General features: G+C 32.6%; 4 protein-coding genes and 1 pseudogene across 7 annotated transcripts; 3 read left to right on the plus strand and 2 right to left on the minus strand.

Annotated features, from left to right (window-relative positions):
- Positions 1–3,141: 3,141 nt before the first annotated feature.
- LOC102616017 (KRR1 small subunit processome component homolog) lies at positions 3,142–7,728 on the plus strand. Its single transcript, XM_006477988.4, has 12 exons — positions 3,142–3,549; positions 3,664–3,740; positions 4,375–4,485; positions 4,751–4,819; positions 5,514–5,570; positions 5,769–5,807; positions 5,915–6,019; positions 6,181–6,263; positions 6,384–6,465; positions 6,715–6,858; positions 6,984–7,058; positions 7,175–7,728. Exons 1-12 carry the CDS (start codon positions 3,369–3,371, stop codon positions 7,280–7,282), a joined length of 1,131 nt encoding a protein of 376 aa, XP_006478051.2. The 5' UTR covers positions 3,142–3,368; the 3' UTR covers positions 7,283–7,728.
- An 8,164-nt stretch (positions 7,729–15,892) lies between these two features.
- Positions 15,893–18,149, plus strand: LOC127900939 (thiamine thiazole synthase, chloroplastic-like; annotated as a pseudogene).
- A 2,346-nt stretch (positions 18,150–20,495) lies between these two features.
- LOC102616295 (elongation factor 2-like) lies at positions 20,496–24,289 on the plus strand. The gene is made up of 3 exons (XM_006477989.4): positions 20,496–20,661; positions 21,158–21,289; positions 21,676–24,289. Exons 2-3 carry the CDS (start codon positions 21,199–21,201, stop codon positions 24,114–24,116), a joined length of 2,532 nt encoding a protein of 843 aa, XP_006478052.2. The 5' UTR covers positions 20,496–20,661; positions 21,158–21,198; the 3' UTR covers positions 24,117–24,289.
- A 7,823-nt stretch (positions 24,290–32,112) lies between these two features.
- On the minus strand, positions 32,113–42,698 carry LOC102616586 (histone-lysine N-methyltransferase ATX5-like). Its single transcript, XM_052437540.1, has 23 exons — positions 41,044–42,698; positions 40,878–40,933; positions 40,573–40,786; positions 39,835–39,963; positions 39,652–39,720; positions 39,474–39,542; positions 39,283–39,374; positions 38,953–39,045; positions 38,680–38,815; positions 37,579–37,684; positions 37,369–37,468; positions 36,818–36,942; positions 36,271–36,416; positions 35,541–35,645; positions 35,071–35,135; positions 34,761–34,974; positions 34,050–34,136; positions 33,913–33,969; positions 33,735–33,824; positions 33,161–33,247; positions 32,891–32,965; positions 32,714–32,814; positions 32,113–32,622 (listed from the first exon to the last, which is right to left on the minus strand). The coding sequence occupies exons 1-23, from the start codon at positions 41,983–41,985 to the stop codon at positions 32,532–32,534; spliced, it is 3,249 nt and encodes a 1,082-aa protein (XP_052293500.1). The 5' UTR covers positions 41,986–42,698; the 3' UTR covers positions 32,113–32,531.
- An 11,104-nt stretch (positions 42,699–53,802) lies between these two features.
- Positions 53,803–57,258, minus strand: LOC102616889 (zinc finger protein CONSTANS-LIKE 1). Of its 4 annotated transcripts, XM_025099267.2 has the most exons (5): positions 56,950–57,239; positions 56,427–56,496; positions 55,001–55,507; positions 54,400–54,546; positions 53,803–54,222 (listed from the first exon to the last, which is right to left on the minus strand). In XM_025099267.2, the coding sequence occupies exons 2-5, from the start codon at positions 56,427–56,429 to the stop codon at positions 54,130–54,132; spliced, it is 750 nt and encodes a 249-aa protein (XP_024955035.2). In that variant the 5' UTR covers positions 56,430–56,496; positions 56,950–57,239; the 3' UTR covers positions 53,803–54,129. The 4 variants fall into 4 exon arrangements, with proteins under 4 accessions (XP_024955035.2, XP_006478054.2, XP_006478056.2 ...); XM_006477991.4 differs by lacking the exon at positions 56,427–56,496 and having other exon boundaries at positions 56,950–57,240; XM_006477993.4 differs by lacking the exons at positions 56,427–56,496; positions 56,950–57,239 and adding an exon at positions 56,088–56,345.
- Positions 57,259–72,089: the final 14,831 nt, after the last annotated feature.

Below are 72,089 nucleotides of genomic sequence, written 5' to 3' on the forward strand. Positions count from 1 at the left end.
GGGTCGACTGATATATTTTGTCAACTAAGGGTGGACGATTGATACACCCTCAAAGTGTTGTAGTATTTTTGATAACAGAGCAAATATAAGGTATATGAATGATAATTTCCTTAAAACAAATTCTGTAATGAGTGAAGGATAAAAAGCATTTTAATTACTTCGGTTTTTCACCAGGACATAATTGGAGAAACCAAAAAATGGTTTTCTATATTGAAGGCATAGTAGTGTGTGGTAATAATAGAGAAGTCTGAGTCCTGGAAAATAAATGAATTCATGTTTGACATATCTACAGTTATACAATTACTTATATGTTCTCATTGGACACAAGGAGAATTTTCTTTTTAATTTAATATGTTTGATTTTTTTTAGGTTAAAGACTCTAGGTAGTTAATTGGGCATCACGAACTACTGCCTTATTATTTTACAAGGTTTGCTCAAGAAAATGGAACCATTTCGGAAGATATTCTTAGAAGTGCTTTTTTTGCAATTGTGGAAGTTTAATTGGCTATTTTGACTCATGGACAAGCAAATCTTTTTCACAATAAATATAGAAGATATAAAGACATTCTAGAACATAATACATTTGTATTACTTGTTATAGTTGCCCACAAGTTGTATGTATTATCTTTAAATGCATCTGGTTTGTGTTTCATCTTTTCTCTTCATGGCACTCACTTGTTTTCGAAATTTTTTTTTTCAATGTCAAGGAGTTGCCAGCCGACTTCTTAAAACAACTTTAAATACGGTGGCAAAGAAAAGGCAGATGGATTATAACAAGCTTAAGAAGATTGATAAGGGGGATAGGTGGTTTTGTCTTGATGATGTTGCTGTGGTTGTCATCTTCATAGATCATTGAATTGTTGGAGAACAAGATCTTTCTACCAGAGCTATCAGTTCGAGGGTTCATTGATAGCGTATCAATCATAGGTGTTGTAATATATCTTTTAATTATAATGTAAAGACAATGACAAAGTAAAACTTTTTTTTTATTAATGCTAATACTAAATTATTTATGGTATGTTTGTGTATTTATTAGTTAAACAATTATTTTCTAACCATAAGTATGACTTAATATTTAGTAAAAATTATTTTTGAAAATAGTACTACCGAACGCATATTCACTGTTTTTATCATTTTCAATTATGTCTACCGAACGCATATTATTGTTTTCAGTTTTAAAATATAGGATACAAAAAATGATACCAGACGCATATTTTAATTCGAAATTCAACAACTGCAAAACACTATTTTCATTCTTATTTTTGTTTTAAGAAAATACTAACTAAAAAATAATACTGAACAGGCCCTTAGGTATTGTCTCGGGTTGCAGACCGAGCACAAACCTAATGGTATTTTTATCCATCAGTCAACTTATACTGATAAAATTTTAAAATGTTTCAACATGGATAAAGCTTACCCATTGAGTACCCCAATAGTAGTCCAGTCTATTAATTCTAAAAAAGATCCATTCCGTCCTAAAGAAGATGATGAACATATACTTGGTCCCGAAGTACCATATCTAAATATAATTGGTGCTCTGATGTATTTAACACAATATACTAGACCAGACATAGCATTTTCTGTTAATATGTCAGCTCAATTTAGCTCTGAACCAACTAGAAGACATTGGAATGGTGTCAAACACATTTTTGTTATCTTCGACGAACAATTGATTTGAGTTTATTTTATTTTAATGAACTAAAAAAAATCTAGGTATTGTTGGTTATACTAATGCAGGTTATTTATCTTATCCCCATAAAGCTCGTTCACAAATGAGATATGTTTTCACTTTTAATGGTACAACGATTTCTTGGAAGTCTACAAAATAGACTCTCGTTGCAACATCCTGCAAGCATTCTGAAATTCTTGCACTACATGAAACAAATAGAGAATGCATATGGTTGCGATTTGTAATCCATCATATTCAAAATATGTGTAGAATATCTTCAAATTCAGATATCCCAACAATGATGTATAAAGATAATGTTGCATGTATAGCTTAACTCAGAGGAAGATATATTAAAGGGGACATAATAAAACATATTTCACCAAAATTCTTCTACACTCATGAGCTCCAACAGAACAAAAAGATTGATATCAAACAGATATGTTCCATGGATAATTTAGCAAATATATTTACAAAAACTTTACCTACATCTACATTTGAGAAAATTGTATATAGCATCGGCATGCGTTGTTTCAATAAACTATCACATTAATACATCTTACCATCAGGAGGAGTATTCATCAGGAGGAGTACTCATCATAAGGAGTACTCATCATAAGGAGCACTAATGTGGAGGAGCATAATATGAACATATGTGCATTGTACTCTTTTTTCGTTTTGACCAGGTTTTCCCATTGGGTTTTTACTGGCAAAGGTTTTTAACGAGGCAGTATTAAGCATATTTAATTAAATAAATGGTGAATTCAAGGATGAGTGTTGTGGAATACATGTGGATTTCTACCATTTCAAGTGTGTGTATAATAATGATGTCTTCCACTACTTCATGTAATGACAAATGACACATCCCTTATTATATTTACACTATATAAATGAAAGAGATGAAAGTCATGTATGCTTCGACGATTACTCATTCCTTATTATCTTCTCTCTCTCATGTTTTTCTTTGTATTCACATGCTAATTCTGTCAACTTCTCATTTTATCGCATCACTTCTAAACCAACAATCATCTGCCTAAATTCATATTAACGAGGTTCATATTCTATAACAATATTAACGAAGTTCCTAATTTATAACAATAACGAAGTAAACTCTTAATAATTGTGTTTGTTTTTGCCACTAGCTGCAAGCTATAAAAGGAGAGAGTGTTGTGCCATGACATTAATGATAATGTCAATTTCGGTTGCACAGCCGCTGATTCGACGTCCAGTCACTCACTCGTCTTTTAATCTTTTTTATGGTTTTTTTTTAATTTTTTTCACTTACCTAATAAAAATTATTTAGTTACTTAAGTAACATGAAGATATATTAAGCGGCAATTTTGTTAAATTATCAGCGTCTAATATCGAAAAAAGGGTCTTATTAGGGGATTTACGGGGTTGATTCCGGGTCTCGGGTTTTCCGAGGTTGCGATGGATTAAATGAAACCCGGATCCGGGAAGGGTATGGAAATTAAATAACAAAAATTTAAAACCAGTTTGAAAACACTAACGACACCGTTGCAATTTGGGAATTAAAATCTCCGCTGTCACCAGAATGTTTCTCATCACTTGCCCTAATTCATAACTCAAACGGCACCAAAACGGTAGTTGCCGCCACAATCTTTCTTAGTGTTGTAATTGTGGTTTTTTGGATTGGTTCTTCCTCTTCTTTTGTCAAGACGACGCCGTAAAAGGTCTGGTGATGGGAGAGAACATGGAAAAGACGGTGAACAAGAAACACAAAGGAAAGCATGACAAGCCGAAGCCGTGGGATGAGGATCCGAATATCGATCACTGGAAAGTTGAGAAATTTGATCCTTTTTGGAACGAAGGAGGCATGCTCGAAGTCAGCTCCTTCTCTACTCTCTTCCCCCAATACAGAGGTGCAATCCTTGCCTTTATGTCTTGTTTGGTTTGAGATAATTCAAAGTGCTTATGGAGTAAGCACTTACTGGGTGCTTTCGGTTTGTTTGTGTGCAACTGTTTGTTTGTTACAGAGAAATACTTGCAAGAGGCTTGGCCTATGGTGAAAGGTGCTTTGAAAGAATATGGTGTTTCTTGTGAGCTAAATCTGGTAAGTTCATTCATCAAGATTTGATTAGTCGAACATTTGTGGTTGAGTGGTCATATAAATTGATTGCTCATATTGAATGAGGTTGGTTGTGCATGATTTCGGTATTGTGAGCTGATGAGGGCTTGGTTTCGTGATTGCCATATTCAGATAAGAATCTGTAGTTTACTTCTCTGCATTGAATTTATTTAGGGTATGGAAAATAACAGCTATTAAAGAGAAAAATAAAAAGATCTCAAATAAGCCCCTCGTTTTTTCCTTTTCAATTGAAGTCTTCGAAGGATAAAGGTAATTTTTGTTTCTGCTAATCAGTTTTTTTAACATTTTGGAGCTTATAAGAATCTGGGTTTGGCACTCAAGGGCCTAAAGCTACACAATCTATCTTTATTGAGTTATCTACCACTAGACAGAGCTGCTCAATTTAATTTACTAGTTTGTATTTATCTAGTTTAAACTGGTAGCCTTTCTCGAAGTGTAGCTTTTTGATTGCTTGTTCCATTTATTTTTGTATTTAATAGTCTGTATGAAATACCTTTGACGTTGACTGTACTTCCTAAAATATATGTTTGCTTGGTTTCTGAAATCTTTTCTATCTATAACTTGCATTTCCCTTTCTGCCATCTTTTTTGCACATCAGGTTGAGGGTTCCATGACTGTCTCCACAACAAGGAAAACCAGGGATCCTTATATTATTGTCAAAGCTAGGGATCTCATTAGGCTTTTGTCGAGAAGTGTCCCTGCACCTCAGGTATATTTTCTAATTTTGCTGTGCTTTGGTTTTCACTTATTTTGTTTTAAACCTTTTAATAAAATATTTGGGGGAGAGGTTTTTGTGTCAGTAGATTGGGCGTATTAGTTCCATCAATGCTGAATGAATTTAATGCAACTTGCTTTTTTAACTCATTGCTAGGGAAGTTAATGATCCTGGGTTTTTTCATGGGCAGATCTCTCATTTGGGAATTTTTTGTATTGATTATTATAATTCGATGTTTCACACTCTTCTCATATCACAGGCAATCAAAATACTTGATGATGAAATGCAGTGTGACATCATCAAGATTGGCAACTTGGTCCGCAATAAGGTTTGTATCACTTAAAATCATTTGATGCTGTTGGTATAATACGATAATCATACTTGCTGAAAAAGCCGAGAAGATATCGGATGAAGTGGTTTGATTATTTATGTAGCTTTGTACGAAGACCAAGTAAGGAATTTATGGATTGTTAGTTCAATAAACTTGCTATTAAGCCGTTGGTGGGCAAAAGAAGAATCATCGTAATTCCAAGAATTAATGCATCTAGCGATAACATTTCAAACAACTTTTGTGATGGTTATTGAAATAGATCAGAAAGGGGAATGCCGTAGGTAGTTGCAGATGGGAGTTAGGATTCTTAGGTTTGAGAGAATTTTAGATTTATGGGGCAAAATTTGTTTGTAATTGTCAGAAATCCAAAAAAAGAAAGAAAGAGAAAAAGATGCAAGCAAAAAGAGACATCATATTTGTCTAAAACTAGTAGAAATCTAAAACCCATGTAGTCACTCTCCATGTTCTGGAGAACCAAATCAGCTAATAATACCTCATTTTATTTAAAGTAGGCTCTAATTTATCCTATACTTATATATTAGAGTATTAGAAAATTCAAATACTCAGCACCATGGATAATAGCCTGTCATTCTCTTGTTCAATTCTGATTAAAGTCACCAAAAAGAAGTCCTGGGGTAATTCCTACATGCTTTTGTGAAGATTAAATCAGTGTATGTCTACTTGTTTGCAGGAACGTTTTGTTAAACGAAGACAGCATCTTGTGGGCCCAAATTCTTCCACTCTGAAGGTGTGTCCTGTTCCTTAGATTTATCATTTTGTCATTCTATTGAAAAATCTATGCTAATCCCAATTCTGCATTACCAAGAAAAATTAAAAGGCAAAAGTCAAAAACAAAGCTGAAGGGGATGCTTCGGCAGCTTGACCATGATTCCTGTGCATAATTGTCTAATTCTTGTAACTGGCTTTGCTTCCACTTTGGATGCAGGCACTTGAAATACTGACAGGCTGCTATATTTTAGTTCAGGTAATAGTTACTGTTCTTTGAAATCTATGATTAAATTGCTTTGTTTTTTATATTTTGGATTGCAATAAATGAAGTGGAAAGCCAAAGCTGACTTTGTAATTGAATAGGGTAACACAGTTGCTGCTATGGGTTCATTTAAGGGTTTGAAGCAAGTAAGGAGGATAGTGGAAGATTGCATGCAGAATAAAATGCACCCTGTATACCATATCAAGGTCATAGGCTGGTGTTTGAAATTTTTGCCTTCATCATATTGTCCTCTTTTTAAAACCTAACATGTAGTTGTTTCTCTTTTCACTTGGAAGTCTGTTAACATTACCTTTCTGACTCTTGATTTTCTTTCTCTTTCCTGTGGGTTGTTTTCCATTTCATGCAGATTCTAATGGTGAAGAAAGAACTTGAAAAGGATCCAGCTCTTGCAAATGAAAACTGGGATAGGTTTCTCCCTAAATTTAAGAAGTATGATATCTACTGATAATTCGTGCATGTTAAATACAGATATTTTGAACTATTGCAGCATTTTTGCTGTTATACATTTCTTATTTGTTCATATTGTAATTATGTGATGAAATTTTACAGGAAAAATGTTAAACAAAAGAAGGTCAAGAGTAAAGAGAAGAAACCATATACACCCTTCCCTCCTCCTCCACAACCTAGTAAGGTGAGACAATTGCTTTGCCACCTTGTTGCTAATGCATTTCTGTTAGTAAACTCTTCGTTTTCCACTTGTTATACCAAGATTTAAATCAGCGGATGTTCTTTTATATATATGTATATCTATGTATGTATACACACTTTTTGGAACCTGTAGTTGGATCACTGGCTGATTCTTACTTTTGAATTTTTCTTATAGTTGTTCCTGATCAAATTAAATAATCTATATTGGCAATATTTGGGGCTATATTTGCAGATTGACAAACTACTGGAATCTGGGGAATACTTCCTAAGTGAGAGAAAGAAAGAATCAAAAAAGTGGCAAGAGAAGCAGGAGAAGCAGGCAGAAAAAACAGCCGAAAACAAAAGAAAAAGAGACGCTGCATTTATACCTCCTGAGGTTTTATTCTGAGACTCTCCAATTAGCTGTTCTTTATGTTATGTTAGGAACTTGTTTTTGTCTTTTTTCGTCATTATTATTATTTTGGTAATAACCTTCCTTAAATTTTCTTGTGGCTATTGCAGGAACCCTCGAGGCAGAATTCCTGTGAAGCAGAGGATAAGACAAATGATGTGGCAGCCATGGCCAAGTCATTAAAGGTAATTGCAAACGTGAAACGTTGAAGATTTATTTCAATTTTTTTTATTTGCATTTATTTCTTTATTTATATTTTATTTTTCAGTTTATGTATGTTACAAGTTGGTTCGATTTGCAGGAAAAGGCAAAGAAGCTCAGGAAGCAAAAGTTTGCTGAGAATATCAACCCCGAAGAGTATATTGCAGCATCTGGGGAAAAACCATCTAAGAAAAAGAAATCGAAATGATCTTATTCTGATATTGATCTGCTTAAGCTATGTATCGTACCACTGTTCTTTAGATGTGCGGTAACAGTGCACTGTATGATCTTGAAAGATTACTTCACTAATACTTGGGATTATGAGTCCTGAGTTTTGATATTAACAGAATCTATTCTTGACTGAACATTTGCCAGTTGCTGGATTAGAATCAAGAGGAGGAATATTGTGAAAGAGAAGAATTGTTCATTGCGGGGAGAGAATTTGTCACTATCAAACCTTTCAACGCGGTTTTAGTTTGTATAAGTATTTTTTTCTTTTTTTCTTTTTCATTTGAAGCACAATGTGCTTTTATTTAAGAAAATAGGAAAGGAAAATCTGTGATTGTGATCAAATCGTGGGAATGATGAGCTCCACAAAAAAAAAAAAAAAACTTACAGATATTCTGAATATATGTTACGTTTATTTATCAGTAATCGGAATGAGTTGAAATGAGAATGAGCTGGAATGATGAGCTCAAAAAAAAAAAAAGGGGAACTTACATATATTTTGAATACATACTGTGTTTACTTGCTAGAAATTCGAATAGGTTGGAATCAAAATGGGTTAAAATCGAAATAGGCTGGAATGGGAATGAGAAATGAAAATCGAAATAAATTGTTTACTTGAGTAGTAAGAACTGGAGTTGGAATGATTGGAATCCCATTAATATGTTTATTTTATTTTGGAATCGAAATCAGAATAAATTGAATTGTTTCAAATTACTAAAATGTCTTTAGTTAATTATAATAATAACTATTATTATTATTATTAAAATTACTATTAATATCTTAATTAATTATATTCATATGTTTTTAGTATAATAATTAATTACAATTTATCATTAATAATAATAATAAAATTAATAATAAGAATCATAATTGGATTCATCATCATCAACAAAATAATACATTTCCAAAATAATGATAATAATCATCATCAAATTAATCTATTTCCCAAGTAATCACCATCAACAAAAATAATTCATTTCCCAAAAAAAAAAAATAATCAAAATCGAAATTTTCATCGTCATCAACAATAACAACAACAACAATCATCATCGTTAGCAGCAGCAACATCATCATATCAAAACCGTTGCCATCAGAGACGAAATCGAAGACGAAATCGACACGGCCCAACAGAGACGAAACTAGCAACTAGCAGCTGTCCACAGTCGACGGACCACGGTGGCAAAGATGGTGGATGGCCACGGTGATGATGGAAGCAGCTCCAATGGCATTCGATTGGGAGGCACGAGCGAGAAAGTTTAGGTTTTAGGGATTTTTTTTTTATTTTTCGCTTTTAATTTTTTATTTTTATCTAAAGTGAGGGTATTTCTAAAATAATAAAAATGTTAATGCGGGCAGCAAGGGAAATGCTAAAAATGAGAGTCTGATTCCCAAGTCTCCCCTTGGGAATCAAATTCCCAAAGTATTGTGGGGTACACCAAAATGAATCTCATTCCTCCCCTTATTTTATTAAGTAAATGTGGGTTTCATTCTGATTCTAGATTTCCATTCCTAAATCTGGTAAGTAAATGCAGCCTAAAATTGATATAGTCTATAAGACTATAATATACGTTCATAAGCTCCCAAGGGTGTAGTCGGGTTGGTAACGACATGAATCTTATAGCAGCTGACTGGAGGTAAGGAGAAAATAAAAATTATTCGGGTTCGTCCCACCATTAATAATCTATGGGTGATGTGATGTGCATTGATGTGTACGAGGTTAAAACAGAATCACTATCTAATACGAGGTTAGGTGAACGTGGCACAAAGAATAAAAAATGCTTTCCTTCTATTATCAATTGGACAAACTTAATAAATTATTTACCTAATTGATTTCTCTTTATCAAATCTGCTACTCACTCATGTGCCAACATTCTAAAATATGAACTTAGAATATCCAACTCAAAGAAGACCGCCAATGGGCGACAACACATGCACTCAAGTCCCCTCTTAATAAAATCGGATATGGGTATAGTTGTTTCACATAATTTATAGTAAATTAAATATTTTTTTGGTGTTATGTGAGGGTACAAGAAATTCGGGCTGTGCCATAATGAAATTATCAAGGAGAATCTTGATCGATTTTTTATTGTAAGTATAAGTAGAGTTGTAATTATAATATATAAAAAAAATCTTTAAAGAAGACCCACCTAAATGAAATCACTTTTGGTGCATTTACTTCATAAAATGGGAATGTGGTTGAATGAAAATGGACTGGGAATGCGAATGGGCTGAAATGGAAATGAGATTTCAATGTTTACTTGGCAAAACTAAATGGGAATGGGAATGTGCGACAATGCCATTTATGTGTTTATTTGGCAAAATAAATGAGAATGAGAATCAATTTACTAAAATACCCATAGTATTAATAATAAATAAAAATAATTAATTTATCATTATTAACAATATTATCATTATTGTTGTTATTATTACTATTATTATTATTATTATTAATAAAATAATATTAACAATAATTAATAATAACTAAAATAATAAAGTTAATAAAATTTAATAATAATAATGTGTATTATTAATTATTGTTAATATTATTTTTATTAATATTATCATTATTAACATTTATTATTATTATTATTAAATTTTATTAAATTTATTATTTTAGTTATTATTAATTATTTTTATTTTTATTTTTATTAATATTATCATTATTAACATTTAATATTAATAATAATAATAATAATAATATTATTATTATTAAATTTTATTAAATTTATTATTTTAGTTATTATTAATTACTGTTAATATTATTTTTATTAATATTATCATTATTAACATTTATTATTATTATTATTATTATTACTAAATTTTATTAACTTTATTATTTTAGTTACTATTAATTATTGTTATTAATATTATCATTATTAACATTTATTATTATTATTATTTTAATTAATATCATTTTTATAATAATATATCTAGATAATGAAAATTACATTATTATTATTATTAAATTTTATTAACGTTATTATTTTAGTTATTATTAATTATTGTTATTATTATTTTTATTAATAAAAATAATAAAAATTATTAATAATAACTAAAATAATAAAGTTAATAAAATTTATTTATTATTATTAATGACATTTAAAATAATAAAATTAATTGTGATTTGAATGAGAGTAATTTGGGAAATATGAAAAAAATAGGGGGATACAAAAATAAACATATATTTCATTCCCATTTCCTAATTTTCATTTTCAACCCCCCATGGGAATGAGATTCACATTCCTTATTCCCAAATTGTGTGGGACCCACACATTTTATTCTTATTCCCAAATTACATTTTGTCAAGTAAACATGGTTTCATTCCCATTCCTTCATTCACATCCCCCATTCCATGAAGTAAACACATCATTTAAGGAGAGGACGCCCCGCTAATAATAATAAAATGACTTAGGTGCTGTTTGTTTTTTAGTCTGAAGTCTGAAGTCTGAATTTAACTTTTTTTAGACATTTGTTTATTTTAGATTTTTTTTTAACTTATCACTTATTACCAGACAATTTTATCTGAATAGAAAAATAGAAAAAGTCCACTTTTATCTGAAGTCTGAAATCTAAATGGAAAATTTTAATTTCAAATATAAAAAATACCCTTAACAATTCATGTATTTCTAATATTATGTATAAACCTTATATTTTCGTATTATTCTTGAAGTTATTTTTTTAATTGCTTTAAATTTTTATTCACATAATAACATTAACTAAACTGAAATATTGAACAAATCAAATTATGTCAATTATGATGAATCAAAATAAAATAACAGTGTTGACTTTATAATAAAATTTGATGTTATAATTACATCTTTCATTAAAAATTAAATTAAGATCAACAATAATAGTATTTTTTTTAAAGTTACCAAACTAATCGACCTGTTAAAATTATAAATTGTGAAGAACAAATATATGCACCACTTAAAAAGATATTATGTCAAACTATTAGCTTTTAAGTTTTTCTTTTTAGATATTGAAAAAGAAAAAATAAACATGTCATTCAGACCTATTCAAATTTTAGCTAAATTAAGACTTATTCAGATTTCAGATAAAAAAAAACAAACACAACCTTAGTTTCTGCAATTTAGGATCAAGAGGAAGAGAGCATGATAGCAGAAAGTTAAATAAAATTAATTAATGTTACATGAGTATGCCACTGTCAATTGTGACTTGATGCGTAAATTAGCAAGTGTACTAGTCGGCACAAGTAATACAATGAAGAGTAAAGTATCGTCCCACATAGATTGTATATCCTATTAGTTACCGAAATTATTCTAACCCTAATTTATTTGAACAATCAAATAAGCGAATTTAGATTTAAAATTAAAATAAATTAAATTATCTAAAAATTAAATAAAGATGCAGGCAGTAATAGAAATCACCAAGAGATTAAGACACTAGGACATCCGATTTCACCATAACCAATCCAATTTAATCCTCTATCCATGCTATTAAAGTTTATTACCCATGTTGACAGTGAATTTCTCTAATTTATTCAATATCCTCTCTCGAGTAATATAAAAAATATCTCCACATATCAACCCACTATATCTTTATGTGAATTTAAATATGCAAAGATTCATTAAGCTCTATGGAAATTCTTAGAAAAAACTGCACGAATCACGTTGGCACATATCTATCTTTCGTTCAATTCATGGCATCCATTACACAAAGTAAAAATACATAAATCTCCTCTCGGTCTCATTATGTATCCTCAAATCATTCAAACATTGGCCAGATATTTAAAAGCATTAAACACAATAATGAACACTCAACTATGGAATAATAAATTAAAAATAACATAAATTTATGGAATTAAATCTTCATAGTTAGGTTACATCGTAGTCCTAGTAAAATAAATTAGTTCATGGGAATATAAAGAGAATCCATTAATTTGATTGGAAACATTCAAACAAGATAATAGAAAAGAGAGAAAAAAAAACTCAAGAATTAATGCGTCTTTCTCCTGCTCCAAATTATTCCTATTGCTCTCGGTTTTGTTCAAGACTTCCGGTTGCTGCTCTCTATTTTCTTTTTCTCGTGGCTTCAATTCTTCTTGTGCTGCTGACTTCTTTCCTTTCATTCTCCCGCAAGTATAGCATTTATATTAGCTTATATTGTGCGCCCTAAATTCTCACATGGAAAAAAAAAAAAAAAAACAAAAGCTAAGCCGCCACTTTTAAGCCCATGCACGCTCAACTTGTAAAATTTAATGGGCCAATTTGCAAAGCCAAAGCCCATCACGTGCATGCCATATCTTCTTTGTAAATAAATTCTTTAATGCTTCCCCACGTGCATGCATGCTTAATGATTAATTAAAATAAATTCTTTGTAATTTGTTACAATTGATTTTCTTTATTGCTTTCCCTTTTTTATTCCTTCAAGTTGATTTTCTCCTGAATGTTATGATTTTATTCTTCTTTAATCCCATATTGTACCTAAAATAACAAAACATAAAAATTAAGATAAAATTAACATAATAAAATATAATTTAACATAAAATTAAGTTATGGAAGCATTAAAATAATAGATAAATTATGAGCACATCATGACTGACTCGCTCTCTCATCTTAATTTATGAAGGGATGTTGAGACATTAGATGAGCAAGAGGAGGAAAGAAGATGGCCGCAAAAGAAGTAAAGTACAATCAGGAATAGTGCAGTGTTGTAGCTGATGTTAGAGCAACCAATGTTGTAGCAATCTGGGAGCAATGCGGGAGAAAACTTAGGCGCGAGCCAGATGCAGAATCGCGATCTGCATGTTTCCTAATTTAACTCATGCACGCCCACGAACTTTTGTTTACCCTAGTTTGCAATATAAAAAGGAGGCGCGCACCACATAGAGAGGCGGTAAGAGGATTATCAGTAATTCATTGGAGAAAAAAGGAGAAGAAGATTGGAAAAAAAAGGAGACGGCTTCAGCAGAATTGAGGATTCCAACAGAGTTATTTGGATTTGCTTTTCGCTGTTCTCAACTTTTACTTTTCTTCTTTCTTTGATTGTTCTGATGTATCCTGTGAACAATATATTTATGTTTATTTTTCTCATTCCGAATATAAACTAGATTTGCTTGTAGTTGAGTGACGAACAATCCAATGGGTTCTTGACTGTTCTTATGTATTGTTATGTCATTGTTGTAGCACTTTACTCTAGTAGTTATTATTAATATAACTGTTATTTCGGTTGACCACCCATTTAATAGTTCCAATTAAGATAGAGCAGAAAAAGAGCATGTCTTAGCGGATATTATTAGAGTATTACTTGATCTTAAGTTAAGTTTCTTGGATTAAGTTATCTTGAATCTCATAAGGGCAATACTTGAACTTAAGATTTGTGACACACTAGACATAGGTGCTCACCTTGTAGGGTGGAGAGACAAAAAGGGTCATAAAGCCATATCATGAGTAGATTAGCAACTGGTCATTGCTAGTGTATTTAAGGGTATGAGAGTTCCAAAATGCGACAGATGAGGATGCAGATTAATTCTGCCCAGTGCTGCAGCACTTGCCGTAACAACTAGAGTTAACTTGATGAAAAATAGTCAGCCTATAAGGAGAGTTTGATCATTCAACTACCATAATCTCAATTGAGTCTTAGACACATTTAATTTAATTTATTTCATTATGGTATTGTTTTACTTTATTCTCTCACAATCATCAATTACGATAAAACTCAATTTACAATTGTTAACTTCGGCCTTAAGTTGATTTGTACTATTGTGATTGCTATAACATTTCGAGTAACATCAATTCCTGTGGAGACGATCTTGAATATTCATCACTTTATTACTTGTTGTGTATACTTGCACATTGGCATTTGTAGCAATTGATTATAAAATTTATCAACACCAACCCAAGTTTCTCTCTCTAAATACTATGTGATACTTAGGGATGGCAATGAGAGAGTTATAAGTTGGATCTACCCTACTTTAAATCCATATCTGTGAAAATTTGAGATATGTGTCTACACCAAATCAAACATGGATCTATAATTTTTGCTCCATATCTAGATCTAAAAAAAAAAAAAAGATTTAGATCTGCTCCAAAATTCATCATAAATTTATCAATTTTAATTTTTTTTATAAATTATAAGAGAAGAGAATATGAACAAATTTATACTTATTTTACTCTAAGTTTAGGAAGGAAACATGAGGCCAATGATGAAGCGCCACGTGTAGATATTTGAGAAATTAGTTTATCTCAGGTACCTTGGGTACCCCAGGTACCTTAGGTATCCCGGCTACCCTAGGTACTCCGGGGGTACCTCGGATACACTATGTAAGGATATAAAAAGTCTTTGTAAAAATTTGAAGAGATATGTGAGCCCCGAATCTCAAAAAGATCGGTTGAATACGTGTCAAAAAATAAGGAATCGGTAGGAAATCTCGTGCTATAAAAGAGGAGATAGCCGCCTGTCATGCCAGTGAATCTACCAAAAGTTTGATATTATGATAGTTGGGATCACCAGCTTTTCCTGCTATGCCTGTAAAATTACAACAGAATTGCAGAGGTACGCGGGACCACTCCACTACGCCTAGCACGTGAATACGCCATAAACTTGCTCTTCACGTATATTTTTTAAACGCCTAAGCCGCCATACGCATGAAAAATAAGAATATTCCTGATATGACAGCAGGGAACACCACTAAAATAGCGCCAGGTGGCACGGCGACCGAGGTACTCTATATAAATACTCAGGTTTAATTTTTATCAATTAAGTTCACAGATACACCAGAAAAAATCAAGGTTTCTTCAACCTCAAAACCTCCATTACCCAGAGCTTGCAAGCTCTCTAACCTAAGATAACCCAACTCTGACTTGAGCATCGGAGTGTGGTCGCCGGCCACCCCCGGCTCCACCTCTGACCTCTTTTTTGGTTGTTTTGCAGGTTTAAGACGAGTTTCACCAGCCCTCCGCACCTGAAGTTAGACTCCCTCCATATCCACCGCCATCTCAATCCTCCTCCACTCCACAAAAAGCCTAAACAGCCAGCACGAGCCAAACAAGCGAGGCACCCCGCTCCCTGACAAAAGATAAATTTATTGTTCTTAACTTGGTTTTGTGATTTTTTATTCATTAACCCAAAATCAGCCACAAACACTCTAAAACACTAGAAGAAAAATAATAGAGCAACAAATATTTGAGAAAAAAAAATATTGCTATTAACTGAAATGCATAATTCACTCAATTAAAATTATGAAGAAAACTTTGAATTTCATATAAAACTAGTAAATATGATATGTTATAAGTGTGACACTAATTTAATAAGTTATGTATAAATTTAATTTGACTATAAAAATAATAAACAATTGACAGTTAAATACTTTTAAAAATTAAATAAAATTTTATGGATCTAAATTTTAAGTTACATTTATATCTACTCCAAATTTATTCTGAGTTTGCTCATTTAAATCTATATTCACTCCGAATTCATTTTAGACCGAACCAAATTTGATCAACCTAGATTTATATCATGTGGCTCACAGATTAGAAGGTATAACAGAATAAAATTTTGCGTTAGGGTTATTTTGGTAACTTCAAAAATGGATTTTAGGTGCAAAGTAGCAAAGAGCGCCACCTTTCGTAAGTAGTGAAAAAATTTACCTCAGAACTTCCGCCCCAAGGCCCAAGCACAGAGAAATTTTCTGCCACTCTTCTCGAACGGTGAAACCCTTGAAGCAGCAAAAATAATTAAACATGGCAGCCCCGGCTTTGACTTCATCTCTATCTTATTCTTTAGCAACAGCAACAAAGCCCTTTGGAAACAACTCTTGCTTTCATGGCAACGGGATTCCCATTTCATCACCACCTTCTTCACTGCTTCGTCCTTATCAAAAACCCAGCATCAAATATTCGTCATCATCTCGTAAAAACGACATGTCCATTTCTGCGTCTGCTTCTGCTTCATCTCCTCCTTCTGATTTGGACGCTTTCAAGTTCGACGCCATCAAGGAATCCATTGTCTCTCGTGAAACGACACGCAGGTACATGACGGACATGATCACGCATGCAGACACAGACGTGGTGGTGGTGGGTGCTGGCTCTGCTGGCCTCTCTTGTGCTTACGAGATTAGCAAAAACCCTAACGTTCAGGTCGCTATCATCGAGCAATCTGTTAGCCCTGGAGGTGCGTCTGGCTCGGTGGCCAGCTCTTCTCTGCCATGGTAGATAACGCGTTTGCTGTTGGATTAGAAGGGAATTTATTTTATTATTTTTAATAAAATAAGCATGAAATTACTGCATTGAAAATCATTCATTTGTAGTTTATTCTCTCATGTTGGGTCCTCTATGTCTGGCCCCTCAAGAAAATTAACTTTATAATTGTTTATTTCATTTCTCTCTCCAGGGACTTTACTTATTTTATATTTTTGACCTTTTTTTTAATTTTTATTTTTAACTATCTTACAGACCCAAGATAATATATTTCTTCGTTTTGACCTCCTACATATTTCTTCCTGTAAATATTAGGGTTGGAATAGTTTATTCCATCTTTGTTTTTGTCATAAATTACTCAATGGTACTGCTAAAATTTGATCAATATCTTGACTAATAAATATTATGGTTTATGGAGAGCCATGAATGTTATGGACTAATTGGTTAATGAGAAGTCAGAATTTGATTTTACTGCTTTTGTTAAAATTTAGCTTCCTTGACTTCAATTGAATGTGAATGAACTCTGAAGTTGATACTAATAAATGAATTGCTTGTGATTGATTATAAAAGGTAGTGCGCAAGCCAGCCCACCTCTTTCTTGATGAGCTAGGCATTGACTACGATGAGCAAGACAACTATGTTGTCATCAAGCATGCTGCTCTCTTCACTTCCACCATCATGAGCAAGCTCTTGGCCCGCCCAAATGTGAAGCTCTTCAACGCTGTGGCAGCTGAGGATCTGATTGTGAAAGGCAACAGAGTTGGCGGCATAGTGACCAATTGGGCTTTGGTGTCGATGAATCATGACTCTCAGTCTTGCATGGACCCTAATGTGATGGAGGCTAAGGTGGTGGTGAGCTCCTGTGGCCATGATGGGCCATTTGGCGCCACTGGAGTGAGAGGTTGAAGAGCATTGGAATGATTGAGAGCGTGCCAGGAATGAAGGCTCTTGATATGAATACTGCTGAGGATGCTATTGTGAAGCTGACTAGAGAAATTGTTCCCGGGATGATTGTTGCTGGCATGGAAGTTGCTGAGATTGATGGTGCTCCGAGAATGGTATTATGTTTATTTACATCATTTAGTTTGAGAGCCTTTGATTTTCTGTGCTGCTGCTATAATTGACAGTGCTAAAATCGATTCATAGTTTAGAGTCTGTTTGTAACTGTTGTGTTTCTGTTTCGACTTAATTTTTTGAAAATGCAACTCAATTGTTCCTTAAACACATTTCTATAAATTCAATTTAAGACTGCTAAAACTGAGTCATAGTTAAAAGTATGTTCATAACCATTGTGTTTTTGTTTCGACAATAAGTGATGTAATAGTTAATCTAAATGCAGGGACCAACATTTGGAGCAATGATGATATCGGGACAGAAGGCAGCCCACCTGGCATTGAAGTCACTGGGGCAGCCCAATGCAATGGATGGAACATATGTGGGAAGTATTCACCCTGAGCTGGTGTTAGCAGCTAGCAGTCCTGCTGAGATTGCTGATGCTTAATTTGTAGTAACAGCAGCGCAATGCAAAATAAAATGCAAATTAGTGGTTGCTTAGATTAGTTCTGTGGCAGCCATCGGTGGCTGTGGTGGTGGTGGCTGTTTCCCTTCTATCGTCCTTGTCTTCTCATCTTGTTTAAGACTTTGTTGGATGTTTTTGGTCGTGAAATTCGCAGTATCTAGTTCTTGTTATCCTTTTTCTTAGTTAATCTTAGCTAGCTTTTCCTATGCCCTTTTCTTATACTACGCCTATACAGGCTACAGCTATTTAGTGCAACTATAGCTATTTACTGACTTCAAATTTTGTCATAAATTAAACAAGCATTCGTGAAAGGATAGAGAAGGTGACGAAACGAAAACATTGAGAGAAAAAAAAAAAAAAAACAACAACAAAGTTTTTGAGAAGTCTGAATAAAATCTTATTAATGAAAGTATGATATAACAAATCTAAGGTTTGAATTTTTTTTTATATTTATCAAAATAGGTAAATTTGAAATGGTGCTATATAATGAAATTCTCTTAAATGAAATAAGAAAAACAAGTGGGAAATTCGATATCTCGAAAAAAAATCTAAAAATAATAAAAAAAGAAAATATCTTAAACTTGCCCAAAAAAAAAAATCATGGAAGAAAGGGAATATTATATTGGGTATGATTCTTCTCATATGTTTTAAAAGTACACGTGTATTGAACTATAACTTTGAAAATGTACCGTACTCATCATGTGCAATCATCTTATATTAGTCCCCTAACTTGAAAAAGAACTTGCTCTCATGTTATTAGAATATTACAGCTCATCGTCATCCCGATGGTACTCGAACAGATTAGACCCACAGAAAGTGTGTGAGAGATTTCAATTTTCGGGTAAAAACAAAACATCTCATGACATCATACTCAACAACATGAGTTTTTTACAATAATACTCAACAATATATAGTTAAGGATAATGAACCCATAGAGTAAATAAAGAGGAATAATTTTGATTAATTCAAAAGCTTGAGAAAATAATGACAATACCTATCTATTTATGAAAAAGTAAACTTACATCCCCAAATTAACTCAAATAAAGAAACTAAAATCACAGTTATATTGAAAAAAAAGACTTAACACATACCCAATTACACAATAATTAAAATAGAAAAAAACAACAAAGATTAGAATAATAAATGTCTAAAATCTTCTAAAAATGTCATACATTAGAAGGAGAATGAGTTGTTTTAGGTGAAATGATTTTAAATCTATATATATTATTTAAAAAAATCAAAAAGAAAGAAAGAAAATTGAGATAGGTTAACCAAGGGCACTTCCCTCTGAGAATAGTAGTATATGAGACTTTCATTTTGTGGGGCTCAAACAAAGCCACCCCAATATGAAATAAAAAATTAGAAACTTCCTAATTTCTTTTTTATTTAGAGAGGTCTTAATTTTTTAATATTTAGACAATAACAAATGACAAAAAAGTTTTTAAAAAACATTGAGAGAATTATGAATTCTATTGAAATTTCATTACTTGATTGAACAACCCAAAATTAGTATTCTTTAAAAAAAATATTTGGATTAAAAATGCTCAATTATTTTATTTATTCTGTATTGTCATGACACTGACAATGAGATTCACAGAATGTATTATTTCCTTTTAAGCTTACAAGCTTGTAAATGCATTCAAATCTATTAATGATTTCATTTTACCTCAACGAAGCGCGTAGCAAAAGCAGATTGATAAGATAATAAACATTAGTTATCGTTCTAGTATTTTATTAAGCAAACGTGATTAGGTTACGCTCTAATATAGCTAGTATTTATTTATGAAATAACTCAATGAGATTTTAATAACGTTTGAAATTCAATTAGATGATGCTTTAATCTAAACGATTTTATAAACGAGATTTTAATAGATAATTTCAAAGGGAATCATAAGGAGGGGTTTTATTAAACAATTGAATTTATGAAAGTTATGAAAAGGTCTCCCTATTTATAATAGGTAAATTTACTTCCCCAAATTAACTTAAAAGAGATATTAAATCGCAATTATAATGAAAATAAAATATTAAAATACATATCATAATTGACTTAAATTTAAAAATAAAAATATTAAAAAGACCTAAATAATAAAATTTTAAAATCCTAAAATAACATCCTACGGTATAACCATATCACCAATTCAAAACATAGTCTTAACTAATATCATTTTTTTTTACTACGAACCCACCCTTTACACTCAAATTAAACGTATCCCCTAAGTTATGATCTTTTGACTCTTGCTTCAACTGGAAGAGATCAAATCAATTGGATTACTTGTTCAGATACAAACTTTATTAAAAAATTAATGATTATTTATCATCGTAGAGGTTAGTAAAGGGTTAAAAAATTAAATTCATGCTTTACCTAGCACTATCGTAGAGCCCAATTTCCTACTATGAGGGTCTGTTTGGGACCGTTGTGCTGAGGCCAATATTGGGCTTAATAAGAACCAGCCCAGCCCAAAGCAGAAATAAAAACCCTAAAAGAGGAGGAATCATGATTCAATGCATGAGCAAACACGTGGAGGACAAGGGTTTCAAAACGGCATATGCCTCGCAGCCACCATATTCTCGTCTTGTCACACACACGCTATATATACGCAGCTACGTTGTAAAGTTCACTCCTTTCTCTCTATTTTTACGGATTGAGACATTTGCAGTCTCTCTCGCTCGCCGCCTTCGAAAGTTCGTATATTCTATCTCTTTCTTGATCTGTATTTGTCCTCCGTTTACGTTCGCTGTTTCTTCATTTTTCTGTCAGATTCGTTTTTCCTTCACTGCCAAACAAGCCTCCATATTTTGTCATCGTTTTCTTACTGGATAACGAAATGATTTAGCGTTGACCTTTATTTTATTTTTTTCCAATTACTTGTTGTTTGTCAGTGTTTATTTTTAGTAACAGCTTACTTCTAAGTTACTTACGACTGATGCTTTGAGTTGTATCCTGGATCATTATTCTTTTTTTTTTAATTTAATTTTATAGTGAATCCGCTGCTGAATCTTAAAAAAATGTTGTTGTTATTATTATTATTATTTGAAGTTAAAAAATGCATGTATCTGATGTCAAATTGCAGTATAATTTGTTAATATCTCAATCACATGACATTTTATGTTGATGATATTAAATTAATGTCTGATTTATTGCTTCTTTATTTATTTATGTATGCTTTTTTGTGGACAGGAAATACTGTTGTTGTTGGTAATATTTGAGAATCAGTCAAGATGGTGAAGTTCACAGCAGAAGAGCTCCGGCGTATTATGGACTTCAAACATAACATCCGCAATATGTCTGTTATTGCCCATGTTGATCATGGTATTGCTTTTAATTCTTATTGCGCTTCTTGTTTGTTTACCAATTTTGATGTAGAGTGTCCTCCTATATGTTGTTATTCACTCGCTCATGTTAGGTACTTTAGTTAGATGGAGTTGGTTAATAAAATATGTTCCCTTCATGCATTATTATGTCGGGTTTCTTTGCAGTTTGTAAGATTTTGTTTGTAGGGATCACTAAGCGGTTGTATGTTCTTCTGTTCTGAGAGTTTCTGTGTGCCTATATTTTCTTCGAATTAGAATTTATCCTGTGGATGGGAGGAGATTGTGGACACATTGTTCTAGTTTAAATCTGTTTGATTAATGAGTTCTTATTGTTTTACCACTATTAGTGTTTGTCCTGGACCTGATCCCAGTTCAACTTTGCAGGGAAGTCAACCCTTACCGACTCTCTTGTGGCTGCTGCTGGTATTATCGCCCAAGAAGTTGCTGGCGATGTCCGTATGACAGATACTCGTCAGGATGAAGCTGAGCGTGGTATTACAATCAAGTCTACTGGTATATCTCTCTACTACGAGATGACTGATGCGGCTTTGAAGAGCTTCAAGGGAGAGCGTCAAGGGAATGAATACCTCATCAACCTTATTGATTCCCCTGGGCACGTCGATTTCTCATCTGAGGTTACAGCTGCCCTTCGTATCACTGATGGTGCACTTGTGGTCGTAGACTGCATTGAAGGTGTTTGTGTCCAAACAGAAACTGTGCTTAGACAAGCCCTGGGTGAAAGGATTAGGCCAGTCTTGACTGTGAACAAGATGGACAGGTGCTTCCTTGAGCTTCAGGTTGACGGTGAAGAGGCTTACCAGACTTTCCAGAAAGTGATTGAGAATGCTAATGTCATTATGGCTACCTATGAAGATCCACTCCTTGGCGATGTTCAGGTTTACCCTGAAAAGGGAACAGTTGCTTTCTCTGCTGGTTTGCATGGTTGGGCTTTTACCTTGACAAATTTTGCTAAGATGTATGCATCCAAGTTCGGAGTTGATGAGTCAAAGATGATGGAGAGGCTCTGGGGTGAGAACTTCTTTGACCCTGCTACAAGGAAGTGGACCAGCAGGAACACTGGCTCTCCCACTTGCAAGCGTGGTTTTGTCCAGTTCTGCTATGAACCCATCAAGCAGATCATCAACATTTGCATGAATGATGAGAAAGATAAGCTGTGGCCTATGTTACAAAAGCTTGGTGTCACGATGAAGTCGGAAGAAAAGGAGTTGATGGGTAAGGCATTGATGAAGCGTGTGATGCAGACCTGGCTCCCTGCAAGTAGTGCTCTTCTGGAAATGATGATCTTTCACCTTCCCTCTCCTGCCACGGCCCAAAAGTACCGTGTTGAGAACTTGTATGAGGGTCCCCTTGATGATGCTTATGCTAATGCCATCAGGAACTGTGATCCCGAGGGCCCTCTCATGCTCTATGTATCTAAGATGATTCCTGCGTCGGATAAGGGTAGATTCTTTGCTTTTGGTCGTGTGTTCTCTGGCAAGGTTGCAACTGGTTTGAAGGTCAGGATCATGGGTCCTAACTATGTCCCTGGTGAGAAGAAAGACTTGTATGTGAAGAGTGTACAAAGGACTGTTATTTGGATGGGAAAGAAGCAGGAAACTGTAGAGGATGTGCCTTGTGGCAATACGGTCGCCATGGTTGGTTTGGATCAGTATATCACCAAGAATGCTACCTTGACAAACGAGAAGGAAGTTGATGCCCATCCTATCCGTGCTATGAAGTTCTCCGTCTCACCTGTGGTTCGTGTGGCTGTACAGTGCAAAGTTGCATCTGATCTCCCTAAGCTTGTTGAAGGTCTTAAACGGTTGGCCAAGTCAGATCCCATGGTTGTCTGTTCCATGGAGGAATCTGGAGAGCATATCATTGCCGGTGCAGGAGAACTCCATCTTGAGATCTGTTTGAAGGATTTGCAGGATGATTTCATGGGTGGTGCTGAGATTATCAAATCTGATCCTGTTGTGTCCTTCCGTGAGACTGTCCTTGAGAAGTCCTGCCGTACTGTTATGAGCAAGTCTCCAAACAAACACAATCGTCTCTATATGGAAGCCCGGCCATTGGAGGAAGGTCTTGCTGAGGCAATTGATGATGGTCGTATTGGTCCAAGGGATGATCCTAAGGTTCGTTCTAAGATTCTGTCTGAGGAATTTGGTTGGGACAAGGATCTTGCCAAGAAAATCTGGTGTTTTGGTCCTGAGACCATTGGTCCTAACATGGTTGTGGATATGTGCAAGGGAGTTCAGTACTTGAATGAAATTAAGGATTCAGTTGTTGCTGGGTTCCAGTGGGCATCAAAGGAAGGTGCATTGGCTGAAGAAAACATGAGGGGCATTTGCTTTGAAGTTTGTGATGTGGTTCTTCATGCCGATGCTATCCACAGAGGTGGTGGCCAGGTTATTCCAACTGCTAGAAGGGTCATTTATGCATCCCAGCTTACAGCCAAACCAAGGCTTCTTGAGCCTGTCTACTTGGTGGAAATCCAAGCTCCTGAACAGGCACTTGGTGGTATTTACAGTGTTCTTAACCAGAAACGTGGTCACGTTTTTGAGGAGATGCAGAGACCTGGTACCCCACTTTATAACATCAAGGCATACCTCCCGGTCGTTGAGTCTTTTGGATTTTCCAGCACTTTGAGAGCTGCAACCTCTGGACAGGCATTCCCTCAATGTGTGTTTGATCACTGGGACATGATGTCATCTGATCCATTGGAGCCGGGATCCCAGGCTTCACAGCTTGTTTTGGATATTAGGAAGAGGAAGGGTTTGAAGGAACAGATGACCCCCCTCTCTGAATATGAAGACAAGCTGTAAGCGCTTTTGCCATTATCGATTGCTGGCGACTAGATTCATTTTTTGCTGCCTTTGGTTTTGTTCTGTTTTTTTCTTTGAAGGAAACAATGTTGACTTATCTGAGTTTGTTGTTGTAGCCTCTGTTTATTTAAGTTTGGACGTTCAAATTCTGTTATTCCATTCACTTTCTGATCTGATATGACTTGTGATGAATGTTAGTACTGACTATGATTGCTTTTCATGTTATGCGTTCTCGCAATAATGACAAAGGTATATCTAGAAGCCTATTTTTTGCCATTGCAAATAATATTTTTTGTAATGCTGATTCTTTGTAAGGGCCTCAGCTACCATGCAGTGCATAAAATCCCCTGTATTGTGCAAGGACTGTCCTTGAGTCGTTGGATTCAAATTAAAAAAATGAATAAAAGTAATAAAAAAAATAAGGTAATAGGTTGAAATTGTAAAGAGAAAAAAAGTATCTTCTCCCTCCCTCTCTATCTCTTCCTCTGGAACATTGAACAAGAAAACCTTCATCTTTCTCCCTCTTAATCCCCACACTATCTTGCATTCACTCTCGCTCACTCTCCCATTTCGGCTCACACTCCCGCTCACGCTCACGCTCTCACACTCGCTCTAGTTGTTACTCTTACTCTTGCGCTTTCTTCCAACTCATACTCACGGTCTACCTTGCTCTCACTCTCGCTCCTACTTCCGGCTCTCACTTTCACTATTCTCATCAAGGTTGCTAAGCTTTAAACTTAGTCTTATAATTGTTAATGTTATTAGGTTTATAATTTGTTGTACTTGGGGAAAACGATTTGTTAATGATATACTGTAGAAATATAATGCGCACACAATATTTGGTCAAGAATGAGCAAAAATTGACTCAAAAGCGAGGGTATGTGAAACAGGTAAACTAGGTTTAGAGATTTGAGAATTTTGAAAATAAACAAAGAAATAGTGTTTTTGGAGTGAATATGTGAGGTTAATAAATGAAAAATGGTTCTAGAGACTCGCTTTGGCAAGAAATTGAGTGGAAAATGAAGAATTTTAGAGAGAGAAGTGATGGAAACGAAACAGTGGAGAGAGAGAGAGAGAGAGAGAGAGAGAATGAGTGACAAAGATGATGAACAAGCCCTACAATATACGAAGTTGGCTAGCCACTTGAACCAAGCGGTTAACTGCTTCAGTTCTACAAACTAAGCGGTCAGCCGCTTGAAGCCTTTTAAAGAAAGCGGTTAGCCGGTTCCCCTAAAATTTGGACCATTTGTGTTTCGACCAAAATTTGATCAATTGCAAGACCATTTTGTGATTCCGAAAAATTTCAAATGCAATTTTTTTTATGCATGAGACATGATGATGAACATCCAAAAACAAAATTTTAAGCATATAATATGTTAAACTCGAGTATATATCACACAATCATCAAAGACAAGAAATCAGACAAGTTAAGGCAAATATAAATTCCATATCATAAGTGTATAAACAAAATAGTAACACACTAACAAAACCTTTAATTAAAGCACGGCTCTTGCAAAGTCAAATACAATTAATATTTACATCTTCCTATTAGTCAAATGAATTGTCACGAGGCCACCAATTAGAGTGCATTTTGGGATATGGAAGAAATCTAAATGTATCCCATCCTAGTGATGATGACATTGATGAATTATTCCGAAAACTAATTAATGGATTCTGAGAACACTTGAGAACTACTCCCACATTCATTTTGGGTTTCAAGTTCATATGATGCTTCACTAGTGTTGAATGAAAATTGTTCACTTGAGCGAGCTAACTTAGAACTATCACGACCATAATTGTTACTAACATTGGCTTCACTACTTCTGGAAGAAATTATTCATGAATAAAATGAAATTTGCTCGTCATAAATTATGAAACAATAAACAACAAACATAAAAAAAAGTTACTCTGAACTCGTAATATAAAATTTGAACATAAACATGAAACAAAGGCAAAAAAGAAAATTTTTGGGGTGTTTGGAAAATAATTACATGAAATATTGAACAATAAATATGAAGCACATTACTTAAAATACGTAATAATGAACATAAAATATGAGTAGTTCTGTTAACATATATGTTTCCATAATGTTGATTTTGATGATAACAAACAAGATTAAGAATGATTAATCTTTTAAACTCAAATTATTTTTTATATATTTTAAATAAATCATTATTTTCACATTATAAAGGTTTTATATTTAATGGAAAAATGATTTTATGAAATTAGTTGTTTTTCAAGTTTACGATTTAATTGAAAGAGTTTTGAAAACTTTGAAATCAACAAGTATTGCTCGAAATTTTGGAGGACTTATTAGAAAAGTTTCATAACATTTTGGGCCATATCATAATTTCAATAAGTTTTGGAAATAGCAAGCATTATTTAGAGATTCTGAAATTGGACCTATTTACAAAATGATATAATATTTTGGGCCATAATAGAATTTTATAAAATTTTGAGGTCAAACTATAATTTTAGAAAATAGTGCATTGTATCGGTTACTGTAGCAAGCGGCTAACCGGATATGGTAAACGGCAATCTGGATTTTGGGCAGTAAGCTTATAGAGCATAAACGGCTATCCGAATTTCGCAAGCGGCTATCCGGATTTCGAAAGCGGCTAACCGGATATGAAAAGCGGCATGCCAGATATTCTGAAATTCAAATTTTTGCCTTAACGGTAACATAAAAGTGGCTAATCGGATTCCATAAACGGTAAGCCGGTTATCACCAAAATGTGCATAACGGCTAGTTTTTTAGCTCAAACTATATAAACTCAAATCCAATTCATTTTTAAGCACTCTTGCAAGCAAAATAAAAAAGCACACAACGTTCATTGAGCTCTCATTTCGTAAATCATAAAATCTTGAATCATCTTTTGTTCTTCAATTTGTATATCTACTCTTTAAGAGAGTTTTTATTGTAATCTTTAATTCCTCATCTTAATTGTGAGTGTTTAAGTATGTGAGACGCTTGAGTGAAGAGATTGTGAGATAATCTCTTTATTATAAAGGTTCATTGACACCTTGAAGTCTATTGTAAAGGTTCATTGACACCTTGAAGTCAATTGTAAACTTTTGAAGGCTTGGAAGGCTTAGATAGTGAAATCCTCAAGCTTGGATTGCTTTGAGGCATGAACGTAGGCGGGGATTGCCGAACTACGTAAAAATTTGTGTGTTTGTTTCTCTTCTCTCTTACTCATTTGTTATTGTGCTTTTATCGAACTTATTGCTTTTGAATTTATTAAGGCGTTAGATTTGATTGTTGTGTGGTTTTGTTAGGATAATTTTTAAAATACCAATTCACCCCCCTCTTGGGTTGCACACTTGTATTTCACATAAAATATGAGTAGTTCTGTAACAATGAATATAAAACATCAAATATGAAACTCGGAACTTGAAACCTAAAACATGAACGTAAACATGAAACGGGGGGAAAAAAGAAAAATTTCGGGGTGTTTGGAAAATAATTACATGAAACATTGAACAATAAATATGAAACACATTACTTAAAATATGTAACAATGAGCATAAAATATGAGTACCTCTATAACAGTGAACATAAAATATCAAATATGAAACTTTGAATTTGCAACATGAAACATAAACGTAAACATGAAATGAGGGCAAAATTTTTTTTTTTTGGGTGTTTAGAAAATAATTACATAACACGTTGAACAATAACACATTACTTAAAATATGTAACAATGAAAATAAAATATGATTACCTCTGTAACAGTAAATATAAAACATGAAACATGAACATAAAACACGAAATGAGGGGAAAAAAGAAAAATTTTGGGGTGTTTCGAAAATAATTACATGAAACATTGAACAATAAATATGAAACACATTACTTAAAATATGCAACAATGAATATAAAATATGAGTACTTCTGTAACAGTGAATATAAAACATCAAACATGAAACTCGAAACTTGAAACATGAACATAAACATGAAATGGGAGAAAAAAAGAAAAACTTTAGAGTATTTAGAAAATAATTAAATGAAATATTGAACATTAAACATGAAACTTGAAATGTTAAATATGAGACAAATTTTATAGAAAATAAATTAAACTTTTGTCTTTTTGTTAACACTCATTTTATTTTATTTTTCAAAATATTTATAATAAAAAATATTTTTCTATTTTTACTTTACTTGTCTTTTTTAATTGTTATTATTATTATTTTAAAATATTATTTATTTTATAAATTTTATTTTAATTTATTTACATTAAAAATACATATTTCAACAAATTGTTACCAGTCATAAAAGTCCAAACAACATGGATTGACCCCCTCTGTGGATTGAATCCATGGATATTTTTAGAAACCTCCCCTGAGGTTTGATATAATTTCAGTTAGATGGCGAGATTGATTATATTCTCACTTACCTCCCCTGCTGTTAGTATACATACACGTATAACGTTAGTGTTTGAAGGTAAAAATATAAAAGATATGCTAAAAATCTAAAAAAATCAAGTAACATAAAAAAAGGGTTTGAAATCCATTGGATCATTATATTATCCAATTACACACAATATCTAATGTGTAAAAGAATAAATTTCTCTTTCTCCAACACAAAAAAGCAATGAAGATTTCTTTTTCTCACATTAACAATCAAAGCATTTTGCACTCCACTTCCCTATTCTCAGTTGCTGGAACAAAATGAAATAAACACAAAGAACATATATAACCCGCGAATAATACAAAACATAGGTGGTCGGAGAAGGCCACCAACTGATGACGATCGACGGCGGCCGGGATATGCCACTGGTATTGAAGTTTGTAAGAGATTAGTTACTTTATCAAAGTCTAAAATTTTTAAATATCTTTGATTTTTTTTTTGTTTTTGGAGATTTTATAAGTGGTTGTTGGTTGTGTTTGATTTATCTTGTTCATGGGTTGGTAGTAGAAAAATTAATTAAAAGGAGAATGAGTTCAGCCATATGTGGTCATGAGTTGAAAAAAAATTATTACTGGTTATTTTATGTTTGTGATTTACACTATACATAGTGTAATAAGGCATATAAAGCCAATACTTTGTTATTCTTATGCAAATGGGTATATAAAATAGAAGTAGTCTTAACTGTAATTTTTATTTTTCTAGCCAAAGTTGGCTAAAGTTGATCTATTTATGAATTTGCAGTGTTTTTGTACGTCTATCGCACAAACACAGTTCCTGCGGTTTTGAGCGATAAGTCTGTCCCCCGTGCGACAAGCTCACGTCGCATGAACACATTTTTCGTGTTTTTGGGCGACAACGTTGTCCGTGCGACAAGCTTATGTCGCCTGAATTCAGCTTTTGTGTTTTTGGGCGACAAAATCCTATTGCACGGGCAACAACCCCTGTCGCCCAAAAACACTGTTTTTGTGTTTTGGGCGGCGACATGCTCTTGTCATATGTACACACATTCTGTGTTTTTGGACAATGGGTTTTGTCTCCCGTGCGATAGGCATGTCATACGAAAAACACAATTTGTGCTTAATATTAATTCAAAATAAAATAGTAAACACACACACACATATATGTAATTAAAATATATACATACATTATTATTATCACAATTATTATTAATATTTTTATTAAAATGTATTACTACTATTATTATTTTTCTTTATTATTGTAATTTTTGTTGTTGTTGTTTAGTAATGTCATTATTATTATTATTCTTAATTATTACTTTGCTTTCACTTATTAGCGTGTGCATATTCACATATGATAGGAGCGAAAGGCCAGTTGAATCGTTTGTTGTTTCACTAGAACCTGCAGTAGAAATTGACTGGTTTGACTTAGCAGACGAGAATGAGTTTGCTCTCTTTGATTTAAATGATGAGGTTCACATTGAGCAGGTGACGGCAATAGAAGATTCTCTTGAGAGGATGCCAGCAAATTAAGATGTCGTATCATCTTTTTGTATTTAGTCATAGGCACAAGATTGAGTTTTTGTATATTTTGTATAAATGTGATACTAACAAACTCACATTATAGTGACACTGCCATGTATAAAGTATAACTCAGCTATCATGGCACATTATTAGTGTAGTTGTTATTTTTGTGTATATGGGCGACTGCCAGATGTATAGATTGATGAAATTCAGTCAATTTAGTACTGTCACCAACTATAAACTGCAGAAATGCACATGAGACTGTAATTAAATTATAGTGCCATTTTACTTAGTTTTATTTTTCAATTCAATTAACTCATACTAATTTTTTTTCCTCTCGGTACAAATTTAAATGTTTGTTATTTGTTATTTGTGTTGCTGGTTTGGCGACATACAACTTGATAGTTTGGAATTTACTTATTTCTTTAAACAAGTAAAATATTGGTGATTTGTTGGTGATGGAATCCTTTAACATATTTTGGAGACTGGTATAGTCTGTTGATGAGAGAAATAAATTATTTTTTAGTGGTTTTTGATTTCACGCATTAGTTAAACAAGTTTTCTGTAATTTGTGGAGACACCCACTGTCTCCCGGGAGATGATCATTTGTCGCTTGAAATTACAGAAACAAGCTTTCTATAATTTGGGGACAGTGCCCGTCGCTCTAAATCACAGGCATCTGTCGCGATAGGCCTTGTCACGCGTGCGATTCTGCAGAAATGCAAAATACCCCCTTAAGTTAGTTGTCGCAAACTTTTCATGCTAGATAATGAGCTTACAAAACAGGAATTCATATGAATGCACCATCAACACCTTAATCTACCTAAAGTGAGATAAACAAACCCTAAGAGGCATTTTGTCGAGCACCTCTTGTGCCATTTATTAACTACCAATTTCATTAAACCATTTTTAATATTTACACACCAATCAATCCTAATGCTCATCTACACTCATTTGTCATCAATCAATCTTAGGCAAATGAAAAACAAAAAAAAAAAATTTACAATATAAGGCTTGCCAAAATTATCGAAAACTAACATGATATATTGCGGCCAAAATGGTGAAAGTTGAGCCATATGTTGCCGAAGATCAACTTGCTGTCAAACGCCCGTCCAATCGTTGTCCCTTGTCGCCGGAAAACTCAAGACCTAGGTTGAATTTGGAGAGAAGAGAAGGTATATGTTTGGCAAGCTATTTTCGTCGTACCCTTACTTTGTTGGTAACAAAATTTTGGGTTGAATAGTTAGTTTGGATATTTTAGTCATTTCTCAAGTCAACTAACGGTCAGGTCGTATGTATATTAACAATAGGGGAGGCAAGTGAAAATACAATCAATCTCGCCATCTAACTGAAATTATACCAAACTTCAAAGGAGGTTTTTAAAAATAATGCATTGAATCCCTGAATCATAGCCACCCCCCCTTCGTAAGAGATCAAATATAACACTCGTTTTAGGTCTCAAATTGGATAGACTTATTTGAACCCCGTAATTTTCTAAATTACACCCATTTACTCACTCTGAAAAAATTGAACATCCGACCTACTAGGCCCTTTCAATTCATTATCCCATAATCCTAACTTAATAAATCCACTTATCTAATTGTCTTAGTGAGGTCATTCTGTATTTTATCATTTTTATAACCATGAGGACTCAATGAAATATTGAGACCGGCACTCTTCATCACCAATGAAAAGTCGCGTCAAAGCCCCACGTGAGAGGGAGAAAGAGTTCAGAGGGAAAAAGAGGTATAAAAGCAATAAATCAATTCGAGGACGCAATCTAATCTTTTTTCAGAGAATCGAAGCTCCACCAATAAGCTATTTCTCTCATAGAAATGTTGCCTTGTACCCATTTCTTTTGCTCTTGTAAAGGCTGATGAAGAAGCAAGTACTGTCATTAATGGCGGACACGGAGAGCGATCACGGGAGCACAAGTGACGAATAGAAAGCCAAATAATTGGCTCTGTACATAATTGTGCAGTAGCTGCAATGATGGTGGACATGGTGCAAATACAATTTCAAGCACAGACCAAATAGGAGATGACGATTTTGCTAACATTAGCATAAACATAAATATTTGGTAAAAGATTGCGGTAACAATTTTGCATCAGAAAACAACAATTTTCATTGATTGTTGTCATTCGTACAGCAAAGTACAAATAATGACTAATCACTTGTATTTATCTTGATGCCTCGCAAGAACGTGTTGGTGTCCGTGTCCGTGTCGGCGTCGGCGAGGATGCGATGGAAAAGGGGTTAGCGTTTAATTACCTAAATGAGAGTTGTGTCAAATTTACTTACACAAAATGCCAGAAGCCAAACAGCCGGCAAATCTATTGCTTTTATTAAGCATGAAAATTTCCCAAAATCTAAGACAAAGAAATGAAGAAAAAAGAATACACATTCCTTTCTGAGAAAAATTACAAATTGGCTGTATGAACTGTGAAATCCCCAGGGGCAAGGGATTTGGGGGTTAGTGCTCCTTTTGGAGAAACAATGACTTTGCTGTGTGTCATCTGCGTAATCCTAATTCATGAATTTTCTGCAGTTTGGTGCTTTACATAAACAGGGGACTTTGAATTCTTCAGGTTCATCAGGATCAAATAAGTAATCGTACCTGCCAATAGCAAACAATCAATATATTATGTGAAGTTCCTAAAACCCAGAAAGAGGGGGAGAGAGAGAAAGAGAGAGTGAGAGAGATATACGTTAGCTCATCACCAGCAGATACGTTAGTCTTAGCAATAAGGACAATCCGACTCTCATCATCACCCACGCTCATTATCCTTGCGTAGCAGTTTGGCATACACTGTATCAATCAAGGGCAAAGGAGATAAAGTATGCATGAGTCGAGTCCAAATATGACTTAAATATCCATATCTTACCGAATGATTGATTAAGCGTGCTATGTTTCCTTTATCGGTGGCATCTACCACTACCTCCTCACTGATCTTGAAAAGCTGCAACATAAATCTCGCTAAAGTTTAGATATGAAGAGTACAGAAACAAAAGGGGAAGAGAGAAAAATATAACCCAAAAAAATGAAGATGAAGAAGAAGAATGTTGATGAAGTAATCCTGAGCATTTAGCAATTTTCCAGTTATGATTTCACAAGGATGCGGAGGGGAAAAGCAGAAAAGGACAAGATAACTCACATAGCAGTCTTTTCCTTCTGATCGGTAGCGCACCTCTCTGAGATCTGCAATGCTGCGTCTTACCTGTTCACCACGATACTCGAGAACCTGAAGGAAAGCATTTGGTTTTTAATTTGTTTAAATAGTATCATAATAGTGGAACTGCCAACATACAAATGTTGTGTTCCCTTCACACAACTTTTCACTAAATTTTTTTATGTAACATATATCTGCATCAGGGTTTGCCAGACAAACAGTGGAATTAATCATGCATCCCACTTTAACCTTAAAGCACAGAAATATATACATAAAATTTTATAGTTTTCCAATGAAAATTTCATTTAAGAAAGAGTTATTTAGCTTTAAGTTTTAAACAGAATGTTTGTCTGTAACTTCGATGCTACCAAAGAACAATGGAAGAATTTCAAGTCCATTTTAATTTCAAAGACATACCAAGTTTATGGATCTTCATAGCATCCATGGCAAATCGCTCATAAAGAAAAATTTCTCAACCTTCAGAAACTAAAAAGCAATAACTAAATGAAAGACATGATTTCATAAACAATATACCGTTGATCTCTTCTAATTCACATACCATTTCTCCTTCTTGAATATTCCGACGTGCAAAGAGGCCCCAGCCATGTATTCCAGATCTACCAAAGCAAACTCGGTCATGTTCAGTTCTCTGGAGACAAATTTCCCAACCCAAAAATAGTCAGAAAGACGAATTGATTAAAAAATTACTAGGGTAAAATGAAAGCATATATATTTGCCTGTAAGTGGTAAAGGCGTTCACGGAAAGAAGAAAAACTTTTATGCTCCTCCACTACCTGTTGAACGAAAGATAATGACCATAAGATGAATTTTTTCCACTAAAATCTCAAAGGGGAAAAACGGAGCATAGAGTTACCCTGAATGTGTTCAAACTTTGCATGGTGGCTAAAGAATGATGGCAAGCTCCCCCCACTTTGTGGGCAGTAGCTTCTTCTTCTGCTCTCTACCAAACAGAATAGGTGGGAAAAAGGGTGAGACGACAAAGAAAAAGAAGTCCCTCCTTAATGAAACTGAGAGACTTAAGAAAACAATACAGCAGGCAAATGAAAGTGAGACCAAGCAATTCACAATGCATGCAAAATTAGAAAAATTCGGCACTTCAAGAATGATACCAGCAAAATTTTTCTATGCAGCAAGGAAAACAAATTAAGCTGCACATTATTGTTATATTGCATTCTTTCACTGCTCACATAGGTTTGACATTCCACTCATCATCTTAGAACAAACATCAATCATCTCTTTGACAGAAAGGGTGCCTAGAGAAAAAAAAGAAGGTTAAAAATAAATTGGTAGACGGACAATTAGCCTGGCAATACCTACAGAGTTCTCCAAGCATCAGTTCCCTAATCAAACCCAACCCACCACAAAACACTCACAAGACAAAAAGACCATGTAACCAAAAGGCATCCTGTGCTACTATGTCAACAATAAAACTTACAAGGAAACTCTGTCAACAATAAAACTTACAAGGAAACTGACCCATTGAAATTCACTTATTGTATCATCACTGGAAAAAAAAAAAAGATAGATATGCTGAGTCAAACAGAAACAGATACGTATAGGGTACCTTCTTGTTATTGCTTAATCTTTTAAATACGCGGCACCTTGCAGCAGAGAATGGCTCAATCTCAGTAGATTCTACTGCAGTAACCTCTTCAACTTTTGTTCTGCTAGATGAAATAAGCCTTGAACCAGACCTCTTCTTATTTTGAGCAAGGCTTTTGGCAGAAAAGACACCTAGAGGAGTATGAATAATTAAGAAGGTATCTGGATTTGGAGCCCTGCATCAAAAACCAAAGAATAAACATGAGAAGAGAATTACAGAAAATACATGCATTCATGAAACACAAGTACTGCTCAGAGGTGTTAGATGAAACCTGTGATAAGCACAATATGACACCATTTTTGTGATCTGTCTTCCATTTTTCTCTAAGCAGTGCAACTGCAAAACATCGGGTTTAGTCAATGCAACATATATTGGAGCAGAGAGAGCAGTCTAATTAGAGATTAACATAGGCTGAGTAGGCAGATAATGGCTTTAATTTTATTGGTACATCAATTTACACAACCTACTGGCATTCAAGCAACAAGAAGATCGACATAATATACCAATAAATAATCACATGTAAAGGTTTGAAATAAAATAAAACACTAAAATGAAATATCTACAGTTTCTGAAATGTGAAATATGATCATTAACATCCTTCACACCACGTAAGTTTTAGTATATAATGGTGGCAATTACAGGTTCCATATGGTCATAACATAGAGATAGACAAGTGCCTAGAAGTAGGCAGAAGCACAATTTCAGCCAACTGTTATAAAAATGCAGCAGTAAGCAACCTACCTCCATCCGATACCCAGCTCTTGATGCACACATAGCATGGTAATAAGTGGAACACTTGCAACACTGTGTGCATGAACCATGAATTTGCTTACAAATAACGCAAATCTGAGAAAAAGCACATACAAAAATTAGCTATATACTTGCACAAACAACCAGCTCAATAATCACCAGCAATCCAGCATGAACATTTAGACTAAGACAAATCAATCACACAAACATTTGTCAACATGATCATTTAATTTATATCCAGGGGATTAGCTGTTCCAAATATTAATGCGTATACTATTGGACTGCACTTATAAAACTTCATCACATTTCTTTAGGAAAAATGTAAAATAATAAATTAAAAGCTGCTAAACATTGCAAAACCATGACAATGGGAAAAGTATACATGTAGCCAGTAACAAAGAAAAGAAAAAGCAACCAACCCAAAACACAATCATTCAACAACTTTGAAAGAGGAAAAGAGAGAGGAGAGGGTAAAAAAAGGCCACTTTATCGGTCTAACAAGTAAGCATATAGCGAACATTTTCCAACATATTCTTCCGTTTCACCAATAAAAATTTCAAGTATTTCTGAGTTTGCTTCAAAATGACACAAATATAGTGGGAAAATAATTTCGTGTACAGGTGTAAATGACTATGAAATTGCAATATCGTCTTCACAAAACGAACACTAAACCTCAAGCAAAAATTCATAATAATTTGATCGAATACTCGTGATATTCTACCTTTACAAAAGAGTTTGACGGAATACACAAGATCCCAAGAGCAGGCTCCATCTTTTCATCACTTGCAAATGAGACTTCAGGTTGAAACCATGCACAGGTCACATGAACCCACAATGAATCAACATCAGTCGGCTTTAAAGCACCTCCTGGTGAAAAAAGGGGGAAAAAAGCATACTTTAATCAGAACAAGGTCAAGGAATCAAATCATGATGGGAATCTGACTGCTTCAGTAATAATATCTACACAAAACGATAACTGTTGGGCAAAATATCTGCGACAATGAAAATCATCTGATAGTGAGAAAGCTGTGATTAAATCACATGATTTCAGTCTTTAGTAATGCCAGCAGTTATGACTGGGTCAACCCAAATGTGGGGTAACTATACCCAAGTAGAGTAGAAAAACATAGAGAAAGAAATATGAAACCATGGAAAAACAGGTACTCTTTATAAAACTAATTTTACTCACCTTCAGTGTAGACAATCTCAAAGACCTAAATACACAGACTATTTATTACACATGAAATTCAACGACCTAAAACACTTGCCTTTTACAGGACAAAGGCAACACTCCCGCTTAATATCAGGTGTTTCACACGCTTTGCAGACCCATGAAGTGAAATCCTGAACGTTTCTTGCTCCATAGCATTCTTGATGTACAGCTATTTGACATCTGATAAGCAATAGTGATATCATTAACACGACAGTATCATAAACAAACATATATCATAATCTTCAGGCAACAAAAAAGGATTTCCTTTGATTACTAAGGCAAAATGTCAGACAATGGATGAAAAGGTGTTTTACTGTTCTCCGTCATTCTGTAGCTTGCACTGTAACAGTAGGGTAACAGCTAGTAAAGCATATGCAATATGCATAGGTAGACCAAGGCTACATACACAACACGATGATTACAAATTCTAAAAATATTGTACTATAATCAGTCAGTCAGACAGAGAAAGGAGCCTGTACTAGTGTGCATTTGTTCGGAACATATCCAAGAAACAACAAGAGTCCATATTGCCTGATCTCATTGTCATTTTACATATCAATAAATTACGACCACCTGATTGATACTAATCACTACCCTTGGCAATACCTGTTGCAAATAATGATTTTATTGTAGTCCCAATCTTCAACCCATCTGCATACAGCACAGCGTTCTGTTGTCCACTTAGCATAAACAGGTTCATATTTCTCTGTCACAACAAATATAAGAATCAGTAATATCAATGACAGGAAACCTGTGATTGGTTCAATAAAGGATAAAAAACCATCATAAATTATAATCCTAAAAGAAAAAACGTACCTTGCAAAAAAGCCAGTAACTTCTGCTTCCGCTCCTTCATAGAGGGTCTTTTAGGAGGTTTGGCTGAAACAACAGTATTAGCATGGTACTCAGCTAATTGCAGCATCTGCAAAGTTAAACAAGAACAAAACTCAAGTACAAATCTTGCAAAGAATTTTTCCAGGGTAAGATTTTAGAATGTAAAGTCAACATTTTCCACTCATAACTTTGTTAATCTTCAAATCAGCAAGCCCATTCGAAAGCCTCTAATGATGGCATAAAACACCAACAAGCCAATTAGGAGGAGATGAGAACCCTTCTAGACATTAAAAGTAAGACATTTAGAACAGAGACTTGCATTAGGCCAGTCTGCTTGCATTGACAGTAACTGTAATTTTTTTTTTTTTTTGATGGGGAAAAAAATTCAGAATGGGTGGGGGGGGCTTTTGCATAAAAGGGGGCAGGGACATATTTCATGTTGACAATGCTCCAAAACAAAAGAAGCTAAAAAAAGTTGGATGCCAATGACATTGATAATTTCATATGCTACCAGCCCAATCCTATCACAACTAATCTGCACTACAATTTATGGAATTTAGCTATACAAAAACCTACTCTAATAGTTCGGATGAATTAATTCAAACAAACCCTAGTTTATTGCTTCATAATCACTGGACTAAGTTACAACAAAATCAGAGTACAGTGGTTCTGTTGAATGCTAACTTAGTGAGAGCATTATATTCCAAAAGCTAGCACAGCAAGTTTTGACAAAATTCTTGATAGACAAGTGTATGTTGAAAATTGAGCCTTCTTAGAGTACAACAACCCCCCGATTCTACAAAGGTTAACAACAGATAAAATTTTACTCCTATGCAACAGAAACCACCAGTAAAATATTCTGAGTCCATACACCCTAACTTCAGGTTTCTATCTAATGTCATCATATAAATTAATAGTTTTCTATTGAAACAATCACTTTTCCAGACAAAAATACTACAGTAAATTAGTAATTGCCAATCCCACAAGATATTCATTTTTCAAAAATATAAACAATCCAAGAATTCCAGAGACATGGATGACAAGAAATATGAAAAGATTGTGAAAATCAGCTGTTGTACGAACCCATTGTTCAAGAGGTAGCATGGAACCTTTCACCCTAACACTAGTCCGCCAATTTCTCAATTTGGAACCTGTATGCCGTTCCCAATCACTAAGAGCTAGTTTTTCCGTCCCACAAAAGCCACATTTGCACACAACTCTGAAACAGAGGAAATTTAAGAGAAATTACACACAGGTGTAAAAGTAACAGAGGGATATCTCAATTTCCCATTAAGTGCAGCTAAGTGCCATAAAAAATAAAATAAAATAAAATCCATGAGTTGTATTTTTGCTTACAAGTGAAGGCTTGGATAATATATGCCTTCCACACCTGAGCAGAGAACTGTAACATTGTTGGGTAGAACCAATTGACCATTGTTTTTGTTGCTTCTGTACCAAAGACTTGCAATCAATAAATGTAGAGCCGTGCATCCAACTTAAATTGAAATGCAAATAATAATTTTCAGGAAAATTTAATAAGACAATCTTTTTGGTCGAATATCACTAAACAAAGACCAAGGAAAACAACTGCTGCAAAATTATGTCAAAAAAGACATCGCTGAAATAAAGCTGCATAATATGAGTTCAAACACAAATGTCAAAAAATTAAAGAAAGAAATCACTTACTTGACTTTCCGCTGCCCTCTTTCTGAATCTGATAATTCAAAGTTAAATTTAGCTTTGCAAGCAGGGCAGTAATACTCTGAACCTCCAAGATCCTTCAGAGCAAAAAATAATTCAGTCGAGGGAGGAGTTCATGTTATTATCAGGGGGATAAAGCACAACAGTCATGCAATGTCTAAAGCTGATGAACAGACCTTAAAATGGCTGCTGGAAATTTTGTCACATTCGGCATGCACCCATACTTTACAACCATCACAGCGCACCTAACCGGTGAGGAAATTTGAACAATAAATGAATAACAAATTACCACTATGTCCAACCAAAAGAAATAAAATAAGCCAAAACTCTAAAGTAGATAAATGATAGCCTTACCCAACTTCCACCGTCTGAATGGTTCCAAACCTTCTTGCATATCCCGCAAAAATGTTTTGATTTCATTAGCTGAAATAAATATTCATGCAGTTGTGAGAAAATGCACAAAACCAACACAGAACTACAATAATGGCAAATGAAACTTAATAAGGAAACCATGAGGGTGATGCACTTGTTACAAACCTTGGCACAAGTTCTACAAAATAATTGATCTCCAGTAGTTGAAGCCTTTATTTTCTTTGCAGATTTAGAAGGAAGGGTCATGCCACAGCCATCACAGGGTCTTTTATCTTTGTTCTTTGCCCATGAGACCTACATCGATAAAACTAAATTCAACGTGTTCTGGATTGAAAGAGAACAATTTATTTCTTTAAAAATATAGAAAAAGAAATTAATTTCCTTAAAAGTTGGGGGACTGCTTTGGTCCTTAAAAGAAAGAAAAAGAAAAAAAATCAAAAGGGCTACATATAAATAAAAATATGGTTCCCCTTAGGACCAATCTATAAATTGTTCATTGCTCTCTTGGAAAACCAAAAGGTTCCCAACTTTTAGGGCACTGCTTGATTATGCACTCAAATAATGATTTGCAGAAACGTGTTTTCACAGAATAGCAAAATACATATTAAAAAGAAGGTATTTCAGTGATTTTATTCTAATTGAAAATTAAGGAAAAAAAAAATATGCAGGAAATCTTATATTACAATCTTTGAAAATTTTGGCTGTCTAATTTCCTGATACTTGTTTGTATAAGATTATCATCAATTTCATACAAATTCCCTGCATGATGTCTAGGTGACTTAGAGATCCCGGTTATGCAAAAATTTTGGAATTAAGGCTTGGTGAGCCATATGCCAACCTACACACGGCTACTAAAGTTTAGAAAGAAGAGGTTTAAGAAAGATTGCAATATAGGGAACATGCCTTGTCGATAAATGGATAGTCGAGATCCTGGTTTGAACCAGTAGCCTCCTGACCCCATTTGAGAACCAATTCATCATAAGTAGGGTTCCCAGCTGCCATGTTTATGTCCTGTATCAACTTCTCTGTAAACCCCTGATCAGCCAGAAAAGCCTCCTCCAATGCCATCTGAAAATCACTGGGCTTGCAGTCATTCAATTCAGATTGCTCCTGGAACCTATGTCATCAAAAAATACCTCAGGTAAGCAAAAGGAATCAATAAAATAAATAAATAAATAAACACTATGTGCACCAATGCAGATATACACCTGTCCACAAAATCCACAAATGGAAATATCAATCCCCGTTTGACCCAAGCATAATCCTGTTCATAATCATTCAATGCACCACAATCAGCATCCAAAACCTCAGAATAATAACAACAACATCGAAGTTAGTAAACAGAACAAGCTTAACATAGAAAACAATCCATACCCTTTGATTTACATCCCCACAGTGACCGAAAAACATCACACAAGCTGCATCAGGTATGCAAGACCTCAATACCACATCCGGCGCTTGAGTCATAGGATCAATTACTATGGCCGGCCAATAAGGGTAGTTCTTCCCTGACTTCGCCCACACTATATCACCTGAGTAGAAATCCTCTGGCCCATATAACCCATCATCTTTTCTCTCGCCATTCAATAAGCCCTCCTCGCTCATAAACTCAACAATGTCTTCAGGCGGGCTTTTCTCATCATTGTCAAGATCAATAAATTGTTGCTCATGTAGTGATGTTAGTGAACTCTTCGAACTCGAGTACTTCCTAGCATCAAAACTCCTACTAAACCCACCTTCATCTCCCTCCTCTTCCTCACACAATGTACCATTTTTACAACTCTTATAATATCTAAATTTATCATCTTTCGACTTACTCTTCACATTAGAATTATAACTCTTGGGTGTTTTAAAACTGAACTTCTCTTTCTTACATTCCATTTCATCATCATAACAATCATCACGCTTACTCTCTTTCCTCCAATTCTCAATAACCGAATCATTAAACCGAGAGGGAAGTACCTGAACCCGACCTCGCGATGTCCTCACGAGCGGTGGCCTTGAAACCTCCACCGCCGGCTTCTTCAACCTGGCCGAACCTGAGCCCTTGGATTTCAACACCTCCTCGCCGGGGGAACACGCCACTTCCGTGCACCAAGACGCAGCGAATCCCTTCTCGGAGTGAAGAATTCCGTGAAAACTAAGGGGGAGTATACCGGCAGCCACTTCACCGCCAAGTAGACTTAACGGGTAATAGCCGTTAGTTTTCCGTTTCTTCCGCTTAGCCGAGTTTTCGTTGTCCTCGTTGGCCGAGTCGCCGAGTTTACACCTCTTCAAACTCGGCATTTGAGATTTCAATTTCCTCTTGATTATCATTTTATCAAAACAGAAAGATGAATGAATATGATCAACCAATTGCAACACGCACCCACATCTAATTAACCAAAAACGACGCCGCTTCTCTAATTCATCAAATTCACGTAAACCCTAAATTGTAACCAGATTCCTTTTCAGGAACCTTAAATCTCGAAACTAAAACAATAAGGGCAACGACAGAATTCCTCTTATTTATTCTCGTAAAACGAATAAAAAGAGAAATTATTTCTTCTTTAAAAAAATTCGAGAAATTGGAGAGAAATTGATCGAATTTTGTTAAAAGGAATTTTAGAGATCTGCTTGGATGAAGCTTTCTCTCTCTAGCTATCTAATTTTGTTCAGAGCAATATAAAATATATAATTATAACAAACTGTAATGTAATTATAAAACAAAAATGATTTTTTAAAATTTCTTTTTTTTTTTTGGGGGGGTTTTGATGAAAAATCTGTTTAGAGAGAGAAAGGCGTTGGAGTGACAGAGAGTTGGAAGGAAGGAGGAAAGAAAAGAAAGCGTTTTACGGGCCGCTCGGCGTTATCTAAAATTGTTAGCAATATTTTAACATGTGAGTGAATTTTTTTAAGCTTGTTTGGTTGAGGCTATCTTGCGCCTTGCGTGTTGCTTGTGCAATTTTCTTCTTCTCAAATCAATTTGTTTGTTGCAGTCTTGCGAATTGTTGTTGTTCTTCGTTTTCTAATTTTGTTTTTTTTTTTGAGTTTTTAGTTTATTTTTTTTGGGAGGGGGGGGGGGGGGGGGTATAGTATCTGAGCAGAGAGAAAAATGGTGGATTGGTAGTACAATATTGCATATGGTTAGTTTGCTCCAAGAATGTTGGAACTCGAATATTTCGTTATGAAACATTTTAACTTTGTGGGGGGTTTTTTTACCTTTTTTCTAATTTTTAAGTTTAGAATTGTGTAATTTGGTGGAGAAATTAGTTCGCTTTTGTGATTTTTTATTTTGTGTTGATTCTGCAGATTGGAACTTTTCGAGTGTGATTGCGTGACTTTCTATTAATTTTGATTCGGTGGGGTGTGAGGAGATTTGGCCATTTTGAGTTGGTTTTCTCGATGGGATTTGGGATCTCTAAATGTTCAATAATTTTGAACCAAAGTTTCTGCAAGATCATGTATTGAGAGTTGAGAGAGAGGAGGATGGCATTGGCCTGTGACTGAAAGTTCAAATGGGGAAGTGGCGCAATACAAAATATGCTTTTTTTCCCTCTCTTTGTTTTTTTTTTTTTTTGTAAGTTTTTTTTTATTTTTAATAAATGCTTTTGTTGTCTCTTTAAGTTATATATACATACATCGGTCCACAGTGGGTTCGATTTTGAAGAAGAAAGAGAAAGAGTTGTAAGAATAAACAAGAAGCCAGCTGTGACAGTCTATGACCAAAAATAGAGCTAGGTTTGTGTAATTGGGTCAACCAATTAGCTTCTCTGATCTCTCTATCTTGTTTCCTAAAATACTCTGAATCGATCGTGTTTGGAATTGGATAGCTTGTTATGTGGCACGATGTCTGAATCTAATTTTGGCAGCTTCCACTACCATAAGCTTAAATATTTTGTGGGTATTACTTATTTATTTATTTTCGGCATTTTGATGGATGGGTTTGTGAAAGAGGAATTTTTTTGGTTACAGAGGTTATAAGACAGATAGAAAAGAAGAACTATTATTATTTATGGCTATGAATCGAAGGGGAGGAAGAAGAGGAAGAAGCAGAGGAAGAGTTAATAATAATCAAGAATAACCATCGATAGGAGCCAAGGACAAAAAGGTCATTTTACGTTACAAGGCAAGCTGCGGAATGGTTGCTTTTGTCTCTTGTTCTACAGAACTTTCGGGCTTTCTAAGAGGATTTCGTAATTTCGGAATTTTGATGGAGTAGTACCCGATGGCCGCCGGAAAAATCGACGTTGTCGTGTATTTCGAGGATTTAATCGGATTTGATGTGGCCGTATTGTGAGTTGCAGCCAATGCATAGGGGGTGTCAGCCGTGGCGCGATGAAGCTGAAATGGGGAAATATATGGCCAATTGTTTTTATTTACTGTATAGTAATGGATAGGGCCGTGTGGGGATTTAAATTAGAAAATTGAGAATTTGGTCAATTTTTAGTTGCTTGAATTTGATGAGAAGGCAGAAACGGCTTGGTAACCCAAAGACGAAATTTGGTTTGTTAGATCACGTGAAGTGTGAAATGTTGGCGGCGGTGGTGGTGGTGGTACAAGTAAATAAATATCTCTGTCATCACAATCACAAGTGAAGTCAGCTTTCTTTTCTTCTTTTGAATAAGAATCCAAAATTCGGCCTTCAAAATCATTTTGTTTCCCACCGCTGATGTCAAATTTGTAGAGGCCATAAATAATCCGGCGAAGATTTTGGTCCTGTTCTTGATAAATCATCTAGTTTTGATCGATAATAGTGGGAAGAATTTGAGATTTCTCTGATTGAGACAGATTCTGATGGGCAAAATCAAATACAAATTTTGATGATGGGCGTAATTTTGATGATGCTAATTCTTGAAGGCAACCCAAAGCCTAAGATCCCTTTTGCTGCTTAAGAGAGAAATTTGACCTCCTTCTATGGCTATAGCTTAGCCTAAAAAAGACAACAAACTTGTACTAGTGTCCTCTTTTGTGTGGCTGTACCAGAAGTACATTCGTTCATTCTGCGCATCAAAATCTGAGACTCTGAGTTATGACATAGTAGAATCGACCATTAGTCTAGAAACAGGTTCTAGCGTTCATTGACTTCAAAATATCAACTAAAAGAGGGGGGAAATTGAAAAAAAAAAAAAAAGAAGAGAGATGGGTACATTACATGAACTTCTGTGATACATGTAATTGGTAATTACAGATAAGGTCTGTAATTGATGAAGGGGGCTGTAGGTTATGCGAGAAGATGACAGGGGAATTCCCGTATGATGACGGAGAAAAAAAATATTAATGGTCAAGATTCTTAATGAATCAAAATAGGCGAAGAAATATATAGACAATGATATATTAACAAAACAAAGAACAAGTGATATATGGAGTTGATGGGAATCCATTAGTAATTAAGTCATTTGATGGTTTCATAATAAGACCTGTTATCATTGGTTTGACCCCATATATTTATTTATATACTTCCAGATCAAGAGTTCAATTTGTTCAAAGGTAGGCAAGAGTAGAGCAACAACATTCTAAATTTCTAATAATGAGAGAAACTGTTTTGGTCATTACCATTATTATTAGTTAAGGGCTGCATTAATTATATTGTATTAAGGTGCATTACATTAAGTTATAATGTAATACTATATTTCGTTTAGCATGGACCAATCAAATAATATTATTTAAATTTATTAGTATTATTAATTTTTTAAATTTAGAATAAAATATTTTATTTTTATACATTAATTTTTATATTATAAAACAATTTAATAATTTACTATTATTAAATTATAAAACATTACAATCTTATGTTATATTATTAATAACATTACTTTATAGTTATTATAATATAGTATAATCATATTATTATATAGTATTATTTTAATATTATATTGTACAAATATAATACTATATAATTATTTAATATAAAATAAATTATATCATATTATAAAACAATATAATATTAAATTATAAATTTATTTTATTTATTAATGTCGAATATAATCGTTTAATTTAAATTTATTTTTAAATTTAGTATTCTAATAAATAATAAATGAATAAATAAAATTAAAATATTTTTTTACGTATTTAGAGTAAAATAATTGATTTTATGTAATGAAAATAAAACAATGTATTATTATTTATTTGTTAAATATTTAGATTTATTACTATATTATATTATTGAAACTTAAATACAAATATAAATATAAATTTCATTATAATTTATTGCATAGTCAGAGTTAAATGATTATATTTAAAATATAAATAATATTTTAATGAATATAACATAAACCTTACTCTTATAGATTAATTTTATACACCTTATTATATTAACCACATTTTAATTCAGTGTAATATAAAATAGTATAACGCAAGCTACCGCAACACATTCTAGAGTAGGATTCGATCAGACCGTCAAAGAGGGAGGGTTTTGATATATATATATATATATATATACTATCAGGTGGTTTTTTTTTTTTTTTTTTAACCTACAATGGCAGTTACCTTTCCGTAGCTTTTTGTCGTACAACGAAAATCGACAAGGGTGCCGTGATAACACCATTTGAGTGATATTCGGATGGTGCCCTTGCGCATGGGTCTTTCATATTGCTCCGTTTGCAACCCAAAAAAGAAAAAGAAAAATTCATCATTGCGTAGATATATATATATATATATATAAAGACTCCGATTGTATGTTAGATATCTCTTAGTCATTGGCCGTTAGTTGCCACTCCAGTGACAATAACATGTGTCACCTTCTATTGGCCACCCTAAATTCTTTTAGCGTATGGGTACGAGTCCTAATAATAGTTGTACTTAATTTTTCTCTCAATAAAATTAGATAGAGGTATAATTACTTTTTCATAATTTAGGATATAATAGATATCCTTCCAATATTATGTGAAGTAGCAATTCACATTTTATTATAGTAGAATTATTAAGGAAAGTCTCGATCGATTTCTAATTATAAATATTAATAGAGTTCTGATTGTAATATATTAAGAAAAAAAAATGTGTCACATTTAAATGTATAATAAAAATATTGTATAAATAGAAATTATATCAGGCTCTGATAATCAACCAAATGAATAAAGATTAAGGCCTCGTTTGATATGGTTTTTTAAATAAAGTTATTTAAATAGAATTTTTACTAGTAGAGTTTTTATTTTAAAAAAAGTTGTTTGGTTGTAAATGAAAGTTTTTATTAAAAATTATAAAATTACTTTAATCGGTAAATTTTGTAAAATCATGTTATGAAATGAGAGAAATAAGATTGTCAAATAAGTAAAAAATATTTTAGAGATTTTAATAGTTTAAAAAAAATCAATTGCTATTCCTAAAAGTTTAAAATTTATACTTTTGTTAGTGAAGATAAAATAATTCATTTAATATTCAAAAGCTCTACTTAAATAACAACAAAAAATTTATAAGTGCTTATACGATTAAATAAACACTTATAATTATTAAATAAGTTATACGTAACCAGCACTAAGTTTAATACCATTCAAGATTAGACGATCTAAGCATGGGACTAGAATCATCTTCTCATTTGAGCTCTCCTAGTCTTTTGCAATCTTATGTCATCTGTATTTTAGTGTTAGAATATAATTAAAATTTAACTACCTTTTTTTTTTAATTTATTAACCACCAATCATGTTAATAAAATTTGCTTAGAAAAAGATCTAATTAAGAGAGGACCTTGATCCCAAGCATGAACAAGGAAAATAAAGCATCAACTAAATTTGACTTATAAGTCTTAAACAATGCCAAGTAACTCAATTCAATTCAGCACAGTCTCGTTGCACCAACAACCAATTATGTTCTTACATTGAAACCTTAATCTACCTTAGTACCTTGCCATGACAGTATTGCGTAAAAAGGACAAAAAAAAAAAAGAACAAAAAAAAACTTGAGATTTTCACTCCTTGGAAACTAAAATAAATATTATTGGTAAAAAAAATAAAAAGAAAAGAAAAAGGAGTCAGTTACGTTACCACTGAGGTCATACCAATTTTTTTGTCTTTTTCTAATCTACCATTAGGATCTAACTCAAAACTAGTTTAGTGGCTAAGATGTTTCGGTTGGGTTGTTTACACTAAAGTCCCTAATGCTTGCTATAAAATTAAAAAAACAAAAAAAATTATATTTTGACACAAAAGTCCATAAATTTATATTTTATTATTGAATAATATTATATTATAGTTTTATTATATTAAAAATATAAATAAATAATTTATTATTTAATTATATTATATTAATAAATATAAAAAATGATTATTATCTAATAATTTAATATAACTAATAATAAGTACTTACATATTATATAAAAATAACATAATATTACATTAATTACTTATATTATAGTAATTAATATATAAAAATTGATTACTATTTAATAATTTAATGTAATTGATAATAAATACTTAAATAATATATAAAACTAAAAATATTATATTATATTAATTAATTATATTATAATAATGAATGTATAAAAATTAATTATTTTAAAATAACTTAATATAGCTAATAATAAATACTTAAATATTAATAAATTTGAATAATATTAATTTAAAATTAATAGTAATACAAATAATGATATAAAATATTATTACATATGTTATAGTTGAGGTTGCACCAAACATGATATTGTATTACAGTTTAATACACCTAGATGCAATATACCATAATGCAATACAACTAATTCAGCACAATACAATATGTCAAATGTACCTTTAGGAGTATTGACTTAATTAATGTCACCGGATAAAATGATTTATTCTTATATTTGAATTAATATAGTCAAATTAATTATCTTTCTAAATAATTAATTGATTTAATATATAGTAAAACCATACATTAATTACAAACTATATTTTATGATAAATGTGAATGTGAATTTAATCTCTTATTCTTAATTTGTAGTTAATATTTTTTTTCATAATACTTATTCAATGTACAATCAATAATTTCAACACATAATAAAAATATATTAATTTATCAATTAATAATATTTTTTTATTGTTTAATAAAAAGGTGTCAAAAAGTAAGGGTGAAAAATTAGTCTTCGTTCATTCTTACATCTAGGGGCTTGATGAACAAGCTTGTTATGCAAGAATATATTATTGATTATAAACTTAAGTAAGTTATACAACTCCACCTCCAGCTGTTGTTATTCAAGTTAAATTTTAAGAATAATTAGAATCTACTGGCATATTCAACTATATAGCCTTTAGGCAAAATTATTATTGGCTAGGCTAAGGACCCTTTGTATTTATAATGGACCTTATTCACTTCCTTCCATTAAGAAAGTGAGTAAATTATTCTTGTTTTAATTTTTAGAAATTTAGAATAATTATTCTCATCATTATCTAATCATAAAAATATGAGTATTCTTAATTCATCTCAATTTATGAATGCGAGCCACATTAACTACATGCGCGTAACACTTATTCTGAGATTAGCACGTGTACTAATGCATGTAACATATTCACAAACCATATTAAGAACATGCAAGTGACACCACACTTATTCAAGAATTTCTTCCACATCTCATGTTCGATAACTCTAAGTTAGTGATAGAATTCAATTGTTAATTGCTAGAGATATGGAACTGAAACTAGGGGGTATGTAAACAATTTAATCAATTTTTTTATATATTATTTTAATTAGTTTCTTAGTACAAATAAAAAATTAGTTTTATCAAGAATATATTTGACATTTAGGTAGGTATGTAGAGTAAATTTTCTTTTTAAAACTTTGATGACGGGTGTGATAATTAATAATTAAAAAAATCTCACCTTTTGATTTAGTTTAAAAAATTAGAAAAAAGCCACTTCGACCTTGCCCGAAGTGGTGGGCTGCTGCCCTTACAAGCATTGTGAGGGCAGCGGTTCTAGCCCCCACAAAAGCATTGTGGGGGCTAAATGTTCTTTATATTTAAAAATCCTTCTCCCTTGCGAAATGCAAGTGGAGTATGGACATCCCTCTCCTGTGAGGAGTTATTTGTCTAAGCATGTACTTCATAGAATTCATTGTAATAATGTAAGTCTCAATCATGTATATCTGATTGTAAATATCAGTGTAATAGCTCTGCTACAATAAGCAGCTGTTGTAAATATCTGTGTAATGCAGTAATCTGATGATTAATCAGTATTCAAAAAAAAAATTAGAAAAAAGATAGGACTAATAAGTCAAAATATATGACTATTCGATTTTGTTTTTAATTTTAGAATAAAACAGAGATTGCAGTGTAATTAACCGAAAAGACAAAAAATGGGGTACGTTACAGCTAGATCCAGGAAATTGAAAATGGACTAAGGAGCGAAAACGGGAGAATAGAGGTTGCGAGGAAGTGTTGGGCTTTACTTAAATTTCCTTTCAACTGGGCGGCCTCTAGTTCTCGTGGCCCAGACTACTCATCCATCAAGCGATTATTTTATCAAACGAAATTAGAGACATAATTTAGATTTTTTTTTAAAAAGAAACCAATAATCAAACTCCTGTTAAAAAAAAAAAATTGTCTCGAATTCATTAACTACGTACGAAGGGTTCAAGTCTCTCTAACTGTACATGGGAGTGGATTTCTCTATTCTCCTTTTTTTGAGGGAATTTTAAATTATTGTCACTGAAGTTGTGCATAGTCCAGCCTAGACCTGCAAAATTATTTTGTGGTTAATTATAAAAATATTCTTATTGGAACCTATATAAGAATTTTATGTTAATTAGTTATGCCATCTTTTCAATTATGGTAAAAATTATTGTCAAAATTAATCTATTTTTCAACTTCAAACTTCTCTCTAATTTTCATGTCTCCCGGTCAAAGTTTAAGCCTTTAAAATTGAAATCAAGGTGCAATTACAAAACTTCAATAGCTTTATTTGCATAAAACAAATATTTTGAAGAATAAGACTTATTCTGTCTCTTATTAAGTGTATATTTAATTTCTTATTAATAATTCCCTTGGAACAATAAAAAATGTTTAATTAAAAAAACCCAGTTCACTCCAAAAAGAAAGAAAGAAAAAAAAGAATGTTATTGGCTTCGCCACTGGTTGTGGGTAGGGGTGGGCATATGTTAGTTTGGATTGGATTTTAAGTCAACCCAAATCAAGTCATAAAAGTTTGGATTGGGTTTTAAGTCAACCCAAACCAAGCCATAAAAGTTTGGGTTCGACTCAAACCAACTCAAATATTTTCAACCCAACTCAAACCAATGCATTTGGGTTTGGTTTGAATTTTATTATCAAAATATTTTTTTATTTTGATAAATTTAATTATATAAAAATTATAATAATAATTAATTATTATTAATTATTAAATTGATACTAAAATATGAAAAAATATAGTGGATAAAAATTATAAATAATAAATATTACAATAACTTAATCCTTAAATTAAAGAATACTAGAAAATTAAAATTAAGTTTAATCACAAAAATTATTAATTCTCAATAAATAAGAACGTACACTCTAATAATAAACTTTCACAAATATGACATCAACTGGTAAATTCAAAGAAAGAAAAAAAAAAACAACTTATGTGAGTACCATTTAGTTAAAATAATAAAATTTCTTTAACTAAAAAAATGTATCCTTTGACTTATAATTATTGAGATGATAATTTTCTATCAAATGGTGTTTTTTTTTTCAATAGGTTGATTACTCATGAATTTCAGGATGGAGGATCAATGTCAATAAATCCCATAAAAAAAAGGAGTATTATTTATGCTACAGTATCAATATAGCACACAAAATGTTAATTTTATTTATAATAAGGCTTTATAATTTTTGTCACAATAATATTTTATCAGTGGAAATATCATTTCTCATAATTATTAATTATTTCCTTCCAATGGGCTAGGTAACTATGCCCTCAAAAATCATCTCGGCATTATTACTATAAATTTCATTGATTTAAGTACGAAAACAACAATATAGATTTGGTATTTTTCTTATTACTATTGAAACATAAAAGCGGTAATTACGTAAATATAATATGAGTTCATAAATTAAAAAAAATTCATTTCATCTCATTTAATTATTTACAATAGCATTTATTTAATTCATATTTATTTTTACATGTTGCTTTCCTTTTCTAATTGTTAACAATTGATTACACTGTGAACAATTTAATAATGACTTTTCACTTATTTGTTTTTGTTTTCATTTATTTCATTTGACAATTTTGAGTGTTGGAGTTTTGTTTATGGCCCATGGGTAAACCATACCCAACTCATAATGAAATGGTTTTTTATACGAGTTGGACTATTGACACCCCTTCATTGATCTTTTAAAACCCTGTGATATTATAATTACATTTAAGGACAAATATAAATAGAATTAATCCCATTTATATTTTCTTTCTCTCTTCAATTTCATTTTGCTTGCACAATATAAATTCTTGTAATAATTAAAATAATCTGAATTTAAGAAGCAATCTTTAATTTTTTTTTAATCATTAAAATAATCTAAATTTAAGAAGCAAAATTTTAAGCCAAAATAATACTCTTGTAATATATGTAGCAACAAAATTAGGATACAACATTGTGAGAAAATAAATTAAATAAAATTTTATCTCACTACAAATAACTTTTTAAGGATTCTCAAATTAATTATTGCACCAAAAATTTATATGTACGATAAAATTGTGTTGGACCCATAAAACATTCAATATTTTATAAGGTTTTTCTTACTTTTTCTTTTAGAATTTTTTTAAAATTAAATAATAAAGAAAGTTTGAAGAGAAGAATGCAATTATTAAGAATGAAAGAATGAGAAAATTATTAGAAATTGCAAGATTTATAAATGAAAATAGTGTTTATTTAGAAAAAGGATACTTTTGATATTAAATGAAATATAATTAAAAAAGGAGTTTCAAAAGAATTTTTGGAGGGGTACTAATAGTCGGACTCTTTTTATATAAAACTCACATTTAACTCATTTTCATAATTTACCCAATCCAAACCATTTAATTTGATTTGGGTTTGGATAAACCCATAGGTTGTGGGTTTATGCCCACCCGTATTTGTGGGTGCATGCAAACATTCCATCCCAACTTTATCTTAATTAAATTATATTGTGTGTAAAAAAAAAATGAGATGCAGTGCTTCTATTAACAAAGTATGTGATACCTATTCATGTATCAAGTGTTACGGCCACAAAAAGTATGACATGATTAAAGACTAACCAAATCACGACTCATGAAGATGTTAAAGCAACTTTAAATACCACGTTCCTCTTAGCTAGGCTCCAAAAAAGAATAGTTTCTCCCATTTTCTCTTATTTTCTTTTATTATTAGAGTTTGGTTATATTGGAGTTGCTCTAAGTTAGAATATATTTTTGTAACCACACGATCAAAGTTATAATAAATTTTTTACTATTTATTACTTTACATGTGTGACTGAGATTCGTGCTCCATCTGCTCCAACATAACTATAACCTTATTATTGTTGTTGTTGTTATTATTATTATTATCAGTTATTATTTAATTTTTTTAGAGTTGTTTGTGGTTTACAATTACTACCGCCGCAATTATTATTATTTAATTTTTTGGAGTTGTTTGTGGTTTACAATTATTATCGCCGCAATTATCATTCTAGTTTCTGGCATGTAGTGGAAGGGAGAATGCATTTGATTTTGATTTCTAGAGAAGGAAATATGAAATTGAAAAGAGAACGGACGCTTCTGAACTAGCGAGTCATTATTTTGTTTGATTTCAGGGTGGTTACTGCCTGGAGGAGGAGAAAAGCAACTGAAATTGTTTTTGCTCATTGATTTTCAGGACAGCACAGAATTTTTGTCATGCTTGTAAAATGCAAGGTATGCAAACAAGCTTTGCATTCTCATTGAAAATTAGAGACAAGGAAAGGACTTCAAGGGTACAAATGACTTTGTCTTCACTGTTCAAAACAAAAGAAACTCATCGAGCTCCTTCCTCATCATTCATATAAGACCAAAGAAACTCCAAATTTCATTTTGTGCCTGGTTCCATGCACAGAAGGGTATTTTGGTCCTTTGCCGTTAGAAGATCAATCAATGAAAATGTTTCATCCTGGAAGAACTGATGTGTGACCTTGAGGTGTGACTTACTCGGCCTTTGTGGAAAGGAAACTCAAGGTTGGAAAGAAGAAATGAAAATTAATCAACAGAAATAAGAAATGAATAATCTATATATCTAATTGAGAACATTGCCATTTCATATAACATATATTTGAACAAGTACAATTCTTCCACTTATACTTTTATTGCAACAAACCCTATATACATTCCTACTCGACCCTTTCAGTTTACTAAGTAGGTTATTACGGAGAATAAGAGATAAACTATTTTGCAGGATTTGGGGGGACTTGTTTATTTAACATAACCTCTTCAGGCTTAACGTGGAGTCTTTGAACGTTTTGCCAGGCTTCACTACTTATGAACTCTTCCATTACATGTCTTCGTTTGACCTAGCTATTTCATTCCTATGCTTCTTCTTCTTACCGATTTAGCTTAAGAGTTATTGCCTCTTGGAAACATCTGATTCTTCGGTCTTCGCAAACCTTCCACGAATCCTTGGTTGACTGTCAGCTAGAGCCTTCCTGCATGCATACTGCGAGAGAAAAGGTATATCAGAAAAAAGTCTAATCAAGCAGTCCTCCGTAGAGCTGTGTTCCTCTTTGGATTTATAGGGTAAAAAAACCTTTATGAATATGCACGAATTTGCAGTTTGTTCTCTAACAAGGCAATAATTACCAAAATAACAAGACAAGATTAATTGTTTTGTTACCTTGATTCTCCTTCCAAAGTTCCTCTTCGTCTTCTTATTCCTGTATCTTGAAAGCTTCTCCCTGCGGTCCTCGGTAGCAGAGCTGCTGATCATCAAAGGCTGCTCGAGAGGAGATTGGATGAGGCTCATATTACCATTACCAAGAGTCTGCCATAAAAACTCAGTATCAATGACCCAGCCCCATCCTGTGGAAAATGTTCAGAAACATCTAAAGATTTCTCAGTCCACAGACTAGTTTACACAGCTAATACATGCTTTGTGCGCAGTTACATGAATCCGGTGGGTTATGAAAGACAAATGGAAAAGATAAAAAGAATTTATGCATACAAAAAAATACATACACATTATCTCCTTATAAGTTGGTTCTCAGCAAGTCATGGCAGAGGCTTTAACTTACAAAATTTTAACGGCACTAGTTGGAGTCATCTTCTTTTTGGAAAAAAATGAGTTATTGGGAACACAAAGATATATGTCAAAAGCCGTGACATCAATTATTGGCAGCTAGTTCTGAGCAAAGATCATCATGTACCTAATGAGGCCCTAAGAAGCATATAGTATAGACAGAAAAAAAAGTTAAAAACATAGCGTAATTAAGTATAACCTTTATGTCTCCATCACTGAATGCCCTCCGCATCCCATAAACAGATCCAAAATCCATTCCTGTAAGTTCCAAAAAACTCGGTTGCATTGCAGTCCCATGCACCCACTCCATTGAGGTTAAACACCCAGAGCTCACACTTTTCTGAAATGGTACATCAGGAACCAATTTGTTTTCTTGATTTTGGTTTTCATCTGTCATCGCAATAGGAATCTTGATATCCAGGACTTCAGAAAGTGATGCATCCATGGCTGCTTTTTCCATGAGATCCTTGTCCCAGTCATAGAAAACCTCACTCAGAAGCTGCTCATTGTGAATTGATTCAATATTTGTAACCTTGAGTCCTTGGGAGGTGATGACATCTTCCCCGCAAGAGATCATTGAAATAGCTGCTGTCACTGGATCAAGGCTCCCAAGTGTTTCTTCAATGATGGGCTCTGGAGCTTTGAATAGATCCCCTTCACCTCCGAGGTCATAGTCTGATATGGTGGACGTTGCGACAGTGTTGCTCTATATTACAAAACAAGGCAAGCAAAAAACAAGAAATGAAGTTTAAAATGCCAGTGCACATTACTCTTGACTAGAAAACTTCCAACCATTCAAGTGTCAACGTAGCCAGAAAAATACTGTAATTTGGACTCAAAACAAGCCAACACCGAACTAACCAGCAACAAATACACCTCATTTAGAATGGCCAATACAATCTCAAAATTAGATTCTTAAATTTATGGTCATGCCATTTTAGTGAAAGAAGTACACATCGGCATACGCATGAAACGACAAATTTTAGTACAAATGTCCACAAATAGCATTATTTTCTACTACAACCACTACACTTCTACCAACCGAACCCACTTCCAACTTTATTTGTAGAATTTAATTCATAGGAACTCACAGCAACCTTTGAACAAAACATCACATTAACCTGGCCAAACTTGGCCATCCAAGTGAAAAAGAAAGAAAGAAATCAACATCCTTTAATGAAGAGAAATCAGCCGAAATTTATGAAATTGAATGGGGGAACTAATTAATCAACCACAGCGTCAAAAGATTTCCAAGTCCATATCCTTACAAGAACAAACATGATTACCTTAAATACGATGAAAAATCTTTCACTCAAGAACTAAATTCACTCACTGAAAGCATAGATGTACTTCTACTCTTGATGGGTAACCATCATATTCCCCACTTTCTAAAAATTAGTTTTCGAACCGAACAAACATCTTGAAACAATAATAAAGTTGGAAATTCAACTTTCTTTTTTCTCATCTTTTAGAACTTTAAAAATAAAACTAAAATTAAAATAAAAGCTTTTGCTTTTTTAAAGTGATGCGAAAAGCTAAAAACCAACGAATAGTCTAATACTTTAAAAAAAACAAAAAAAAGAATCCTTGAAGAACACGGAACTAGTGACTGTGAAATCACTTACCATTTATACTCTTACTTTTCTTTTGTTTTTCTAAGTAAGTTCCCTTTATGTTCTGTTTGGTTCATAGAAACTGTGGACAAAGAAAAGGTGGGATATTAAAAAGCCATCTTCTTCATCATATTCCACAAAGATTTTAAAATTCTAAATTTTTTCATCACTTCTCTCATCAACCAAACAGAGTATTAGAGATAACATTAACATCAAACAAACAAATTATCAATAAAAAATGAATCTTGAAGATCAAAAACCGAACTTTCATTAAAACTGCTAAACAAAAATGCAATCTTTTCGTCAAATTTTCAGCAATTAAACAGAGTTTGAGTATCAGTTGAATAGAAAGACCATACTGAAATACAAAGAGAACCCATTTAGAATAAACAAAAAAGAAGCATAATTAGAAACTAATTTACCAAGTTTTCAGTGACTAAAACCAGTGAAATGAATGCAGATCATCAAGCACCAAAACAGAGTAAATATGCGAACACATGAACAGAGAGCAAAATAGAGCAAGAACCAAAAGTACCATCGAATAATTGGGCTTGTTGGATTTACAATACTCTTCAAGTAGCTGAAAATCTTGAGAGAAATTCTGCATGTAAGGGAAAATAAGACCTGTCTCTGCATACATTTTTCAAAAAATTGAACCCAAAATTTTGAAAAAGAGAAAAAGGGAAAAAAAAGAGCGAAAAACAGAATCACTTGTTCAAAAACAGAGCACCGAAAAACCCACTTCAAGTATTGAACATAGCAGAGCAAAATGCAAAGTACAAGTAGGTTTGAGCTCCGATTTTGGACTTTGAAAGAAGAGAGAGAATTTATATATAAATATAATCATGGGTTGCTATTAAAATTTTTAAAAAAGAAATGATTTGTGTAATAAGGACAAAGTGTAAAAGGACATTATCATACTGTAGGCTGTCCCCATGTCTCTTATCATGCTCATTATTTTATATTTTTTTTATAGAAAAGATATTATTATTATTATTTTGTGGAATTATTTTTAATTTTTTTACCAACTTGACTTTTACAATAATGTTTTTGTATTTATTATAATGCAAATTGTAGCGGTGAATGCATCGAGGCCAAAATTTCTTGTCATGTTCGTGGGATCGACTGTGATAATCACCCATCAGTTTTTATCACCTGTCAGAGATGGGACCACGCGTCCGTTGGGCGCGTGCGGCACGCGTCACATGCATTTGGATGGCAAAGTGGCAAATATACCAAGTTTTTCTTGTTTGGCCGAAGCTCGGTTGCTTAACAAAACTTTGCAATTAGTTCTAAGTGGCGAACGATAAAAGGAGGACATAATTTTCATGCAAAAGGCATGCTAAGATTGTTGTGTTCGATTTTCTTACATAAGAGAGCTCTAAGTTTTATTTATATTACAATTAATGTGGCATAGAGCGTGACATTATTATTTATATTACAATTAAGTTTTATTTATCTTCGTTACCAATGGTGAATTGTATACACAGTGACGGAACCTCAATCTTTGATCTCAAGCGCAATTTGTTATCGAAAAATAACAGTTAAATTTATAAAAGATATCATGTATAAGGGGTCCTAGTGCGCAATGAATGACGGCCAACTTATGCATGAGTCTATTAAAAAAAAAAAATAATAGTAATCTTTTTGTGCAGGCACTTCACATTTTTACGCCGTTTTAAAATAGAAATGAGGTAGAAGTATATCAAATGGGCTAACGATAGTGACCATCGTTTTGTGAATTTAAAATTCTCTGGATTCGGCACCCTCACTTTGTTTGTAGAAGTTCTCAATCTTTCATCTTATTGACTTTTTTTTTTTTGCTCTCTCTCTATAAAATTCCACTACTTTATCTTAATCACTTTTGCATAATTTAGAAAGTTATGGCACCTTATCTAAATGCAAGATAAAGCAACTAACAAATTCAATCCGAAGATTTGGTTTAATTTTGACAAAGGTTTGAACAACTTATCATCATCTATTTACACTAACCACATTCATTATGGGAAAAAAAATCATGGTATTTCGGTTCATCTATATGAGCTTTTATGAATTAAATGTGTCCTTAAATTGATACCCATATCTACTTAGTGGGAAAAGCATAAATTAACCAATGCAATAGCAATTATATATGATTATGACGCATAACTTAACATGCACTAAGCATGGTTAAGTCTCCCTTCGGCAGTTTCCCTTTTCCGTTAGTTTACACTCAGGAAAAAATGAAAAAAAAAGAAGAAAAATTGATTAAGTTTTGAACTGGAGTTGCATATTAAAGTATTATTCAACTGTTTATAGCTTAAATATTCTTGATATTAATCAAATATAGGTATTATTTCATGTTGAAAAACCCATAAAGAGAACAAAAGGTCCTTTTATATTCTGATTAGACAACAATAATAATAAATAAAAATAAGAGAAGACCTAACCAACTTGATGAAGTCGTGATATATAAGAAAATTATCTCACATAAGTTGAGATTAATTATTGAGTTAATAATACAAGTTTGATCCTTATTTCTTGATCTTTTATATTCTGATTAGACAACAATATTATGAGTTAGATTGATCGGTTTTTATAGTGTATCATAGTCTAATTCATTCACGAGTGTGGCCTAACACTCTGTGACAAAGATCAGCAAACAAGATGGTCTATACATGACGGGAGTAATAAGAAAAAATTTTGGTATCAATTAATTAGTTATTGGACTAATAACATTAGTTGAGTCAAGTCTTTAGCTCTTGAGCTATTTTGTACATATAAATTAAGCTAGTGTGCCCCTTTGATACTTCCCACAATCTTGACTGCAATTTGAGCAGCCTAATAAGTTAAAAATTGATCCATCATAATTTCTTTTAGGTTTCAATTTTATAATCAATACTGAAATGATGATGTTGATGTAATAATGAGCAACAATTTCAAATAGTGTTATATATTAATTTCAACAAGATAATTAAAAATAATGAAGGCATCTTAGTACTAATTATGGTATGAGATATTTTAGTTGTTTGACATTTTATCTTCATGGTAATTTCATCAATGTTACTCGTCTTACACATTTTATATTTTTTACTTTTACATCCAATGATTCTTTGTTATCACTTTTGGTCTTCATGTTACCATTAATTTTTATATATACTATATATGTTGTTTTCAATAATAATATATAAAGACACAGTGTTCAAAAAAATAATGATATTTCAGTAACTTTTTATCGGAATCGATTGATATATTACAACTACAGGGTAAGTGAAAGCACATGCACGATTCTGCAAACAAAAACAAGAAAACTGGACGTTTGATAATTTATAGTAACAGCACTTGAGCATAAAAATCGCATATCCTTCCAATGAACTTATGGCCAATGCCACGAAGCAACAATGGGGAGAGTGACTGCTCAACCACCTTCTGTGTTCAATATTAATGAATTGTTGAAATATCCTGACATTGAGAACCATTATTCCATTATTGTTCAATTTTTCTCTAACAGTTCTCTTGCTTGGAAGAAAGTTGACTCCTGCCATTCTAATTTTAGGGCTTCATTATTGGTCTTTTTTATTATTTTTTTAAACCCCCCTTTGTGTGTTGTATATTAGTTTTTTGCACACTTGAACCTGACCCTCAGCAGATTGAGTTTTGTTCTCTATTGTATAATAAAGAAGAACTACTTCAAAAAATAGAGCTTATGAGTAGAGATGGACTCAGGTTCTTTGATTTAAAGTATAAATTTATTGTATATATTTATGTGGATGTTGGTATATAAAAAGGAGTTGAAAAAAAAAAAAAAACAACTTTTACTTCAGGTGTTGCATCTTGCGACATCAAGAATCTTGCACTAATCAAAACACATGTATTTAATAGATTAAGTTTCTAACTCCAATTAAAATGACAAGTTAGTGTTTTAAAGTTGAATTTTATCAGATAAGGGTCCAAGAGCAGTATCAAAGACAAGGTTTGACATATAACTTTTAAGTAAAATGTGAATGATTATTAATGGTTATCATCTTATTGTATGGTGGTATATCGGTATATCTTGTTTAATTTGTTTAGATAAAAGAATAAAAAATCGTCAAATTCTTAGGTACTTCCTTACTCTTAAGGCATTTATTAGTTCAACTGTTTGCACTGAACGCATTATAACTTCATTAAATTTCCTTTGCTTATCAGTTTGGTGATTCTTTTTAGTTTTACCAAGTCTAACTTCCTTGGCCGTTTGTTAACTTGGTTTGCATTTCCAATAAGAGAGATGTACTCACGCACGAAACAAACACGCAAGCCCATGAGCATGACGTATAAGGTGAGCGACTTGGCAAAACCAGATCAAAATCTGTACACACACACACATATTAGTACATATATAAATTCCTCAAGTGCGAGATCTCTCATTTACACAAACGCGCACGCACACACATATTTTTAGAAATTCTCAAGTGCAAGTATCTTCATTTTATTTTTCTTAAAGACATGCTATTAAATTATATGATTTAATAAAGTTTATTCAATTCAATATAAAGCAATCTGGTTTAATAACATGTCTGCACTAACTCAATTAAATCATATGACTTAATAACGTGTCCGTATGAAAAAAAAAAATGACGGGTACATATACATATACATATATATTAAGTTTAGCCTTTAAAGAAAAGTTTAAGGATTCGGCCTCTATAATTTTAATAGTTTAGAATTTTGCCCCAATATAATTTTAATAGTAAAGAAAGAGTAAAAATATAATTAAGCACCATCGAAGTTTCCTCCAAATACTTTAGGGTGTAAACTGATAAAATCTTGGGAATTATGATTGAAAAAAATTCAAATTAAAACAATAATGAAAACTCTAAAGTAAATGCATTAAATATTAAGCTAATATTTGACGGTTGCATTTAAAAAATATCTTGTAAATTAAACTCTTTGATTAAAAAAAAACATTAAAAACTATAAATTTAAATGTGTGCTAAATTCTTTGTCTTCACAAAATTGTGTACATAAGGAAAAAAACAGAGAAAAAAAATTAAAAAAAGAGAAATTATCCACTGTTCACCCATTTTTTCAACTTTTTCAAAAATACACAATTCTTTTTTTTTTTTTACTAAAATCCACTTGAAGTTACATTTCTTTTCACTTTTCCACTTCCATTTGGAGAGCGTTAAGAAAACTAACGGAATATTGTATAAATGACTTTTTTACCCTCAAATATAAAAGATAAATTATCCATCAACCACATTTTTTCGTATTTTTTCAAAAATACACAATTCTTAAATTTTTTTTTTTTGCTGAACTTCACTTGAAGTTATATTGTTTTACACCTTTCCACTACTGTGTCGTTGTGAAATGACAATTTTACCCTTATGATGTCAACAAAGTTTTAATGGTGTTATAACGAGAGTGGACTAATGAAAAAAATGTTAACTTCAGGTGGAGCGCTGCAAAAAAAAAGAAAAAAGATTTGTGTATTTTTGAAAAACGGTGAAAAAACAGGGTGGATGGTGGATAATTTCCCTTAAAAAATTTAGGAAAGAGATGCAAATTTGGATCAGGAAGGGCAAGCCTCTTGCGATAATCTTATATTCAAAGGTGACGTGGAAGTAATAGCTTGAAGAAGAGGGAGGTGAACATATTATAAATAAATTCAAACTTTTGTATCAGGTTTGTAAATTAATTTACTCACAATGGTAATTATAAATATATTACTGGCAGTTTTTATAATAACTAACAACCTTAAAGGCTTAAACAAAATTTTCCAAATCTAGCTGATCCTAGCCCACATTAACCCTCACCCCTGATCACATAGATATTTCATTAAACTTCCCAAATTTTTCATTACATATCTCAAATGTTCTGTAGATTCCCAAGTTTGTCATTACAAATGGTTTTCCTATATATTGATTTTTATAGTTTTGTTTTCTCTTCACTTTATATTCTTGCATTGCATTCACATTTGAGCTATAGCTCTATGTTGTTGGTAGTTTCAAATGTTAAAAAGAGAGAGAGGTGGATTTTCCTTTGATTTTTCATAATGGAAGTTAGATAGAGTCATTAGGATACTTCATTCTTACTCACCCGTTTAAGTTCTAAGGGTATTACAAATCTATTATTGTCTTATCAAATCTATAATTGTCTTATCAAATCTAAAAATTTCTCTTTTATAGTTATGGTGGTGGTTAAACTAAATAGCATTAATAGAGGGTTGATGTGAACTTTTATTTTAGACCCATTTTTGGTTTCCTCCTAATTTAAAGCATTATGGATTTAGAGGAGTTCACTCAAATGTATAATGCGATAACTCCAAAAATGAGTGAGGAAGGAAAAATTTCTTTCAAAAGTGAGATGAAATCAAAAGGATAGAAGATAGTTGTTGGATGCTTGGAGGGTAAAGTGTTGACAATTAGAAGTGTTAATAAAGATGGACTTAAGCTGGCTTTGCAACAAGCATGGTAAACAATTAGAGAAGTGAAGATCGAGCATGTAGGGGAAAATGTTTTTATGTTCAAATTTAGAGCCGATGTTGATAAAATGAGAGATTTATTTGATGGTCTATATCATTTTAATGTAGCGCTCATTATCTTAACAAAACTAGGTGGTATTGGGGATGTATCAAAGTATTCCTTCATATATACATTGTTTTAAGTACAACTATAAAATATGCTTATTATATGTATGGATAAGGAAACATTACCAAAACTAAGAGCAACCATAAGAAGAATAAAAAAAGTTAGGACAAATGCTAGTGGGGAATGAATAGGTGAATTTATTAGGCTAAGAGTCAATTGATACTACTAAGCTATTGATGATGCCCTTATTGCTCGAGTAAAATGAGGGTGAAGAAGAAGCTATTCCAATGATAATTTGCTATGAAAGAATGCATGATTTTTGCTATTTTTTTAGTTGTACTAGCCATCAATATAGAGAATGTACAACCTATAAGAGTTAGGCTAGAGATGATCTGCCATATGATTCATGGGTTAAAGCCATAACCATGGCAGAAAAACTAAAGCAGAATAGGGGAAATGGATAATGGAATAAGTAACATATGAACAACAAGATGAATCTCCATCATGTATTGATAATCTAGCCATTATAAAGTTGCATATTCAGACTATTGTAGATAAATTAGGTCATGAAGATGGGTTGATCCAAACCCGATTGCAAATGGGTAAAGAAGGGCATTCAATGCGAGATGGAGGAAATTTGAGACTGCTTGAATAACAAGAAAATATTAAAATTGATAGCTAGTGAAGTCCAAATCATTAAGGACAGAAAGTAAAGAATAAGAAAGGAAAAAGGAATGAGAAAATACAACTACTTACGAGAACCCTCATGTTATAAATCTGCAACAAACTGTAGCTTGAAAACTAGCCCAAGCTAAATCTAGAATATAAAAGGTTGATAGTGAGTTAGAAATTAATAAAGCTAACCCTAAAAGAGATAACGGAAGGCTCAAGCAAGTTGGGGGTAGAAAGAGTAAAATTAAAAAAAATGAGCCTTTAGTAGTAAAAAAATTAGCAAGTGAGGCTAATTAGGCAAGCCTAGAAGCTAAGAGGAAGACAATAAAAAATCCAATGAAGACATCACCATTAGGATCACCAAAGCAAAACAGATGCTAATGTTGAAGATAGAGGAGAAATAGAATAAATGAGACATGGAGATCACAATAGAAGACTTGAAGCTTAAATGGACAAAGGCTAGTGGCCAGCCCCACTAATAGTCATGTGGATCGTTAGTTGGAGCATTCATGGATTAGGGAATGAATGAACGTTCTATGAAGCATAAAAAGTTCTCCACTTACAGAGATCTCGATTTATATTTCTTCATGAAACTAAGATGATTTCTATGTAAATGCAAAATAACAATAAAAATTTAAGTCTGGGAATTGTGTAGAAGTCAATAGACATGGATTAGAAGGTGGATTGGTAATGTTATGGACCTCAAATGTTACAGTAAATATGAAATCATGTAGTAGACACCACATTGACCTAGTGGTGCACATGAAAGCTATTGGTTATATGTAAGGATTTATGGCCATTTAAAAGCTATTTAAAAGCATCATAGAGGACTCTTTTGAAATGCTTAGCTTGACTTTCCTCACTGCTTTGGCTCTGGTTCATGAATTTTAATGAAATTCATATAATTTTTAAGAAAATTGAAGGGAATAAAATATGAGTTAATACGATCTTTAAATTTAGAAAAGCAATCATTGAATGTGAGTTGTGGGACTTGAGGTTCAAAGAATATCCTTTCGCTCTAATTAACAAGCGATATGGTAATGGATGCACATAATCAAAGAAATGTTGGACCAATTTTTGCATAACAACAATTGAGAAAGTATGTTCAGAAAGACATTAATGGAGTCTTTCATGACATAACATCTTATCATAACCTAATTTCAATGAAGATTGAGGAGAAAGGAAGAGGCTAAAGGTATAATAAGAGATCAACACTTCATGTTTATTACAAAGACTTATAGAGCTCATATGACTAGTGGAAAGAGATTGTGAGGTAAGAATGACTAGAGCAAGAAGATAGAATAACAACAGTGTAGTTGAAACTTTTAACAAGACAATAAAGGTTCTATAGCTTAGTTAAAATTTTAAAATAAAGAAGAATTTGAGTATAAAGAGAAGAAACTGGAAATGCTCATCAATAAATTAAAGGCTATTAAGCACAACATTTACAATATGAAGATGTTGACAACATTAAAAGCATGAAAATGAGATCGATGTTATGCTTTTAAATTATGAAATATACTGGAAGTAAAGGTCTAGAGTAGATGGCTTCAAGAGAGGGATAAAATCAATAAGTTTTCATTGCAAGGGCTTTATCTAGAACAACTGGATAAAAAAAAACCTGAGATATAGAAAGGTTATTTTGTGAATATTTTGACATTTTATTCACTTTAATGAATACTTCTTCGAATTAAATGGAAGCTACTCTCTAAGACATGCCATCAAAAGTGACAGAGAAGATGAATGAGTTGCTTGATCAAGCTTTCATTGAAGATGAAGTTATAACTTGTAACAACGTTAAAGGCACCAAGTCAAATAGCTTTCTAGTAGCCTTTTTTTTCAAAGCTTTGAACATCAGTTAACAGAGGGGTTTTAACCACATGCTTGCACATCCTGAATGAATAAGGTAATATTGCTCAATTGAACCACACTTATATTGTTTGAATTCTATAGTAAAGAAGCCTAGAAAAGTAATAGACCTTTGGCCTATTAGCTTATGTAATACGATTTATAGGATCACGCCAAAAATAATAGCTAATAGACATAAACACATCCTACACCAAATTATATTTCTAAATTACAGTGCCTTTATCTTAAATAAACTTATCACTAATAATATAATCATAGGTTATAAATGTCTTCACAAAGTGAGATAGAGTAAAGGCAAAAAAATTGTGGTTTAGTGGCTCTGTAGCTTGATTTCAGCAAGGCATATGACAGTGTGGAATGAATTTTCTTGAAAAATACTATGGATGTTGAGTTGTGTCCCACATTATCTAGTAAAAGGAATATATTTGGGTTTATAAGGAAGATATGTCACTTCATCCAGTAGGTTAAACTTTTGGGTTGGATACCTATAAATCCTATGTCAAGCCCCCTACAATTGGTAATAGAGCTAGACCTTACCCAGAATGTGGTTGTGGAACAACTCATGTATTTCAGACAAAAGGACTGAAGTCCGACGTTGGTTTCGCCCTAGGGGGGATTGTTGAGTTGTATTCCATATTGACTAGTAAAGGGAAGATATTTGAGTTTATAAGAATAGGTCGCTCCACCTAATAGGCTGGTCTTTTGAATCGGATACCCAGAAATCATAGGCCAAGCCCCCTACAATGAAGATTAGGACTTTTAATAAAATGAATTGATTTAATAATGAGATGAACCTTTACAGAATCTTCCTCATTTTTTATTAATGGAGTGACTAAAAGGCTAATACACCTTCAAAGGGGATTAAAGCAAGGTTGTTCTTTGTCTCTATATTTGCTCGTATTATGTGCATGGGCTTTTTCAAGTTTGTTGTTATAGGAAGAATCAAAGTAATTGATTCAGCGAGTGAGGTTTAATAAAGAACTATCCATATAACGTCTTATTTTTATAAATGATAGCTTTATTTTGACAAAGGCAACCATTGGATACTGTAATAGTCTAAAGACTATTCTTAATAATTATACTGTTGCCTCTTGTCAAATATTTAACTATGAGAAATCATCAATGCTCTCCAGAGGGAACACTTTAGTTGGTCAGATTGCAATTGTCAATTTTATTTTTTTAGCTATATATATTTTTCTAAGAAATATCTTGGACTGCTATTCATAGTAGATAGAAAGAAAGTGACCTTTTTCAATGATATCAAGTTAAGAGTTTTGAATAAGACATCTAATTAGCATAGTAAGCTATTCTCGAGTAGTGGAAGAGAATTTGTTTTTAAAACAATAGCTCAACCAATTCTAGTATTTGCCATAAGCGTATTCAGAATTCCAATTGGGATATGTGACAACATTCAAATAGCAATAGCAAGATTTTAGTGAGGATCTAAAGGAAGTCAAGTAAGTGTTCATTGGGCTAGACAACATAAACTATGCAAATCTAAAGGTAAATAAGGAATGAGATTTAGAGATATGACTAGTTTTAACCAAATTTTAATGGTAAAGCAAGGATGGAGAATCATTTAATCACTAGACTTCTTAATGGCAAAGGTTTTAAAAGCTTGATGTTTCAACAATTGAGATTTTTTAATGCTAACCTAGGACGAATGCCATCTTTTATACGAAGGAAAATACTATGGGGAAGATAAGTGCTCCACAATGGATTGAGATGGAGGGTTAGGGATAAACACATGTGATGATCTATAAAAGCAAGTGGGTTCCAAGACTAGTGACTTTTAAGATTATGTCTTCCCCAACATTGCCATTGGAGACCATAATATTAAGTTTGATTAACAAGAGCATAAATGGAATTAAAATCTAATAGGTCAACATTTTTTGCTTGAGGATGTTGACAAGATTTTGCTTCCCTTTCCAAGATATCCAAAGCTTGATTAAGCTGTGTGGTACTATGATAAATAAGGCAACTATTCAGTGAAAAGTGGGTTTCAAGTAGCTTTAAGAATCGAATTTCTAGACTTTCCAAGAATGAGTATTTGTAAGTCAGAGATGAGAGGCCTTGAAAATAAGATAAAATATTTTCAGTCTGATTTTGGTTCAGTCCAAAAATATTATAAGAGCTTTATTTTGAAAGGTAGTTTTGTGAATAATAAAGATAAATCACCTTAGAAGAATTTTCTAGGGTGAATAGAGCTGACATGACCTTGAAAATAAGAGAAAATAGCTGCTAAAAGAGATGCCAGCTGTGGTCGAAATGGCAATATGATGGTTAAGTCCAGCAAGTGTTAGAAAAGATGATGTGTTTTTGAGAGATCTTAAAACAAGTGAAAAATTAAAAGTTGTATGGAAAATGTTGAACCTGTTTTGTTAAGACTGACCTGACCTAATATAAGAAGTGCCATTGAGGGCATCTTAATGTCTTTTTGGACACGCAACGGGCTGTAATAAGTCATTCTCCTCCTCAGGTAATGGTTTATCAATAATTTGACTATTAAACTTGAGTCATTTAGCCTTTTTAACCGGGACATATCTTAGCTGTGAGATTGTCCCCTATGATATCATTTCTTGATATCCTATTAGCTTATTTCAAATGAGTCAATTGGGTTGTAGGAGTTGGTGACTTCATTGTGTTATCTGAGCTAGTTCCCTTTCTTTTTCTTGGTGCATGTGACAATTGGAGAGGTGTTATGAGATGATCCATGTAGGGATCATATCATGTTGACATGTAACAACCTTAGTGGAGGTTCTGTCATTGGTACAATAGCCCTTCATTGACATGTGGCAACCTTAGGGCATTTTAAGAGTCATTTTTTGCACTTTTTAAGTTAATAGGATGGATCATGCTTTTTTCTTGAGATATTTTATTTTACTTTGTCTTTTTAATTTTCTCTCACATTTTAGAAGGGCATATTGGTCATGAGCACTATAGCACATTTGTCACACTCTAATTGTACCCAAATTTTACCACCAACAATTATATAAATAAAAATGGCTAGTAGTGTATTCTTGTTCTTTTATTTAATATGCTGCCATTCTTTTCCATCTTTGTTGCTGCAACGAAACATCGCGCAGTTGGTGTAGTTAAGGAGGGTTTTTGTTTCATTATACCAAGCAACTTGAGAAAAGCAGTTTATTATATTTTAAACTTTTAATGTAACACATCTTTTTTTTTGGGTAATTTATAGATAATTATTAGGGAGATTTTACTGTACTTATATTTGGACTCTTTTCTAATTGTTTAAACTTTTGGGTTGAATGATTTATTTAACATTGTGCGTATATCAAGAATAAAAATATTAAAAATTCGACTGATACTTTGTTGATGAAAATATTTTTAAAACAAAACAAATTGCTTTCGGTATGTACGAAAAATGATACTAAAATTACAGAAATATTTTTAATCTTGACAAATACTCACTTTTAATAGATTATTTTTTAGTCATATATGATTTTGGTTTTCATTTTTTTTTTTCCCGTAAAAGAGTTATAGAAATCCATCAATGCAACCCTCAAATGCCTATTGAGTAGGAAACTAGTAAACCATGTAATAAGATGTGATTAAATTTTCACACTGGTTTTAATATTAATGCTGAACAATTAAACATCAAATTAATATTTAGGTCAAATGATTTGTCCAACACAGTGTCGGATTACTCATCTGTCTATTTTTGAGCTATTGGTTTTCTTGAATCTTTACCAACAAATTGATTGATTAATTTTTTAGTATACGTCAAACGACTTGTCTAATTTATTTTATTAAATCAAAAGCTAGTTAAGAGTTTGCTGGTTTCTAGTGAAAAGAATGCATGCAATGCAAAGACTTAGCTGGATTAATTTAAATAAAGATTTAATTAGCTTGATGTGATAACTTGTGTGCATATAACAACTTACCAAGAAGGCATACACAATATTAATAAACAAAATGTAAGTGAAAGGTGCCACCAATCCTTTTCCCAAAACTTGGAAGCTTCCGCGTGAATTTTTAAAAGGCGTCTCGAAGCTGGTAAGCCTTGGAAAACTTTTAATTACTTATTAGCTGTAAAAATATAAAGAAATCAAGAGAGAGAGAGAGAGAGATTCTGTGCTCCAATTTGATCAAAATTATTCAAATTCTCTTTCGGATGTTGACTCTTATTCCTCCACATTGCAATTAGACTTAAAAGGGAAAAAAACAAAACAAAAAACAAAAAACTCTGTTTATAGTTTTTTTTAATTTCTTTACCAATATGTCTTGTTAACAATATGTCTTGTGTCAACCACCAACTTTTCTTTAGTTTTATCAAACTCAAAGCATCAAATAGTGAATAGATGTTGGGGAAGGATTCGACTCCATTATTCTTGGGTACTGAAATTCACAATCTAGCCATCTCCAAAAGGTGAAAAAATCGTTAAAAATACAGATTGAGTAGAATCATTTGATGATGTCCGGATTATGCGGTATATTGTCCCTGTAATACCGTTGCAGAAATGAAATGGGAAGCAAGGAAACTCGTAAGCATTAGATATTTCTAGATATTTCTTTTCTTTTCTCCTTCTTCTGTTTTTTTTTTTTAATTTTTTATTCGGAAGTTCCATGATTCACGTTTTGCTTTGTCAGTTGTGAAAAGCAAGACGGTTATGGAGTACAGTGGAGCCACCAATTGTACCATTTTCATTATTGTCTTCGCATGAAAAAAGCAAGACATTTGGACACGCTTCAGCTTCATTCACACTGCCTTTTAATTGTACCAATTTCATTATTGTCTTCGCATGAAAAAAGCAATACATTTGGACACGCTTCATTTGAACATGGCTTTTTTTTTTTTTTTTTTTTGAGAGATAACTAATTTTTCTCCTACAGTAATTAATATATATTATTATTTTTTGCTGTTTTTATAATAGTTAAAAACTCCCTAATAGCATAAATTTTTAATATTATCCTTATTTTCAACTACTCTTTAATTTATATTTATTATAAATTAAATAAATTATATGAATAAAAATTAAATAAAAAATTAAATATTAAAAACAAGAAATATATGTTTTGATATGAACAAAAAAATTAATAATAAATTTTTTTATACTTATTTATTTTGTGAAAAATTTCTTATAAAAAATATATAAGAAAATTATTAGTAAAATGATAAAAAAAATTATTATAAGAAAACTTGAACAACAAATAAAAATTTATTATAAGATAAATAATAAAATATTTTGCCTATACTTTGCATTTAATTTTAAAATATTACAAAATATTTATTATAAGAAAATGTTCACAAAATAAATAATTACAAGAAAAAATTTTATTATTAATTTTTTTGCTCATATCAAAACATATATTTCTTGTTTTTAATACTTAATTTTTTTATTTAGTTTCTATTCATGTAATTTATTTAATTTATAATAAATGTAAATAAAAGAGTAGTTAAAAATAAGGGTAATATTGTAAACATATATTAATTACTGTAGGGGGGAAAGTGACAATCCTTTTTTTTAAGTCCGTTATATACAGATGGTACTGACATTACATCAAACATTACAATTAATATTTACAATCATACTATATAACTGGGACCACCGTCATACATTGACACACTAAAGCACTTGCCCATACATTTTAAACTTTTTCTAATATTCGAGGGGTGCCTACGAAATGTGAACTGGGACCACCACCATATATTGACACACTGAAGCACTTGCCCATACATTCGAGGGGTGCATACTCCACTCACATTTCGTAAGAGAGAGACTGTCTCCACTCAATTATGTTGATAATTGATGAAATACTGAAATTAACCCCTATAAAGCTCTTATGGAGGCTCGAACATTTGCACTCAACATTATAAGTGTAAGGCTTCTCCCATTAGACCAAAGGCCCATTGGTAACATAGCTTAGCTATTTACTTTGGCTTGCACTATATTTGACTTAGCTTGGCCAAGTTATCTAGTCAAGCATAGCTAATTAACTAGAGCTATGTGTGTAGCCATACAAGTCCTTGCTCACTAGATTTATCTCCACACTTGTCTTAATTGGCTTTGTCTTCATATGTTGCTTTGCTAACTTGATTACTTAGTCAGTTGTAACTAGCGATGCATACTCTAATTAAATCTCATGGTAGATAGCCACCCACTTGTATTACACTTTTCTTTGAATATCCACTAATTAATTTATGACAATTGTACTTGCCATTTATAAGGAAAGCCTATTAGAATAAAAATCTACCAAAAGAAATACAATTTAATGAATCATAAAGTAGTGTTGGACATGCTTGAAAATTGTCTTGTTAGAAACCTTTGTCAGTTAAAACTCAATAGGAAACCTAGTTAAAAAAAAAGTGTAGTGTACACGTGTCTAGTTTAGCTGTAGAAGTTATTCTCTTATAAGATAATGCTCTCTTTGGTAAGTGCTCCCCTAATTGGCACTCTCCTTAAGGGTTGCTCCCCTTGATGATCAGCTCAACAATGTATTTAAACGGCACATGCCGATGTCATATACTATCTTTTTAAATGTTAATGCAGTTAGAGCTTTAGTAAGCATATCTATAAATTTTTATGTAGAGCATATCTAGTTGATATCAAACTTATTATTTTGT

Source organism: Citrus sinensis, chromosome 3 (genome assembly GCF_022201045.2).
Source record: "Citrus sinensis cultivar Valencia sweet orange chromosome 3, DVS_A1.0, whole genome shotgun sequence".
Taxonomy (NCBI): Eukaryota; Viridiplantae; Streptophyta; class Magnoliopsida; order Sapindales; family Rutaceae; genus Citrus; species Citrus sinensis.

Coding starts and splice junctions, on each gene's coding strand:
- LOC102616017 (XM_006477988.4), top strand. CDS start 3,369: ATGGGAGAGAACATGGAAAAGACGGTGAACAAGAAACACAAAGGAAAG. Junction 3,741..4,374: donor TTTCTTGTGAGCTAAATCTG/GTAAGTTCATTC, acceptor TTTGCACATCAG/GTTGAGGGTTCCATGACTGT. Junction 6,859..6,983: donor CTGCATTTATACCTCCTGAG/GTTTTATTCTGA, acceptor TGGCTATTGCAG/GAACCCTCGAGGCAGAATTC.
- LOC102616889 (XM_006477991.4), bottom strand. CDS start 57,054: ATGTATGCAGAGACAGGTCTTATTTTCCCTTACATGCAGAATTTCTCT. Junction 54,547..55,000: donor TCAGTGATGGAGACATAAAG/GTTATACTTAAT, acceptor TTTTTATGGCAG/ACTCTTGGTAATGGTAATAT. Junction 54,223..54,399: donor ACTTTGGAAGGAGAATCAAG/GTAACAAAACAA, acceptor TTTCTCTCGCAG/TATGCATGCAGGAAGGCTCT.
- LOC102616586 (XM_052437540.1), bottom strand. CDS start 41,985: ATGATAATCAAGAGGAAATTGAAATCTCAAATGCCGAGTTTGAAGAGG. Junction 40,934..41,043: donor GTGGGGATGTAAATCAAAGG/GTATGGATTGTT, acceptor GATTATGAACAG/GATTATGCTTGGGTCAAACG. Junction 34,975..35,070: donor TCATATTGTGCTTATCACAG/GTTTCATCTAAC, acceptor TTTTTGATGCAG/GGCTCCAAATCCAGATACCT.
- LOC102616295 (XM_006477989.4), top strand. CDS start 21,199: ATGGTGAAGTTCACAGCAGAAGAGCTCCGGCGTATTATGGACTTCAAA. Junction 21,290..21,675: donor TATTGCCCATGTTGATCATG/GTATTGCTTTTA, acceptor TCAACTTTGCAG/GGAAGTCAACCCTTACCGAC.